The sequence below is a fragment of the Corvus brachyrhynchos genome, unplaced genomic scaffold (assembly GCF_000691975.1).
Source record: "Corvus brachyrhynchos isolate BGI_N302 unplaced genomic scaffold, ASM69197v1 scaffold167, whole genome shotgun sequence".
NCBI lineage: Eukaryota > Metazoa > Chordata > Aves > Passeriformes > Corvidae > Corvus > Corvus brachyrhynchos.
Genome location: NW_008239547.1, coordinates 7,033,946 through 7,106,034, shown reverse-complemented (window position 1 = coordinate 7,106,034; position 72,089 = coordinate 7,033,946). Strand labels below are relative to the sequence as shown.

Sequence of the window (72,089 nt, the reverse complement as noted above, 5' to 3'; positions counted from 1 at the left end):
AACCTCATTTTTTTTTCCTCCTGTGACACTGAGAAAAAGAAGAATGCACATAGAGGCAAGGGAGTTCTTCTACCATGTGTGACAGTGTAGAGCACAATTTTAACTGTAGCAAAAATTATAACACCTTCATTCCTTGATGACTGTTGTTTTGCTTTGCATGGTCTTGTATAATTGTTTGCACACCTTAGAGAGACTTCGAGGAACAAAAGAAAAAAAAAGGGGGAAAACAAAATTTAAAAAAAAAAAAACAACAACCAAAAAGCCTGTAATAAATAATTCTTGTGTCATGTTTCATGTGAGATTTAGCCATGATCTGATGTTACTAAGTTCCAGACAGACAGTCAAGACACATTTAGACATGAATGTGTTCAAGCACATATTAGTGGAATTGTTTACAAATTTGAATTAATCCTTTTTGTTTGTTGTGTGACGTTTACTCCAGAAATTTTTGCATGGGATTCAAAACTTTACACTTACTTGATTTATAAGTAGCTCACAAACGCTCCAGCACTTTTCAAAGCTATAGTGAAGAAACACTTAAGAGTGATAATCTATTAATTGTAAGTACACATTGGTAAGGCTTAATAATAGTGAGGCTATGCTTGTTCACAGCTCACAATGGTGAGAGTTCAAGGATTGCCAGGTGAAGGATTCTTAATCATTTCCCCCATGTTGCCCCCATATAAATAAGAATACTGAAAAGCTACAGAATTAGAGGCCGTGCTGGAAACTGTCAGTTCTAGCTTCTCAAAGCTTTCATTACCCGTGTCATGTGTGATGACATAACAAATAATTCTTTGATCTTGTGAGAAGAGAAAAAAACTAAATTGAATGTGAATTGTAGTATGGGAGACCTCACACGGCTTTTTAAAAAGGCAAGGGGTTCCTGAGATCACCCATTTTATCCATTGTCAAGAAAGGCCCACCTCTATCTTGGAAGCCACCTTTTCTGACATAAATGGTGAGATATCACCTCAGACAAACCGGGTAGGTTTTCAAAGGGATGTGCAGGAGGTTCACGAACAATTGCCTCTATTTGTCAATGGGTAGTTAATAAACACACTGCTTTGAAAATTTACCTCTGCATGTCCACTCTTCTTTTAGCTGTACAATGGCAGCAGACAGATTTCTAAAGAAGCTCCACCCTTTCCAGCTGGGAGGGCAGGAGGACATCTGTCTCCAGAGCCAGCGTCAATCATATTCTAACAATCAGTGCTTCTCCTCGGCTGAATTTATTATTTGCACTAAATGATCTGTTTCTCTCAGCTAGTCTTCTAAACTCGCTCTTCTGAGGTTGCTGATTGAGATATAAAAGTCTGTCTCTCACATGTTCTTTTCCCTAAAAGTTTTTTTTGTCACTGAGACACTGAGCTGCATTGTTTATATGTGAGATCCTAGATTCTTTCCTGATGTATCTTCAGTGCTTTTACCCCATAATATCTCTGCCTGATTTGTGCCTTGCTCTAATGCTATTTCACTCTAATTGTGTTTTCTCTTTTCTTTTGTAGTAAGACTATTTCTCAAGAAATGGGTCTGACATTTACTGCACACTCTCCCAAGAAGAGAACTTCTCATTCTGTAGTCTGTGAAATGCCACATATGCAAACAGTAAAATAAGAAATTATTAAACATAAAATAACATGCTAAGTAAATATGTTAAAGTGAAATATGCCTCAAATACAAATAAGATTCATGGCTTTCAGAATAAGCTAAAAAAATCCAGTTGTCATGTGTTTGTCTATATTAATGAGTTTCTATACATATATAATTTACCCATCCAAAATGTTTATTAAGGATATTTTACTCTGTGATGTTTATACTATGGTGCAGCCAAAAACTTATCTTACTTTTGTATTTCAGATATAATTTGCCATATTATGTCTCTCTCCATTCTAACATGAAATCACCAGAAACACTTAAAAATAGAAAGCATGAATTCTTCAGGGGCCCTTCAAACAGAAATAGGACTTTTTCCTGTGCAAAGAGGCTAACTGGGAATTGGAGATGTAAATTAGCAAAGAGGCTGATGTCAGCTTCCGTATTAACTTCTTTGCAAAGGTAAGACTCTAATTTCCATTTGAGATGCTCCCAAACTTATCCCCATATGTTGTTTTTTAAAAGACCCACAGCTGGTTTTGCTTGGCTCTGTCTCACAAGAGCTCCTGGAGAGCGAGATATTGAGTGTAAGAAGGTAAAATTACATGCAACATATGCCTTCATACATAGCTGCAGCTCATCATGTGGCACTTATGTTAGTGTTTACTATGTTTGAAGAATGATTTGTGATTGTATTCAAACCATCCTAGAGCCTTGTTTCATTACACTTATTATTACATTTTAGTAATGTGCAGTCTTAATCTTTAAACTGCTTTCATAACATTCCCTCTCAATTCTGTGTACAGGTATGTCTCAGTCTCAGCCATCTATGTAGGAAAAGGCTGATAATGAACATCTGAATAATCTGCATAGCTGGACAGTTGGCCAGCATGAAAATCTTTTCAGGATGTCAGTGATCCAGAGGCAAACGGTGATTTAGGCTCCTGGTGGAAGTAAATATTTACACTCATATTTGATTTGGAATTTTCCACATGCACAGTTATCTGACTATGCTTCCTCTCTTCTGTACATCTGTGTAGGAATTGCCACAAAATGCTGGATGGAAAATACAGCAGCTGAACCCAAATATATTGTATTCCCTTGACCTTAATGAAATAGCCATAGAAAAAATAGCAAAATCAAACACTTGCACAGTTATGATAAGCAGCAATTTCTTACTGATATTTTGTTCCAAAAATACTTTTCTTAATTTTTTCCAATTTTCCCCAATTATGAAATCTCTTACCATGTTAAATATTTCCTCTCCACTTTTAATGTTTACACAAGATTTTGTTGAGCTCTTATGCCTTTCGCTGCTGGTCATTTAGCCCAGCAGTAGATATTTCAGCTCAGTCTATGCATTATTCCTACTCTGTGTGAGCATTTTCTTTTTATTCTGATTTTCCTATACAACAAGGATTGGTTTTGACACAGATAAAAATCAGAAAAAAGATCTCAAATAAATTTATATCTTAGTATTCTTGTTTTAAAGGAATCTATTTAAATGCTGCTATTTTAATTTCAAAAGTGCCATGTTACTTTATCAGTTGGTGGGTGAGCAGATTCAAGCTCAGGATATGCTCAGGAAATCACATACATCCTCAGCAGTCCTAGATAAGGGCATGTTTATGTTAGCACTGCACTGCTTTTAGTCTTTGAAAAATATGGTCACGGATATTTCAAGATGCTTTGAAAACAGTCTCTTCTAGAAAAGACTTAGGGTAAAATGAGGCCATGCTGAAGATCAAGGGAGTTGTAATTATTATTTGGATGATGTGGAGAACAGCTTTTTACCCCTGACCTTTTTTCTCTGAACAAGGCTAGATGATTATGTCAAATTAACTCAGTGGATGTGTGCAGGAGGTGAAGTATTCTCAGTAAGAGCCTCAATACTTAGCAGATATTTATTATGGTTATTATGGTTTTAAAGTATAAATCAAAACAGGACTGAAATAGGAAACTGTTTAGTTATAATAGGCCAAATTCAGAGATACCCCATAAAACTATCCTAAGAGATGGATTTAGGAGTGGTGTGTGTAAAGCAGTAACCTAACAGAAAAAATAAGGCAAGAGATTTCCCTTGCTATTGCTGCTTTATCTTTAGCTGTGCACTTCAAGAATCCTTGCAAACATTTCTTTAGCAACAACATAAAACCTTAAGGTTGTCCTTGTAATACAATCACTATAGGTACCATCAGTTTGAGCAAATACATTCTACAGCTTAGCATATGGATATTTTTTTGTACAAGCAGCTGCAAAACTGTGGACTGTGTGAAAGAGGCCAGTACAATGCTGTTCTGTCATGGCTTTTCCCCTGCACTATACATCTCCCACTTTCTGAAACAGTACCTCTCCGCCTCTACCCACACATACTGAATTCCTGAAAAAGAATCACATTTGCTTTTTTTTTTAATGAAAATGTGCTCAGAATTACTTTTATAGCTTTTTCAAATGGGGTCTCACTGAGTTTTAACAGTTTCCTGTTTATTTTCTCATCTCTCTCACAAGGGATTATTCATTTAAATGATCATCAACATTAATGCTCAGCAGCATAAGCCTTAAACCAAGAGGATTTTTAATAGCATTTTCATCTGGGCCCATTGCAGAAACCATATACTGATTGCATAACTCCATAGTAAGACTTTTTTTTTAAAGGCAGACACAAGATTAAGCTTTCAGAAACTCACTCATATGTGAGAGTGCCAATACCATTCTGATGCAAGTGAACCTGTCATCAGTCATCCATGCAATTGTGCATGAGTCTTGATCCCCTTTTCACAACAGTCCTTCACACTGAGATCACAATCTAGGACAGGAGTGTCAGCATTATCCACCTATGTAAGTCCATCCTTAAACAGACCAACCATTTTCCCTATTTCTGAACTACTTGAAACAAACAGGGAGGAGGGATTTTATTCAACTGTCAGTTGTACTGGGAGTACAGACTGCACCTCTGGGAATATGGATACAGCTCAGAAGGCCTGGTGTTCTCATGTTAATATTAATACACTGGATCCTGTTTCAGCTGACTTATTTTAATAATGGAATTTGAGTTTAGGGAATTGACCTAATTTGTAGAGTTTTATATTCAAACAGGAACAAACTTCATGTAATTGTATTTCTTGCGCAACTGCCCACATCTCCAGAGAGGAGCTGAGTTCTCCTGATTTTACTACTTAAGGGTAGAAGCAAGGTAAGAAGAGGGATTTTGGGGGTACCATAGAACTCCTTAGGAACTAAGTAGTTCAGGTTTGCATTCCACCTCTCAGTCACAAGGTTACAGAAATGGGACACAGATTTGGTCTCTGAGTAAGGAAACTGTATACGAGCGCAGACTCCTGCACAGAGAGTATTACTGCTCATAGCTCTTAGTTTAAGGATTTATGGGTGGATATATTATGTCTCAGCATCTGTTCTGCATCACAACTTCTGATATGGAGAAAGAATCTCCCACAGTGATTTGAGCAAAGAAAACACTGCATTCATAGACAGCACAGCAGACAAAATTTTGGCCCTGAAAACGAAGTATTTGGTCCATTGGTTGGTTGTTTGGATTTTCTGAATATAGTCAGGCTTCCTGCTTTAAAACTCTGCATACATATTAGACATCAATAGCTAAATGTGGGTCACTGCATGGTTTTATCATCTGTACATACTTGGTCAAAATAAAACAATTTGCATTTTAAATTACAAAAATTAAAAGTACAATGTCATGTTGTCTTTATCTCTACACAAGTTTGGCATTATTCTTTGTCAGAAGCCTGGTAAGCAGCCTTTCCCATGTATGCTGTGTATGATGTCTAACAGACAGAAACTTATTGCAGACTGAAGAATTTTCTTTTGAAGAAGTTTTATGAAGGGGTATCACTCAAAAATGGGCTTTGCTCCTTACTGTACATGACATTCTCATTCTTTCAAAACAAATGCAATCACTTTCATTGATTGAGCAAGTCTTCAAAGGTTTTGAATCAAATGTCCAATGTTTGGTTTCTCAGTCACATCATATCAACAATCACAAGCTTGTACCAGCGACATATTTTATTTTATACCTGTCTTTTAAAATTAAAAGATATTTTTCTGGTGTTATTATTGCTTAGATATTGTCATTCTCTCTGGCTTCTTTCTTTATAATTGTCAGATTTGAGCTCCTAATTAATAAGATTAATTCAGGCAATCTGATAGGTCAAAAGTTCTGTGGAAATGGTAATAGAAAGGAGGCTTCTTTACTTAATTTCATTCTGCTGAGGAAAAAAAAAATTAAATACTAAAACAGAGAAATTCTAAGAATCTGTTTTATGGGACCAGAGAGAAACAACTTGAATAAGAGATGACATCTAGAAAGAGACCATAAGAAAATTATAATGAAACAAGAACCAAAATTTAAAATTTTTAAATACAGACTAAAACTCTAAGGAGTAGCATCAATGACACCTTACCGAAGGACATGCTGGCACACAAAGTCTAACCAACACCTCCTTCACAAAAGTGCAATCTGACCCACTACAAACTGCAATACTTAAGTCAAAATTCAGTCAGAACATTACAAATTCTTCAAATGTTGCTGTGATGGGTCAATTTGGCTCTTGCTTGAAGGCATCATCTGGAACTGGCATACTGTATTGGTTTTTGTAATTTGGGGTATCAAGCAGCATTCAAAGGAATACAGAAAAATTCACTCTCAAGTGATTGGACCATATATTGTATGTTTTAAGGCAATGAGAGCAGAGGTGCTGTACAGAAGAATAAATTTAATTTCTCAGAGAACAAAAATACAACATGAGAAAATAGCTGACTGTCAGACAGTAGCTTTGAAATTGCTCATTTGAAGGGTGCTAAAGGTATTAATGAATGCACAGAAGGGTTTGAGTTTAATGGAAGCAAACACCATTTCTGGGGTAATTATTGAGATATCTATTTCTGCTGAAGCACTACCCCTCATTTTCTTCATCCTCTGCCAAATTTTTACAAAATTGGCAATGAGAATAATAGAAAAATAACTCAAGAATGGCTGAGCCCTGTCAGCCCCTCCTGCAGTCAGAATGAGCAGGGTATTAAGAAGCTGCACCCTGAGAAAAGACCAAACACCATTTCTGGGGTAATTATTGAGATATCTATTTCTGCTGAAGCACTACCCCTCATTTTCTTCATCCTCTGCCAAATTTTTACAAAATTGGCAATGAGAATAATAGAAAAATAACTCAAGAATGGCTGAGCCCTGTCAGCCCCTCCTGCAGTCAGAATGAGCAGAGTATTAAGAAGCCGCACCCTGAGAAAAGATACGTAATTACTCCACTGTAGAGTTTAATACAGGCTACTTCTGAGTGGGGATAGGTTATGTGCCCAGGTTAAATGGTTCAAAAAGATTTAGCAATAAATGGACATTAATGCAACATGTAGTAATGTGTGTCCAATTCCTATTTATCTGATAATTAAATTCCTTTCCTTTCTGATAGCTTTTACCTTGAGAAAATGTCCTCTATGTAGCAGTACAAATGCTGAAAACTCAGATCTTATACAGTTTCCTGAAAATAGTTTTCTGTTTTGCAAAGAGACCTAGGTGCCAAGCACACACTGCCTGTGTCTCTACAAGCTGATTTCTTCACACATGGGGTATTTGAATGTTAGCATAAAGTGTCTGTTATGTGATCTCTTCTTTAATAAGAAAATCATAAAAAATAAGGCACCTTTGGTCTTTTTAGTCGAAGTCTAAGCAGTTTGAAATTCTGAATGTGCTTGATGTGAAGTTTTCTGCTACTGAACTCATTTAAAGTGCTTGTGAGGAAGATGAAGTATATGTGGGTAATAACCTTCACATGAAGAAAATAGGATAGAAATGGAGAGGGATGTGCTGCACTGAGCAGCTGAGCTGCCAGCACTTCTGATCTCACCAACATTGTTTTATTAGCAGCAAATAGAGATCCACATGTCTGCCTGCTTTTTGGGGTATATCATTAAGTGACTGAGGGTTTTCAGTACCACAATTTGAATGGGAACACTAACAACTGAAAGAGTTTCAAATTACATACTTCAGTCCACAGTGCAGTGTCTTTTCCAGCCCCTTGGAAAACTGTAAATTGGAACTAACCATTGGAAATGTCCAATGTAAACATTTAAGTTGATTATTCTTATCTTACTTATACATTAATTGAAAAGCCCAAGAGGCTGCCAAGAAAACAATCCTGAGGAATTCTTACAGAAGAACAAGACATTCCAGTTACTGCAGTGAAAATACAAACAGGGTTTCTCCTAACAATTAATGTAAGAATAGAAACAATGTGAGCATTCCACTAGATACAAAACAGTGCAAGGGGAAGTCCTTGTCTGTTGAAAAGCAATTTTTTTCCGAAAAATTATTGATTACATTAAACACTTGTTAACAAAACTAGTCAAAAGTCTAATTTTCCTTTACTAGTCACAGATATGCTTTTCATTCCCCCAATATGTATCTGTCTTAGGTAAGTAGTACATTTTTCATAGGGTTTGTATTTCTGTATTGTAACACTTAGACAAAAACAAACAAAAAAAGGGGGTTGGTTTTGGTTTTGGGGTTTTTTTTATTTTGATTGTATACAATATGAGGCAATTCTGTGGATCCCTCATTCATGCAGGAGGAGTGCCTATTAAAGTGGATAGTTTCATCTGTGAAAACACCTTGAAGGATAAATTTCCCACATCACTGTGGGCACCATTACATATGATGCAGGGTCAGCAGAAGACTGGTTGTGTCACTCTCAGCATGCATGTGAGAGGAGTGCATAGGAGTCCCACAGGAGGACATTCTCTGCCACGCATGCTGGTCTGCACAGAAGTCCACTCTGGAAACATGGCTATGGAGCAAGTCCCTTGACATCCAGTGGCATCATCACTCCAAGTAATACTACAGGAAATCTGTAGCTTACCTAATGCCACTGCATCACATAAAGCGTGGAATTTGATTCATCCAGTGTTCTACCTCTGCCCATCTATAAACACTGTAGAGTTCCCAAATCCAGCAAAGCTAGCTCAGCTGCTCCCACACATCAAGAATTCCACTTAGTTTAACAACTGAACATTCTGAATCACTTAATTATTGTTGCTGAAATACATATTTGAAGTGTGAAAAAATTGTGTAAAAGTAAGTAGAGGTAAATCAAATGGGGCTAGAAAAAATGTCATTGACTTACTGACAAGAAATGAACCAAAAATTAATTTGAAAAAATCCTAATTAATTGTTTCTATGCAGATTTCAAAAATCAAAAATTATGATATATGTTTAGGACATAGAATATATGTAGATGAAAATGCTTCTAAATTATTTTAAAAAGTCTTCCAGAGAGAAAGAAGCACATTATGTTTATGTGGATTTGACATATATATATATATGTGTATATATATATACCCACATGTATGTGTACCATGCATGTACATATGTTTATAGTGTATATAGACATTTTGGGTGTGTACACACATACATGTTTTGCACGCATATGAGGATGAAATGTGTGTATTAGTTTGCAGTGTCAAAAAATAGCAAAAATGTCCCTGCAGTTGAGTACACAAAGACACACTTGTCACTGAAGTCTAGTCACTTCTCACTTGTACTCCCAGAACTGAATGTAATGTCTGCAGCACAAGACAGATCATTTCCCTTCTTCCTTCCCTCTGAATATGCCATCTGACCTAAGGGCTCCTCAAAACAACCCAACACATGTTGCTGTAGTTTCCTGGCTATAAAGATTGAGCACTTTTCTCTCTTTTTTCATCACAAAGTCCAGCAATCCAAAAAAATTTTGGATTTTGCATCCAAAATCCCTCCGTGATAGTTTCCATTCTGAGATCTCCACTGATGTTACAGATCCATTGACTATTTTTCTTTTTCACACTATGAAAAAATAATCTGTCTGCAGAAACACAGTGCTTTTGAATACACTCCACACTCTAATTTTGTCCTTAATATAATTTTCTTCTTCCTTCTTCTCCAGCTGTAGCCATGTCCTAATTTTAGGTCATTGAGCTTCGTCCATCAAATCTACTTCTACAAAGAAATATTCCTCTCCCACATAATTATCTTTCCATCATCTCTTTTAACTGTAGAGTGGTCCAGAGCTATGTTTTCATTTGGGCCCTGTGTATTTTGATTTCTGCATGTAGTTACTGAGGTTTTTTTCCCTCACAAAAGAGTATTTATTTTATGATGATCACCTGATGATGGGATAAATGTTTTTTCCCACTAAGCCAGCACCAGAAATTAGGCATTTAGCTTCTTGTGCTCCAGATGTACAAAGATCTGTGGAAATTAAAGGAAGTTCATTCAATGAAATGAAAGTTAGGGAAGGAGTATTTGAGCCAGATGTGTGAGAAAAATGTCTCTCAAACTTCCTGACAGAAAATGGGAGCCAGAGAAGGGGAATATGACCAAGAAAGAGGAAGAATATTCATCCATTTCTAATTTGTGTGTCCTAGTTTGTGACTTTGGCATAAGGCATTTGACATTACCTCTGCGGTATCTCTCTTGCTGCATGACATTGAGATTCACTTCCTCTGTGCCTCCCCTTCAGTCTGAAAGGCTGGAAATTATGAGATCCAAAATAGTACCTTTGCCATCTGAGGCACCTAAAAAGATTAGGTGGGATTTTTTTTTTATAACTGTCCTGAATCTAGGTGTTTAAATTGTCATTTAGGCACCTGAGTACTAGGTTAATGCCGGGGTAAACCTATCTAGCAAACTTCACACACCCAAAATTACATCATTTCCGACATGCCGTGTAGGCAAGACTTTCCACCCACCTTACCACTCCCTGTCAAACTGCACCTGCTCTCTTGTGTGCATCCAAATGCATGTTCTGGGGATGCATGAATAGTGGGTGATAAAATTCACAGTCAGAGTTAATGATGGTCAAATGTGCCCCAACAAGTCCTCAGAGAATTGTTAAGAGCATGAGTGAATTTATAGGGAAAGGTAAAAATGTCTCAGTGCGTCTGCAGTAATATGACCAAACTATTTTTTGGAAACTAACATATTGCAGGGAATTTACAGACTACAGTATTAGTTAGTAAGATAAAATATCCAGATTCAAACAACTAAGAAATCTCTAATGTTTCTCATGTAACCTTTAAAGTGTAAACCCCTTCAAAAAGCAAATTTGGAAATAGAATAATAAGTATGGGTAAAAGTAACATCAGATTATCAGATATTAGTTTATATTCCAACATCACTTTCCAGATGTGAAACTCTTTAAAAGTTGTGAAAATTTTAGGCTAATTCAGTAACAGTAAATTAGATTGTCCTAGATATTTCCTTTGTTCTTATTATTGTATGTGTGTGGGCCTAAAGATAATTTGCATAGTACAGTCTGTATTACATCAAGATGGGGCAAGCACAATCTATTTACTTTGGTTCAACAATTACTCATTCTGTAGCCAAAGAATAAGGTGGGGCTGGTTCCTTCAGGTTCTCTCTGCTTAGCCTTTTTTTTTTTTTTTGAACCATTGTTGCATCTCGCATTTGAGGTATGGAGAGTGGCATTAAAAAGCCTAAGGTAATTTCTTTGAGGGCTCTCTGTTTCGCTCTTGCAGCTTCTCAACAGGACTTCTTGGCTAAAGAATGCACCACACTAACAGAAGTCCTCTAATTCCACATTTACCAACTTGTGGTGAGAGCCCTGCCAGGTCAGGTCTGCGTTTAAGGGTGTCAGCGGTTGGGTAAATAAAACAGAAGAAGGGCTATTCTCTCATTCAAAATGACATGGTATTACTCACATCTGTGCAGGTAAAGACTTTTCTCTCACCTTCACCTACACTGTGTGCTGCAAGCAGCATGTGGCCTGCACTATGCCCTGAACCACGCTCCAGGGTGTCTGAGAAAGTCTCAGCACGAATTATGTGCCAGGCAGAACACTAACGATTAGTCAACAAAGTGGGAGACTGCTTGAAACTGTACTCCAGCCCTCAGTTTAATACTTTAGATATACCTCTGACAATAGGAAGGGGGTGTTTGCAGGGGTGGGGGTGTTTGGTGTGCTCTTTTTTTCCATCACAGAGTGAAATTAAGTAAACATGAGTAAGACTAGGGGTTCCAAGAAAACTTTGCAATTGTTTATATCAACATCTTTGAAAGCAGAAGCTGACTTGACACATCACCATTTTCCCCTGCTTTTTCTGAGGTCCTTCATTCTTTATTTGCACAAATGGGGTGAATATGCATTTCTGAAAAACTTTTTGGGTGTTTTAAGGTGGATCTCAAAATCAAAAAGCATTCCTCATTAATAGTGTTAGAATTTTACTGCATACCAAATACATATTCCCTCAAGAACCTTTTACATTTGTTTTAAATGGCCTGCTGTTTTATTAAGTTAGTTGGGTTTGCCTGTGTTAAGTTTATGGCTTTCTAATGAAACCCTTATTCAGGTTTCTTTTCAGTGGAGAAGTGTCCTATGGCCTACATCATGTTTCATGTGGTCACAGCTATTTTAAAAGTTAATTCTCAGTGGATCTCAGAACAGCTTAGTCTACATAAATGGTGTCACTCCTTTATGACCTTAATGAATGACTGTTTAACCTTCTTTAGTGGTCATAAAAAGGAGAAAGACAGAGTCCAACTGTGTTGATTGAGAGGATGTCCTGAGAATTTCTGCCTTTGGATCTACAAACTTATCTATCCTCTTGCTGTGCAGCAGAGCCATGCAGCATAAAAATCCACTATTTTAAATGTCTCTAATATTTTAGAACTGAAAGCATAAAATGCTCCCAATGTGTATTACGCTGTCAGCTCTGCTTAGGCTTACATAATCAGAATTATTTCAGATGTACACAGGAAACAAATTTTTAATAATTTTTAATAAATTTTTTCCACTGCTTGATGTGGCAAATACCAATCTGATGCTACTGCATTCAGTAGCTTTATATTCTAAGAGTGGTTTTGATTTAAGCAGCACTTTCAGGTTTATTTAGACAGCCCTCACTCCTTTTTAAAAACAATTGATATCCAGAAATCCTGGCACTGATTCTGTTAAACAAACTATGAATGCCCAAACACCATCTCTCATGTCTTTTTTGCACTGGACTGGGTTAAGACATTTTAAAGTAACTGAAAAAGGGGCACTTAATAGCAAAGGTGAGCAGCTCTTGTCATGCCATGCTTGTTTCAAGACTCTATGGTCACAGACACAAGACTATCAAATCTATAGGAGTTTAGTAATAATTTAGATAGCAGCAGTAATTATCCTAGTTTCAAAAATAACATCAACTATACATTGAATAGAAAGAAATATCTAGACATACAACTGCATTTTTGGTTTCTTTGACATAGATTTCAAAGAGAAGGGTAGACACTTTGAATATCTCAGAGTTGAGATGATGAATTTAAGGTTATTTCAAGAGGACTAAAATTGGACCCACTGATCAGGACTGTGCTTTAGGCACACACATGATGAGGATGGCCATATTAGATTTCCTCTGGGCTGCTATAACCAAAAGACAGCAGGCACTAAGGTGTGTTTCAAACCAAGATTAAGGCTGTCAAGCAAATATAGTCTGAGACCACCTGAGAGGACAAGGCCCCTCCAGGATATGCAGAGATGTTTTCTCTATGCTTCACCAGTGGAATTTCGGTATAACCAGGGCCCAGGTGGTATTGCAGAGACTTCTGTCCAGGTTGTGTTGCATATCCACTCTCTGAGAGCCAAGTCCATTTATGATATCTGACATTGTAAATCTAAAAGTTAAGGCACCTAAGACTATTATTATTACATGTCAAAACTCATTAAAAATGAAGACAACTGTATTCTGGTTCAGTTAAAACAAGCCAGTGTTCAAACACTGTGTCTGTTAAATCATGAAATATCTGTTGAACTTGAGATACTCTCTTTTGGAAGCAGTTTTACTGTCTTTTGTGTAAGGAAATTTCCATTGGCACCTGAGTCAGAAGAAATTTGGACAGAAAGATATAAAATATCTAAAAGAAAATTGTTACAAATTAAAAATGTATTTCATTCTTCTGTACAGGACAAAGAATAAGCAGATGGCATAATAAGATGAGAAGAAGGGGAAGTTTACAGCTCGAAATATCTAATTTTCTGTGTTAAATGGAGCAAATTACTTCAGGAGGTAATAAACAGAAAATTAAAAAGATGAGAGAGAACAGTTACTTGGCTTTTCCTTATCAGCATGCACAGTAGTGGAGATAAATGCTTACGTTACCCATTGTTCTGGTCTGGTTTCCTTTTTGACTGTCCTGGAAAACTCTTAGTAAAACATTGACAATAGATGGAAGTTCAAAGAACAAGCAACTTGATTTTTTGTTTGAGAAATAAAAATCAGAAACCATTTAAAAATGTTATTAATTTAACTTCCTCCTTGAATCTTTAGGTCATGTTGTGCATGTCTTTGCGAAGCAAACGCTGAAGAAGGCAGCAGTCAAACACTCCCTGTAAAAGTCCTAAAAATCCTTACTTTCAGAGAAAAATGTGTTCATTTACTGTATAATTCAGGGGTTTGCAGACACAAGTACGTGACTCATCACCACCTCCAGGAACGTGTTTTATAAATCCAATGAGGTCTCTGTTCAAAATTCAATTGAAAAACTATTACACTAAAGTGTGAGAGTCATATTGGTAATGCAGACAACTGTGCTGCTTCTGATCCCAGTTGTGCTAGAACTGTTCATTAATTTTGTCTGTACAGACAGGCAGAGTATAGGAAATCCTTGATTAATCCAGGGATTAGTTTAGGAGTCTTCCAGCTATATCAAAGCTATATTGTATGCGTTGATCACATTTCTGAACTTCTGTGTCCATTCCATACGTAGGTTTTTTTACAAAGCTGCTTAGATAATCAAAATGAAAAAGAGTTAAAAATTGACACCAAGCTGTAAGTCCTTTATCTTTAAATCATTATATGAAAAAGTTCTTTAGTATCTTGGGGGGAAAAAAAACATATTCAAAACTGACACAAATCCCAGAAAAAAAAAAAAGTGCAGTCATTTTCTAGTTTGCTTACAAGTAGGGAATTAAATGCTGTTATTTTTTACATTATTTGCAGGAAGAACTCAGGAACACTTGCTATCATTTTATAGGAAAGGAATTGTCTTCAGGTGCTAAAGGCAAACAAAAAAATTGATTAAATTGTATTCTCAAGTCTACCTGAGAACTGTGTGAATAAAATAACTAAAGCAACCTAAATTTCATGGCCTGATTAATAAATACTCTCCAATTCTTTTCTAGCTACAATTTCCTCCTGCCCTCTGACTGGCAATGCTGATGCTCTCTTTAAGAGCAATACTTCTCCTTTTACCTTTGTACTGTCATACCTAACAAGGGCAAAAGGTGAGCAGCCTGAGGAATTAAAAGTGGAGATGAAGCACACTTTTCCAACAGAAAAATTGCTTAATTAACTTATTTGGAGAAGTTATGAGATCTCAAACTTTGGTTGGATTCCTATCAGAATGCACATTTTAGTTTAATAGAGAGGTAGAGGGAATTTGAAATCATGCAGTGTGTGAGAATAACTGGCTCATTCTTAAGTGTACCTAAAAATCTATATGTGAGAGAGGTTCTGAGAGATTACCATTACATAGACTGCAACTATTCCTGTCATTTCAATATATGCATGAAGGTTTCCCAGGAAGTGGAGTCGTATACCTGTGCAGAACATCCATCTCAACATTAAGTACACTTCCTACCACTGTGCCCCAGCAGTAGGAATGCAGGTGATGATGCAGTGACTCATTGGCAAAACAAAGGGCAAGTCAGTGCAACAGTGTCTGCTACTGATGGCAAAAAGAAATAAAGAATATTGTATGTTCTGAAATGATAAGTTATTCATACTGAAAATACTGGGTTTGTCTCAAATAGTGTTCTGTTAATCTGGGGAGAGGATTCTCAAAGAACACTCATAGCTTAAAAAGATCACTTTGCCCTATGTATTTTTCTTATGTATAAGACCATATGGAGGTATTCTGAATATCTCCTCTGTGATTTATGCTTTCATACTGTTTCTCACTAGGACTGAAAGACTAAAGATGCTTTCATCCAGGGGCTGCATTAGAGCTCAGCAAATGCTGATGCTGGCCCATGGTGGTATCAGCTTTTATCATCCCTACGTCCACCAAAATTAGGAATGAAATCTTGGATCCACTCTCTGTAGTTAATCCTTTTTTGGCATCCTATCCATAGGAAAGAAGAATTGGATTACATAGAACTAATTTAAAGTCATATCTCCCCTACATATTTATAATCTTTAGTTCAAATTATATGCTTTCTTACCAAGAGATATATTTACATGACTCAAGATCCTAGAATGGGTTGTGCTCTTATAACATTGCCAGTATTTCTTTACCCAAGGACTTAGCTATGGCTATGCACTATTTCCGCCCAGTGCTGATGAATATAGATTCTCTGTCCTTGGAATGATGGAAGATGCAGCTACTAGTGTGAATCATATGGTTGGTCATGGTGAATTGCATTTAAAATATCTTGGCCTAGTTTTGTTGTTTGTTTGGTTGGTTTTTTCTTGGAGCTGTATTTATTAATGAGAATTATTAGAAGATTATCCAAACCAAAATGCCTTTGAATAACATAACCAAAATTTGGATATTTCAGATCTACTCAGAGACAAGAACCACAAACCTATTGGTTTCTTTTGCTGTGGCCTGCCTTAAGCCCAGACACAAAATCTGGGTGATGATAGACATGCACATCTTCAGTGCTGCCTTACTTTGATTACTTCTAAATGCAGCGATGAGTCCTGGGCAGTCCTGATAGCCAAAACATTGAGAAGGTCAGGGAGCAGAGGGGCAGGTTGTTTACTGCATAGTCTCCTCAGTTACACTCTGCAGGTGTGTGAGTACAGTTCTACTTACTAGGGAATACTAAGAAAGGACACGTGAAGCCGGCATGTACAGCATCTGAGTGTATGTAGGATCTGTGTGCAGGGAAAGAACTAATTAGTTTTACTGAGCTCCAGACTAGAGACTAAAATTTTTAGCTGTCAGGAAAGCAAGAAACAAAAATTTCACCCAAACCTCCCTAGTCATTACATTTTTATTCTCTAGTAAGTGACATCAGTCTGTGCTAGAAGTTACTGGGAAATTTCGGAATTTAGCTACAAACCACAGTGCCATGCAATATGTGCTTCATTATATCTTTCTGTTCTCATAATATAAAGAGTTAATGTCACAGACTGAAAAAGTAATTCTTTTTTTTTTCTCCAGTCCTCAAAATCTTCCCTCCACAAAATATCCTCTGTTGGATCAGGTGTGGAAAAAATTATTCTCACAGCAGAGTAAGTTAGATTCTTCCCAATTATTAAATCTGTAAAGTAGATGATTGCCTTGGTTGATCCATCTGATTCAGTTGAGATGGAGCTAAAATGTAAATTTAAAAAACAGCTTTCTGCTTTAATCTTTGCCTTGGGCTTAACCTTGAGTTCCTCTAGTTCCTACTTGTCTTGTTCATTCCAGTACAAGATCTGGAAAAATTTCTTGTGCATTAATTGGGACAACTTTCAAAAGTGATGAAAAATGAGAGAAATTTAACAAAAGGCAAAAAATAATTTTGGAGATCTCTCATTGTGCTTACCTATTCCTGTTTCTAAATGATTCAGGGAGTGATTAGGATGTTTATGCTCTCTCTGCTCTGGTACTGTCAGTGCTGCTATTATAGGTGCTTGATTAATAGACTAAATTTCACACCCCAAATGCAGCCTGGTAAGAGTGGTATCCTAGTAAAAGACTGTATCATCAGACTCGTCATGGCTGTTGAAAAGGATGTGTAAGGCTTATTAAATGCCTGGTATCTGTTTTAGTGAATAACAAAAATGTTCATGCCAAAATAACTCACTAATAAAAGAATGTGTAAGTCATGTTGTGAAATGGGGATTAGTAAATGAGTAAGATAAATTATGTGTTAAGGGATTAAAATGTGAACTTATTTGTTGTGTAATGATGCCTGTCAGTGTTCTATATTTACAATTACTAGTTCTATTGTTAATAAGATGGGAGGTTATGGCTTTACGATCCCCTGGTGAGTAGAATAATTGCAGTGTGTAGATGACAGAAAGGGTGGGAAAAAGGGGAATAAAATAAATTTAGTTCAATTCTTTATGAAAACATGGTCAATAAACCTGTCTAATGAAAAGAAGGTACTAGAAGCCCAGGAGTGTCAGCCTGGCAGAAGATAGAGTTTACAGTGGGTTTTACAGGCAGGGTTATTATTCCATACCATGCAGTATTTTTACAAACAGCACTCCCTGTTTCTAGCTACTAAAGAAGAGTTTTATCTTCCCTGGGCTCAGAAAGAGTCTCACTGAATTTCTTATTACCTTTTCACTTCAGAACTTTTACATCTAGTCCTAAAGACATTCCGGGTTCACTGAAGGAGGTGATGGGGAAGGGATTCCAGCACAGAAAAGCCTTCCACTAGCACAGAAGTCAAGCACTGTCACTTCTTTCAGAAAAAATATTTCCTAAATGAAGAAATTCATAGGAAAGGTGTAACAGAAGTGCAGGAAACATTTCTGTGCTCAGAGTTTGAACAGCTTCTATGGAAGAAATGTGGCACAAAGCATCCAGCTATTTCCACAGCAAGAATACTGAAGACCCAAGAGATGGTTAGGAGACAGAGATCTTTGGAGGAGAGGAGAAATGGATCTGTTCAGTCTTCAGAAAGGAAGGGTAAGGGGACAAAGGGGAGATCTTATTGCTGTCTGCAAATACCTAAAGCAAGGATGTAGGTAACATAGAGCACACTCATCTTTGCAGTGCACAGTGATGTGACAAGAGGCAACAAAAACAAAATTTAGAAAACAAAAAATTCCAATTAGATCTGAGGAAATAATCTCCCTAAGTCATTTGTTTAAAAAAAAAAAAAATCTGTGGATGCCCTTACTTTATAAAGTGTACACAAGTATTTTAACATGATTTTCTCTTTAAATGCTGAAATGCCATACTTATTAAAAAAAAACAAACCAAGATATCAAAATATTTTTAAAGGGACAGAATGGGTCTGGAAATACACAGAACTTCAACTAAGACCCTGAGATCCATCCTACATAAGTCAAGATATGCACTGAGTTATGAAGAGAACGTACAAGTAGTGGAATATTTATGACTAAAACCATTGTAGCATCTGAGAAAACTGATGTGATTTAGAAGTATGGTGACAAGAAAAAAGGGAAAGACAACAGCAAAAGGAGTAAATGAAGGCATCAGTTGCTGCTTATTCACATTTTTGAGTTTTCTTTGGACTTAACCCATTTCTGCAGGAAACAGCCCACACTTCTTGATATTTCACTGAACAAGTAAGTAAGCATTTTAGCAGTTCTAAATTGTATAATAATCTTAAACTGTGGGTATATGTATTTCATCATCTGTGAAACTTTCCTCATGCATTTTATTGCCAAAGGAACTCAAAGGGAATTTGTATGGAAAATTCTGGTGACATTTTTTCAAAAGAAGTGTAGCCCGGTCGTTTTCTTGAAAGATAGATTCTGACCCACCAAAATAGGATTGGAAGCATATGGCAGCACTTTCTTGCTGCCAAATGGGATGGATTATTTAAACTCCATGAGAGGAGAAGCCATGAGACCTCTTTTCAACAGTTTTGTTGCCTGCATCCAGGCAGTGCCTGGCTCGCGTGCTTGATTGGTTTGGGCTGTGAATCCTCCTCTTTTTATCCATTGCATTGAGAAGGATTTCAAGTAATAGAAGATCTTAACACTGGTCCAGACCCAAACAGCTGTTGATTTGTGCCAACTTTCCTACAGTAGTGTCTTTTACTGGGTAATTTACTTAAAGTTTTCTCTATTGTTCAGCTACAATAAAATGAAGAGTGTTTATTCTTTTCTGTCTATAATACCCTGGCATCAGTTTACAAATCCTGTGCTGTGAGTCAGGCTTCTAAGACACTGCAGGTAAGGATGAGCTCCTGAAGTGTGATTTTAAAGGATGAATTTTTAAAAATTAATAGATTTCATGTTCTTTTCTATTTACTGGTTCTGTTTTTCAAGACTCTGGATTTCATGCCTGCAAACTTTTCTTTCAGCTGCAAGGCTGGAAATTTCTCTTTCATCATCTTTCATTTTGGTTTTTTGTTTGTTTTTTTGGGTTTTTGGGGTTTTTTTTTTAATAAGGGCAGAGGTATTTTCCTTAGCTTTAGTGGCAAGAAAAATATATCTTGGCAAAACCCAAAAGTTCATATATGTATTCATATATATAATATATCTTAAAAAAAGAGGAGTGTGTCTATACACCTCTCATATGATGCTGTGCCTATTTTATATCTGTGGGGTTTTTGTCACGTATATTTTAAAATTAGGAAGCTCAAGGATGCTTAATGCTGTTACTCTTTCAGAGAAAGTATTGCATGGCATTCTTCATAGCTTGCATTGGAATCTGGCAGCTTTTAGAGAACATAATGTATTTGTTACACAAGGGTGTGCTTTGTATAATTTGTCCTTTGTCTCAGAGAGAAAACTAGGTTAAACTTAATATGGTTTGTATGTAGATAGGTGTTAACAGAGAGCCACATTTTGTAATCAGCTCTTAGGCAACAGACCATGCATTTCATTTAGTTTGGAAGCAAAAATCCTGACACTCTGGTAAAATTACACTTTGAGTACATTTATTTTCACTATTTAAGGGAGGAGGGTCAGATTCTTCTCTCACTTCCTGACTTTGGAACACAAGACACTGGTAATTCAAGTGGCTGAAGAAGTGGGAAAACGACATTAATTTGTCAGTCATTCTGGACTCCTGTTGCATATAATACCAATTACTCCTGCTCTTACATGACATTGCTTAAAAATAACAGCTACATCTCACACTACCTGTCTTACACAGTGCAATACACAGTAATATATAAATGAGAAAAATGAAGCTCAAAATTGAAGGAACCAAAGTTATCATTATATTGTTAATATATAAAGAGTGCTATATAATTGATGTTCTGCAATATTTTTCTGTGGTAGATCAAATAATATTGTCATGTATCTTCCCTAATAACAGGATACTTCAAGTCACATCTCACTTACTACCAAGAGTTCCAGATGCACTTTGAGTTAATAAAATGCCTGCATAAAATTATAATTGAAAAATTAATATAATCTGATTCAATCACCCACTATAGGATCTGAAAATCCATAAATTAAAAGTAATGACATAAACATTTTACAGGGAGGAGGCAGACAACCAGGAGGTGCTGAAATTATTGTTTGACCTGCTACATTTGGAGTCTCTAACAACAGCCTGAGTAAAATGAAGAGAATATTAAGTCTTGCAAAGGAATAGTCTTTCCATTAACAGACTGCACACCTTTTGTCAACGGTCCCACCATAAGAAGAAAGTGAAAAGTAGCCTAGTTTTGATTTGAAAACAAAACCAAAATGTAACAGACAAAAAAACAACCAAACACAAACAAACACAAAAAGCCCAACCAAACAAAAACAAATGACCACTCTCTGCTGGACAGTCAAATGAGTGGCTATTTGATGCCTTAGCAGGCAGGGTGAACCAAGCTCTGCAAATAACTCAAAGACAACCATAGAGGGCTAAAAATTAGTGACAAGAATATTATGGATGCTGCTGAACACAGCAGCAGCCAGAAGGACATTGACAAATCCAAACACATTTGGGCAAGGCCTTAACAATCTAAATTCACTGGGATTACTCAGAATAACTCAGATGATGACTAATGACATCTTCAACATTTACAACTATTTGTAGGGTAGTAGAAAAACCATTTACAGGTAAGGAGTAAATTCATGAAGCTTAAGTTCAGAAAAAGCTAGTTAGAGCATAAGGAATCCTATGTTAAGGGAATGCTTACATCAGTTAATGAGGTGTTTGATACTATTAAGTGTAATAATGAGGGAAGAGACAAAGTCTAGAGCACATGGAAGAGTGATTCTGGGCCTGATACCACTTCCTACAAAGAGGCAATAGAAATGTGCTAAACCTGATATTTAGACAGATACATTTTGTACAATAGAAATGCACACTTTTAGTGGAGGATTAAATTTATTTTTTGTATAACAGACTACACTGTTGAAATGCAATGCCTAAATTATACCTGGTCAAAACCAGCTGCAGCTTGGTTTTGGTCTTGTATTCCCTGAGTTTTGTGAATAAGAAAAATACCTCCCAGATATTATTGTATCACCTGCTTAGCTGCTGCAGCCTGTTTAACTCTTGTGAAGAGAAATTACTCATAGAAATCACCACAAGGAGTCACTGACTGAACCTGTATGGTAGATGTTATATGTTGGATAGGATAATGTGAAGGTGTTGCAGTTGCTCAGTTTGGTTTGGCTGCTGCAGCTTTCCCGGAGAGCTCAGCAGGGCTGCTTAGGGCAAAGTGACCATTTCGCCCTCCCGTAGTCCTTCCGGATGGCCCCTCATACCTGCTCCCGCTAGCTGTCAGCCCCACAACACGGTGATAGTAGAGGAGGCCAGAAGGGTCTCTCCATCATGAAACTTTACTGTTACATGTTGGTCCACTGGGTCCCAGAGGCAGAGTGACCGAGAGAGGCCCTGGGGGCAGGGAGCAGGGGGGCTTTCTCAGGGGCCCAGGGGGGGGACATGGGCGAAGTTGGGGTACAGGAACCAATAGGGAGGACCCGAGGGAGTGGCCAGGACTAGGGGCAGGGGAAAGTGGGGGGCCCATGTGGAAGGGGCAGACCTTTAATAGGAAAAGCAGTGGGAAAAATACAGCACCATATTCAGGATAAGCTTGGACCACTGTCCTTTTCTACTTTCTGGAAAAGACATCAGAATGACATGATAACATCTCTGACAGCCTTTGTAGAAGAAATATTGAATGATATGGAATGAGAAATATTCTTCATTCATGACCTGGTGGTTTGGGAATGAAGCTTGCCTTGTTGCACTTAATTGTTAGAAAAAAATATATTGACATAATTTTCTTTTTTAAATAATGTTCACAGAAAAAGTCAACCTTTTAACCTAAGAACCTAAAGGACAATATATTTATAAACACTCACTCATGAATGACTGAGGCATAGTAGTTTAAAATGATTCTCTGAATGGTTTGCATTAACCAAGCACAACTTCCAGAGGGCTGAAAGCCCACTGCTTGGGGCTTACTGGGGCTCAGTGATCATCTTATCTGTTCTCTCCTTAAATTGACTATTGAATTATGCCTAGCCTGAAGCTGCTAGAGGTGTTTCTGCAGAGGGCTTAGCAGTTCAGATCCCAGTGGGTCAGGAGAGCAGAAACGGCAGAGTTTAGCCTTCTCTCAAGAGTTCCTGGGTTCTCAGATGCTCACTGAGCTGCTACTTAGTTAAAGAAAATACAGCGTAACTAGCATGGGGTAAAAACAAATAAGAGCTACTAAGCAGCAGATATTCTTCTAACTCCTTTCATGGCAGGTCACTTTGACTGACCCTGGGGGTTGGACGGCTGCCTGCACCATTACTGTCCCTTCCTGCCTGGCCTCAGAGGGAGTCTGCTGAGAAAAGTCTGGCACACATGAAACTAAAGTCCTTCCTTCAAATTCCTCTCCATCTGGTGCTCACCTATGCCCTTCCAATCCATGTCTTATTCCTGTAATTTGCACATGCAGCAAATTCCCTTGTGCTTCATGGTTTTGTATATTATTTAACTTCCCTTCAGAGAAAGGTGTATTCCTTTCTTTGTCTCTTTGTAATCATCCTCAAAAGTTTTTGATCTCATGTTGTTCTATTCCAGAGCTTTTCCCTTCCAGAACTAAACAACAATATTTCAATGGTCTCCTTCTCAGGATTCCCACCAAAGTGGGAGGATTGGCATCCCTAGCCACAATCGGTGGGGGATACAGTGGAATGAGGTAAGTGCAGCTATGACACACACCTCCTTCACATCATGCTTGCTGAAGGGTATTTTTTGTTGGTGGGAAGAGAGGATTTTCTTTCCTGTGCTAACAGGACACTCAGGAGTGTGAAGACAGCAGCTATGCTGTCACCCTGCTGCATCCAGGTGTAGGACACAACTCCCCAGCAGGACTTAGAAGCTTGGCTGCAGCTCTCAGATAATGCAGCTGTGTGGAACCAGGTATGACACTGTGGAAAACTCAGAGTTGGACAAGAGCAAGCCCATATTTACGAACCAATGGTCTGGTTGCAAAAGAGTGTGTAGATTTATTATTTATTTTTTTCTAAAGCAACTCAAAAGTCCAAATAGTACATCCCTGACAATTACAAAATTGGCAGTGCATAACCACCATTGCTATTTCAGTCAGAAATTCACTTGGGAAATGGTTAGATTCCATCCTTCCTGAGTAAACTGAATTTTGATATAGTAATTTTGAATTACTATCAGCTCGCAAATCTTGAAGAAATAAGGAAAGGGAAGGGTGGCACTACACTTCCCCTGCTAGTCTCCTATAGTTAAAAGGAGAAGGAAACACAGTGGTTTGTACACCACCCTTATTCCCTATGAATAAGAATCAAATGATAAAGTTTGAAGAAAGCAGTTTTAGGAGACTTGCTTGTAGTACCTATGTAAAATTACACTCAAATCTTAGTATCTTATGATTATGGTATTGGAAAGAATTTTTTATGAGACCTTTGATCCAGCCTATTTTATGGCGAGCAAGGTTCAGTTGCTATCAGGTGGGCCCACATTTTTCCATTAGCATTTAATTATTCATTCAAACTCAGTCACAGTGAATGTTCACTGGGCATTTCCCTGGGGTCAGTGAATTGCATATGCAAATATTTGGCATAATGAAGTGAAGATTCAAAATAATAGCCACAAACCAAGAAGCCATTTTGAACAATCTGGGCTATAAAAATACAAGGATGGTCATCTGTGTTGACAGTTGTATGAACCAATTTTTTAAAATTGCTACAGAAAACAACAAAGCTTAATATTATATTTCACTTCACACTAACCATTTTTCCTAGCTCTTTGTCTCCTTTTGTTAATTGTTAACAGCATGCAAGATTTTACTGCAAGAATATCAACATCATAAGCATTTTTTAAAACGTGTCTCATCAGCAGACAAATAAAATTTGGCCAAGAGAAAAATAATGGAGCCAGGCCACAGAAGAATAAAATTTTCTCTAAGGTCCATTAACTCTTTAATCTGAGCAGGAGAGAAACATCCTGCCTGACCAAATTATGTTAACAATCAACCACTATCAATATTTTATGCCTGAATCAAAAATATGGGCATCATCCTGACACTCTGGTGACATCAGAGGAGAAAAGACTTATATTAGGGTTTGGTGTTTGTCTTATATTAGTGGTGCATTAAAAAGCACTTTTTAGCTCAAAAACTTAAGGCATGTTACAGAAGTGATGACTCCTACTTCCTCTGTGCAGGTAAGAAAACAAAAAATGTGCAGTGGAAAGTGACCAGCTGAAGTCATTTAGCAAAATAATGTTTAAATTGGGATCACAGATTTCCCATGAGTAGTACTAAGAGCATGACAGAACGCAGATGACATCCAAGGTTTTCTGGTGCCTGCAGAAATATTCGTGTTGAATAGATTGGAGGAAAGAGTTTATAAATTTGTACAAGCAAAAACTTGTTCTGGATTTATACTGCAGTAAAGTTTTTCTTCTTGCTTGAATTTATCAGTAGTTCTTATTGTCTGCTATTCCTCATCCATCAGCAAATAACTGATAAAGCTCCACAGGCCACAACTTGTATATTTTATCATGAGATCATAGGTGTGACCTAAGACAGAGCTATTCCTTAAGGCACACCTCAAATTTCCATTTCCTCTGACAAGGAAATAATTGGAGAACAGAGTAGTCACTGATATTTCAATCATCAGATCACTAAAATAAACTTCAAGTGTTGGATTCTGATGAGCCAATCTGAACTGTCTGCAGTTTATCTAAAATTAGATAAGTTTAGATAAGTCCTCTGTGCTCTTCATAAGTTACTGGAAGAAGATTGACAGCTGCTGAGAACAATCCATGATTCCTATTTTACACCTTTTTTAATCTTGAAAGAGATGTCCTCTGGAGGTACCTCTCGAGAATAGAGGACATACAAGCAACTAATTTAGAAAATATGTAAATACATACAACAAAAATTCCTGAGGAAAGTCCTACATTAGTTAAAATATTCCATCAGTTGGACTGTTTAGCTGTTACTCAAACAGATTTCTACATTGTCAGATAAATCCTACTTGTAGCAGTGCGTAAGAACATCTTAAAATAATATTTTGATTAATCATTTTCTCCTGTTTTACTTTTGTACCTCATTTGTTGTAAGCTTTCCCTTTCTTGCTTCCTCTTGACTAATAATGAGATTGCAATCTTTCCCATGACTAAGACCCTACTGTCATCGCATCTCTTCAACAACCCTGTCCCAAAACTGAGAGCTCCCAAAAACGACAAAACAAAAAGACAATGAAAATCACATTAATATATCGTATTATTAATTCTAAGAGATATAATAAATATTCATTTTTATCTCACCTTATTCTATTACTGCTCTTAATACAATAAGAAAGCATTCGTGACAGCTTTTGGGCCAGTGTGACAGATTTCTACTGCATATCCTCAGTTCAGAGTGTGGAAAGCAAGTGTTCAAATGTCTACCTGAATCAATGTTTCGAAGTTATGGGCATTTCCTAGAACACCAAACACTGATAATATCATAGCATAATCTTAAAGGAGAATTTTGAAAATTCCTCAGTAACCTATATTAAACATTGATGATGTTGCCCCACTGGTATTGGAAATAGTACTGAATAAATTTATATCAACCATAAAAAAAGTCTACTTGAATATTTGCAATCACATATACGGTAGAGAAGATTTTGCTTATGAGCAGAATTATATGTGTTTTTCTCTCTGTACACTGAAATGGAGAGAAAAACATACCCATGAAACAGTAACTAACAGTTTGTGCAAAATTTCACAGTCTGTCTGGGAATAAGAAAAAAACTGAGAAATCCCACCTTTCTCATTGTAATTCTGTGTCTATTTAACTCTGCATTTTTAAGGAATTTTTTTAGGTCAATCCAGTGCTGAAGCAAATTAAACAGACTGTGAATTAATTTGGTGTGGGCAGAGGTAGATTGGTGGTTAAGTATGAAGTGCATGTGACAACCAGCAGAGAATATTGATTTTTATTTTTTACTGTAAAGAAATTTGAGGGGGTGACTCTTTTAAAGAGTTTGTCTTGTTCCTAACAGTACTGTAACTGTGGCATAATTGGGGACTATATATGTCTTAATTCTGCCAGTCAATCCTATGCACTGTTCCACTGCCTGTTATTACGCACAGTAACACTTTGAACTTTCACGTGCCTATATTTATTCAACAGATGGCAGAGCTTGTGAGAGGATCAAACACCTTCCTGACAAGAGAGCAGCTCATTTTGTGCAAGGAAACTGCCAGATATCTTTACTGGATGGTAAACAAACTGATAGCCTGCTTCTTTTCCCAGGAGGAATTAGCTGCATGCAGCAGCCACAGAGAGGGTAGGGGAGGCATGAGCTGCTGAATCCTGCAAGCCTTAATTCAGTGTCTGGTAAGGAGACATTGAATCTATCTTGCAGTAGGTTGCCAAGACAAAAAGTTCACCCTCAAACTCTGCATCATCTGGAAAAAAAAACACTTATGGAAATATTCTCTTAAATGTAATAGAGAACAATAACCTTTCTTCAATTTTCTCTATTAGCCTATAAATTCAGATTGTTACTTTAAATAAGTCCTACAACTTCAGCATGGCTTTATGGCTTTATCAGAACATGATGCTAAATAACAGGAGTTACAGTGGTCCTGTGTATTGAGTATATCTGCTTTGAGATAGCTAAGAAGCACTATCAGAAGCTATTCTTGGAACTGGACAGTTTTAACTGTACAATATTTTTTATAGAATCTTCTTTCCATCAGAGCATATTGTTTTCCTTTCTGACAGTTTTTCTAGGACTTTTCATAACAGACAATACCTCAGCATGAACTTATCACCAAAATTTTCAAAAGACATCAGACCTAGCTGTGTAGTTCCTTGTTTCAGCTTTAAAGTGGGGTAGGACAGAATTCACTGATTTACACCTCTGAAAAATGTTTCAAGTGGAGTGAAATAATGCTGAAAATACAAGAATATGAATTACTGGGACCAGCATGAGTTGGTGAAACACAGAAGGAGGGGAAAGTCCAGTGGAAAGTCCTTTATAACAGCAGCAGACAGTGCTTTCTGAAGTGCCCTTGGAAACAAAAATATGTGCACTGTTGCCCAGGTGACAAAATCCGAGTACATGGTGCTTACTGTGAATGAAACAACTGACATTGCCTGCTCCTTGTGGAGTGGCCAGCGTTAGTGACACTGAGAGCTATCACTTTGAACAGGCATGAGAAGCAAAGCCTACTTTTGTGGATATTTGTTAATCATCTGCTGGACTAGGCAGCTGTAAAGGTATAGCTTCTCCAAGGGAGGTGTTTGTAAGTAAGACTTATTTCACTTTCTACAAATACATATGTAAGTTCCATTATTTCTTTCTCATATATTTTGCAATGCCAAAGAAAATACATAAGGATTTTCTCAGGTTAGACCTTATTTTACTTTGGTGGTGAGGTTCAAGCGGCTTTTGTTTTCTTAACCTGATTTTTAATTTCTCTGGTTCTTTCAGACTCTTACAGAGTTATGCATTTAAAACATTATAGACATACAGTACATAAAACTGACACCTTAAATGTGAATTCTCTTCTCCTTCTCCATCCATTCATGTGTCCTAACTTGTTCTGCAAAGCATTTTTCCTAATTAAGTGTTCCCTTTCACATTAATCCCTTAACATCTGCCTAGTAATCAAGAACAAATGTTTCTCATTGGTATTCTCATGGAGTTGTTGGGCACTTACCCCTCTTGCTGCAATGTTCAGCTCTTGCTACTTGGCTTGCATTTTCACTTGAGCTAGAAGCTGTCTTGGCTGCTAGTTACTGTTTCTCTGACTTTGTTCTCCCTGGGTCACACTAACAGCTCATTGCCTAGCATGAAAGAGAAAACTGACAACAGAAACAAAAAAGAGAATGCACAAAGGTCCATATCTTCTGCTCCTGGCTGGGTTTTAAGAGGTGCAACCCTGACAACTTTCTCATAATTATGTCTGCTCTTTTTATAAAGACAATTTCTTTATGAAAAAGTAGTAGCACATCCAAACTGGTAATGGTGATTGAAATAGCTTCAATCCCCACTTATCTGAACAGAAAGTACTTGTAAAAAGGTTAATGATACCATGTACACCTGTCTCTTACCTCTCCTATCTAATACAAACTAAATTATTTCAGTGTTTTTTCTCTAATATAGGTCTGTAGTCTACTGCAAGCAACACCATTGATTTTCTCTGCTTTTCATATGCTTTAAAATGACAAGTGTGATTTAAACAGCAAATGCAGGAGAAAGAAAAAAAATCACCAAACCAAAGAATGGAAGAGACCCAAGAAGACAAGGACTTGTTCAGACAGTTTGATTTGGGCTTTTTTTTTCTTGGTCATAGGTGATTGCTGCTTCAATGGGGCACAGGTTATGTGCCTGGTTGTACATGCCTCTGAAAAATATTCTTCAGGTATTTATACAGAAAGTTGTCAGTGGAGGTGACTGGAAAATTTGTGTCTTTTGTTCTTAAAAAAACGAACAGGGAGAAATTCAGATTCAGCTTTGCTATAATAGTTTGAGATTCCACTTGGGAAGCTAAAATAAATACTTAAGAACAGGTTAACTCTCATTCATAGAGAACTGATGTGAAAAGAAAACCTGAAATCCTAGGACATGCCAAACTTTTATTGCGGTAAAGATGCTAGGCAAAATTTCAGGGAAGCTTTAGAGCAAGAAATAGATTGATTATTTCCACTACTACTACTCAGTTCCTTGGAAAACTTTTCTTTCTCTTGTCATCTGTATTTACCCTAATGCCCTAATGTATAGGTGATTCAAAGCTGCTCATGATTTAAGAATGTAGAAAAATATGACTTTCTTCTATGTATTAGGATAGAATTTTCTTTTTTCTTTGATAAAACAGGATCCATCTTTTATGGGAAGTGTAATTGAGGGAATACAGACATATTTGTTTATATGATCTATTTAACTGCACTGGTCCTTTTCCCATGTTTACCAGAGACTTACTAATGCAATCAACTTCATTCACTATTAAGAAGGAGGTGAGGAGCTGCTCACTGAAGATGCTCACGTCTGTATGTCAATGAAACTTGTGGTCCCTGAGAATACACAAAAGCAAAATAACCATTCAGAACAATGTGGTAAAGCACACTCCATTAGCTCTATCTTGCAGCTTGCACCACATTTGCCTCATAGTTTTTTTGGAGCTGTTATCCAGTACAAAACTAAATTGTTTCCTCATAGCTGGGTGATCTAAAGCCTAAAAAATATCTTAATGGTGGATAAAACAGATGTAATATTTTTCATTTCAAGATCAAAATTACAATTTTTTGAGAGGAGACCTTATCCCATTTTCAAAACATTTCCTTTTAAGCCATCTCATTTAATTTTTGATATGCAATTGTCTGAACTATAAAGATACCTAAAATTAGAAATTCCTCATTATCACCTTAAATGGTTGTGGGAACTCAATCACTGACATTGTTAAAAACTGGTTTACCAAACATCTGTCAGGAACAGTTGAGGTGCAGTCAGCTTTGTCTGCAGGAAGTAGGGTGGCCTGACTGACAACCTTCTAGCCCTATTTGCTATGACTATATTACTAAGACAAGATGAAAATACTTTTAAAGTCAATTTAGTTTAAAAGACTTTGAGAAGTTAATTACAATGGCAAACAGCATCATCCAATTTCACAGCTTAAAGGAAAACAGCCTTTAAGTCGGCAACAAAGCAGAAATACCTCAATCACATACTCCTTGGTTCCTCAAAAATTATTTTTAAAAATTCCTTTAGCGTGTGTCAAGCCACCATTAGAACAAAGTATTTCAAACCTTAAAGTGCTTTGGATGGAGTTCATTCACCAGTACTGTCCCCATTTCCTGGGGAGGACTATCACAGCCAAATACAAAATAATAGAATCATAGAATGGTTTGGGTTGGAAAGACCTTAAAGATCATCTGGTTCCGACTGGGCATGGGTAGAGCTTTGGGCCAAGATAGAAGCTAGGTCTGTACCCATCCACCACATGCAAGGAAATGGCGCTGGTTGCAGAAGTGAAGGGGTAGTGCCTGCTCACACTTTTAGGAGAGGCTGTTTGAGCAGGGAAGCAGTGTAAGCCTTACCACAAACATCCTCAAAGCAGGGCAGATGAAGATGTCCTTAATTGTTATTGGGCTGGAATTACCAACAGTTGTGCGTAGAATATAAAGTGAGCTTAAGAATAAGTTTAAATAAGAAGTCAAACATATTTGAATTAGTAACATTCTTTTAATCATCTCTTCTTCTGTAAACACTACATACTTATACAAATACATATACATTTCCAGATGTTTGAAATTCAATGTCTGAAATTCCAAGCAATAGTACTTTTTTAAAGAAATTGACACTGTGCCATCTGGAATTAGTATGAGATCTACCATAGGTCACACTGCTTGCCTCAGTGTGTAGTAGAACCTAGTACTTTTTAGTGGCTGCTTTTTGCTCTCACTGCTTGCTGTAGTGTTTGCTGTACTGCTTATCATCCTACTCTACTGTGCCTGGGAACATTTTGATAACAGCAATGGTGATGTGCCTGGGCTGACAGATGGCCAGGGCATCACTGCTCTTTCTGTCCTGCTGCACTGGGCAGGCTGGAAGTACAGTATGAATGAGTCAAAGGGACTGTAGCCTGTGGTTGAGTCCATGTGGGAGCAGGACACCCCAAAACATTGGTGGCCATGGATAAGTCCATATCAGAGTAGGTATATCTCTCTATATATATATACTACAGTGCACCATTGTGAGTAAAATGAACTAAGTCAATAATTGAAAGGATATGCCCTTTCAATGCTGCTGTGAAATACTACTCAACTCTCTCCATATTCAGAAAAGGAATGCAAAGCCCCTTAAGAGGACCTGAGGTTATCTCCAAAAAATGTAGCTGTATAGTTACAGTGCTCATCACAGGTAAAGGAGGGACTCTACCTCTCCATCTGAATTTGTGCTGATATGTGGAAAGGAATTCAGAACTGGAAGGGAATTTTATTATGCAGCCTTGTGATTAGAGGACCAATACAGGACAAGTAATCCTGGATTTCATTCTCAGGACTCTTACTGGTTAATTTTTGTTCAATACACAAATAATCATAGGCAAGGACAATTTATGTTAAATGCAAAAATAATCATAGGCAAGGAATCAAAAATTCTTTCCTCCAAACAAAACCATGGCTGTTCTGTCTTGTTCTTTCTTTTGGTCATTAGTTTCCTACAGGTTTTTTTCTTCCTTCTTTTGCTACATGTTTAATAATGATCTTAGTAATCACAGGGAAGGAAGGAAGGAAGGAAGGAATTCGGAAGGAAGGAATTCGGAAGGAAGGAAGGAAGGAAGGAAGGAAGGAAGGAAGGAAGGAAGGAAGGAAGGAAGGAAGGAAGGAAGGAAGGAATTCAGAAGGAAGGAAGGAAGGAAGGAAGGAAGGAAGGAAGGAAGGAAGGAAGGAAATACATTACAACTTCTGAACTACTATCCTTTAACAATCAGAAATAAGCATGAGTGTTTGGGGTGATATAGAATCATAGGATGATGACCTGCAATGGAAGGGACCTTAAAGATCATCTAGTTCCAATCCCAATATCCTGTAAGTTTTTGTTACCCCAGGAATCTAGTTCTTCTAGGAAATGTGCAAAAATACTTTCAGAGCTTCACTTGGACCAAAGTATCAAGCGGGCTCTGTTCCCATTTCAGGGCACATGTACCAGCCACTTTTTAGGACACTAAGGTAGAATAAATCAAGACATACACATTGGGAGCAGTAAGATGAAAAGGTAGATGCTAAGAAAACTGAGGTGCCTTCAGAGCCAAGCAGCAGCTGAATGGCAATGTACATCATTACATTTGCCAATATGGCCAAGACCTTTCATTGAAGTAAACAGTCACTCTTGCAAAAACTGCTATAAAACAGGTGCCAGGTGTTATGGTCATGTCCTGGACTGGAACTCAGAGACCTGCCTTCAGCCACACAGCTCTTGGACTGCTTGTCTGTGATGTAATGCAATGTTGTAACGTGATTGCAGTGATGTAATGTGATTACAGTGTTGTAATGCAGGCAATTGGACACCAGAGGATGGAAAGAGACTCTCAGATGAAACATGGAGGCAATGCAGTCCTTCGTTCTGCCCCGAGAATCTGTAAACCACTTTGCAGGATGTTTATATAACCTGTATTTGTAAACCACCGCATAGAAAAGTTTCAGTATTTTTCTCTTCCACAATTGAAATCCTGCTTTATCTAAAAACACTCTTTAATAAAGAGCTGAGTCTTGATAAGTTACTCCAGTAGTTCTTTATTTTTCTCATGAAAAAGTATCTGATCTCCTGTAATCAGACACAGAAAGCTTTTAAACTCTCTCAGCTTCCACTTGTGATTCAATTGCACACAATGATCTGCTTTTCTCACACCCTTCTTAAGTCTACAGAGAAAATAAACTCTTCAATAGGGCAGCAAAATGGACTCCTGATCTTAGAATAGGTCTCTGGGCATGCTTGTGATGCAAACATTAGCAGTGCTCCCTTTTAACCCAGGCTGGGCTAAACAAACACGGCGCAGCTCCCAGCCATTTGAGATGCTATTGTCAGTCAACAGCATCATGCTGATTACAAGCAGAATATCAACTGGTACAAACCCGTGTAACTACTCTCAGACATCACACTCAACAGTTCTTGCTTTCTCTATGAAAATTTGCCTTCTGACTGCCATTGGCTTTAATCAGGAGCATGTTTGCTTAATGTGTCTGAGGTCTGTAATGGCATATTGAGCTACATGATAGGCATCTTGTAAGACTATCTGATCTCTTAAGGTCTGGGATGAACTGTAACATCCCTGAAGCACTCAGCCTCTTAATTAGTGAGTCATTTCTGTTATAGCTACCTACTGAAAGACATATATCCCTTTCTCAAGCTCCTTCCTGTCTTAGCTTATCTGTTTTTATAATAAAGACACATCTTAGTTATGGGAGACTGACTTCTCATTAAGAAACTTGTGAGAAGAGTGCCAGTTCATGTTCAGTGAGAGCATACACCCAAAAACTCTTTGTACAGTATCTCTAAAACTCCATGTTGTTCCTGTTGTTACAGTAAATAATTCTTCAGTGGAAGACACCATACTTTAATATACATACATTAACCTGTAGTTACTTACATTTACCATTCTTGTTTTATACATGTAAAAAGCCCATTGACCTCATTGGTAAATTTGACTGTGCAAGTGTGGACACCCAAATTGTGATATGAGTAGGATAAATTTGGGTGGGATAGAGTAAATTTTCTTCACAGCAGTTAGTATGGGTCTATGTGCTGAAAACACTGTTGATAACACAGGGATGTTTTGGTTACTGCTGAGCTACACGGTGAGCTACACTACTAGAGTTACACAAAGTTGAGACCTTTTCTGTCTCTCACTGCACCCCACCAGTGAGGAGGCTGGGGGTGCACAAGCAGCTGGCAGGGGACACAGCTGGGACAGCTGACCCAACTGACCAAAGGGGTATCCCACACCATATGACATCTTTCTCAGTAATAATAGCTGGGGAAAGAAGAATGAAGAGGAGGATGATTTGGAGGGTTGAGATTGTCTTTTTAAGTCACCATTGCACATGATGGGAAGACTAATTTCCTGGAGATGGCTAAACACCTGCCTGCCAATGGGAAGTAGTGAATGCATTCTTTGTTTTTGTTGCATACACAGCTTTTGCTTTACCAATTAAACTGTCTTTATGTCAACCCATGAGTTTTCTCACTTTTACTCTTCTGATTCTCTCCCCACCCACATTGGGAAGTGAGTGAGCAGCTGTGTGATGCTTAGCTGCCAACTGATGTTAAACTTCAACAGTCCTCCGGCACCCAGTGTGGGGCTAGAAACGTTCAAGATAATGAGAGATTTGATTGGAATATGCTAAATTGAATTTATAGCTGTCATTGCTGTTTAGCCATAAATTGAGAGGCTTCTGTGCTTGCCATGGGGCTTGCTTGCCTCAGTGTGTAGTAGAACCTAGTACTTTTTAGTGGCTGCTTTTTGCTCTCACTGCTTGCTGTAGTGTTTGCTGTACTGCTTATCATCCTACTCTACTGTGCCTGGGAACATTTTGATAACAGCAATGGTGATGTGCCTGGGCTGACAGATGGCCAGGGCATCACTGCTCTTTCTGTCCTGCTGCACTGGGCAGGCTGGAAGTACAGTATGAATGAGTCAAAGGGACTGTAGCCTGTGGTTGAGTCCATGTGGGAGCAGGACACCCCAAAACATTGGTGGCCATGGATAAGTCCATATCAGAGTAGGTATATCTCAAAATGTCTGTGATGGTGGCTATGTCTCTGCCACAGCTGGTGTACCTCTGACGGGAAGGAGTTAATTCCAGTGTTAAACCCTATGATCTTCTCCAAAAGAATGAAGGAGAGAGATTATAGCAGAAGTATCTTTAAATGGTTGTAACCTGGGATTTGAGTTGCATCCTTAGGGATCACTATGGCAGGAATTGCCTGAACAAATGGAGGAGAAGCCTTATAAGAAGCAGTGCAAATACAGCAGTTACTCAACTCAAATTATTGGCTTTGGTGCCCAGTAACTCCAAGCAACACACCATCTCCCCTGTCCTGAGTGATCACCATTAGAAATGGAGCCCAAAGTCATGGACTAAATTAACTCAATGGACATTTTACAGACACTTCACAGGGGTGGTCCTTCAACTAAGGGAATTACATCTGTGTTCTACACCAGAAGATGGAAAGAAAGATGATGGCTAATGATGGTGTACTGGGTAGTGTGAGATCTGAGCATGATGTAAATGGTGTGGACTAAGTGGTAGAGAATGGGCTGGTTTTGACCGGAATTGAGTTGATTTTCTTCACAGTACCTGGTATGGGTCTATGTTGGATTTTTGACCAAAACCATGTTGATAACATAAGGATGATTTAGTTCGTGATGAAGTGCTTACACAGCATCAGGGCCTTCTCTGCTTCTCACCTCACCCCAACCAGCCTGAAGGCAGCTGGGAGGGGACACAGCTGGGACAGCTGTCCCCAACTGACTAAAGGGATACCCCAAACTGTATGGCATCATGCTCCCCAGTAACATCTGGGGAAAGAAAGGAGAAGGGAGGGATGTTTTGAGTGATGGCATTTGTCTTCCCAAGTCCCTGTTACACATGATTGAGCCCTGATTTCCTGGAGATGGCTGAACACCTGCCTGCCCATGGGGAAATGGTGAATGAATTCCTTGTTTTATTTTTCTCGTGGGTGCAGCTTTTGCTTTACCTGTTAACCTGTCGTTATCTCAGCCCATAGCTTTTCTAGTTTATATTCCGTCCCAATGGCATGGGGAGTGAGCGAGCAGCTGTGTGGGACTTTCCGAATGGGGTTAAACCATGACAGCAAGAAATGCCATTTGGAGCTCATTGAGCAGACAAAGCTTTTACTGCTTCTAAAGCATGTTTGCTCTTGCATTCATACACAATGCGGGGATAATATAAGCACATGTTGTATTAAAAGTTCTGTTCTTACTTCATTTTAGACAATGACTGGGCAACTCTCCAAATTGTTCCTTATGAAAATTTATTAAATGTAATGGTTTTGAAAGAAAGGTATTGCATGGGGTCAGATAAATATAAAACAGTTCCACTGGGTACCAGAGCAGTAGGAATAAAAAGTGTGTGAATTAATTTTTCCTTGGCAGTTAACTCTATTCAGTACAAAATTTGTTCAGGGTTTTTTGCAGAGCTTAAATATTTGACATTCAGATAAAATATATGTTTGTTTTTTCTAAAGCTGTCAGGGGCACGCATGTGTCAGTTTTCATTAAGAATAATTTCCCTCAGGATCTTTAGCTTAAGTTAACCTTCAGACCTCCACCGACCCCTTCCAAACCATCAGGGTTTCTTTTTGTGTGTTGTTCCATGGATAAATGTACCTGCCAAAACGTAAGAGCTTCAGAGGATGATGTTGACTGAATGCCTGAACAGTTCTCAAACCTAAGAAATGTGCCCTGCAAGCTACAGCAAGAAATTCCCTTCTTTCCTTTCCTCTGAAATGATCTATTTTCCAAGTACTAATAAAACAAACACTTAGGTAAGTGTATATAGAAGGAACATTTAAAAATTAGTGTCTTTAATGTTAAAGCTTATTTCTGTAAGAATCACATTGTGCTGTATATGCTTAAGCCCAATTTCCACCCTGAAAATTTATACTTGCAAATAAATGACAAAGCACAGTTCTGGCATTTATTGAAATATATGAAAAGGAATCCATTAACTTCACATCATAACAGTAATATGTGGCTAAGGTGGCTCCTCTGAACAAAATCCTGCTGTTTCACTGGGCAGGGAGACTTCACAAAGACCATAAGCCCTGCTAGTGCACCAGCTGGGATAAATGTTTGAACCCCGTTTTACTCTTTCCTGATGGTATAGGCCACCAATTTTCCTAAGAGTTAATTCTGTTCCGTGTTCAAATGTAGCAAATAATTTTAGAGTTAGGTCATTGCTGGCAAGTAGAGGGGGACTGCTGAAAGTAAGGAAGATTCCAGGGAAAAGCAGAGACTGAAATATTATTCAAGGATCCTTCTGCCTAAAAATCATGAGGTTATTGTAACATAGCGTTCTGGTTCACACGATCCACTGATGTTAGTCAGTAAGGAATGCTGAAATGTTTTGATTTGAAGGCTGTGTTGGAAGTGAATAATTCATTTCATTTTTGCACCCATGAGTTGAGAAATAAATGTGCAATACCCATTTCATTTATAGAATGCTTTAATGAAAGACCTTATTTGCTTTCCCTTAGATGAAGACCCACAATTAGTTTTTTGCAAAGAGCTATCAAAAAGTTTTTTTGCTGCAGGACCAAGGCAAGGGATCAGCTCACTGAATTGCAATAAACCACACCAGTAACTGATACTTTAATATCTATTGTTTAGCAGTCTGAAACCTTAACATACATAGACTTTTGTAAACATATCACAGTAAGGTTTACCTAAAGTTATTATTAAAAATATAATAAAACATTTTTCAGTTTTGCATTTACTAGTTGCAGAATTCCCTGAAAGTTGTATACTGAGCTGTATACATTGGTCTATATGTTGGGTTATAGAAAAATAACTTCAGAGGAGGTATGTATTCAGTGCTAGATGTTGTCCCTCTATCTAACTCGCTCCATTTGCCTTTTGGATAGTCCGGATAAGAGTACAGCCCACTTGGGTGAAATCTGGCCCTTATTATTCACAGTTTTCACAACAGAGATAAACTAAAGCTATTCTTAGGAAGATATGTTTTCTCCTCAGCAGGATTTCTCTCATGTTCTTCATAGTGGTGGTATTGCAGTTTCAGACTCTACCCACATTTCAAAGCTTCTCTATATTCTGCGTGTGATATGGCAATAGCCAAACTAGAGTTAAACAGACTCTTGCAGGAAGATGAACAGGTCTGGTCATGACAGCAAAGTGCACTGTGATTATTAAGTATATTACTGGGTTTAAAGGAAGATGCCTTCTTAGAAACTTTTAAAGTAAAACCTATGTTCATGAAAGTGCTATACAAAAGGTTCTAAACTGACTCCCCATTCAGCCATGGTCTGCTGGTTACCCAATTTAAATATCAGTGACCCCGTCTGGAAAAATTCCTGAGGGAGAGAGGAAAATATAGAGCATGTCTATGTGGTCAGAAGATGGATGTTATTCCCTTGCTCTGTCCATGGCTTGGGGCCATTGAGATGTTATTCCGGATACTGTTCCACCAGGCTCAGGGCCAGATCTTCCTAGTATACCTTGTCCAAAAGAGATTTAGGACAGATCTCAGAACTCTAAAATTCACCCTGTTTCCCTGATTATTTTTATGTCTGTCATATGGACCTCATTAGAAATCAAGGAACAAGATCAGTGATTTCCAATAAACCTTTATATAGGTATTGAAAAAAATGGACCTCACTAAAGTATTCTGGACTCCAGTTCCTAGTCATCAGTTTTCTGTGAAGTATTGTCTATTAAATAGCCAGGCAGTTTCCTCTGAAGCAATATTATTAGAGTCATTGCAAAATGAGTTGGAGCTCTCTGACTGAAACTTGGCTCTGAACTAAGAGTTAACCTCAAAAATAATCTTTCATTTTTGGAAGAATTCAAAATGTTACCAATGAACCAGCACTGTTCAGTGCTAGTTTGTGTCTCCAACTGTTACTAATTATTGCATAGCATCTATTTTTAACTTGAAATCCCCCATCTCCAGCTCTCCTCACACCTTTGCTGGTCATTATTTTTCATATAATAGGATTCCCTCAGTTAGCCTAATGGTGTAAAATGTGTCATCTGATATAGGTTAGCTGCCAAGGCTCCCTATAGAGCCAATGAAAAAAGTCAAGTGCAAATAAATTAATAACTTCAGGTATTCTACCTTATTATATCACTGTCTCATGGATAAGACTATATATCTCCATCAACTACAAGGGAAATACAGACTATCAGTTACACATCTGACTTTTAGGTGCCTAAAATCCATTTAGCTAAATCCCATTCTTTGTCCAGATAAGGTATTGTACAGTGATGAACATAATCTAAAACTCTGCAGATACATTTTTACAGAACCAGTCTATGAAAATAAACCAAACTTCACTCTAATGCAGTTTGTCTGAAATGATCAAGTATGTTTAGCAGGATGTTTTTTACTGTTTATCATTTCTTAAAACTGTCCAGTGCTGCAAATGTTTACTCTATTTCTGGTAATATTAGGGGGAACTGTGAGTGCTTATAATCAGAAGCAAAGCTTATTTTGACTTGAATTTAATATGAACAAAGAAATACCAGGATATTTTTGTATTATTCACTGGAGCAGTCATACCCTATTAAAGGTGACCAAACTAATTGTCCCATTTTGAGACAAATTTGGAGGAATGTCTGAAATAAATGTCCTCTTATAGAAGGCAGGTTACAGGCACCTCTCCCCTAACAGGTTCAGAAAGAATTTTCCTCGGAGGAAAGTGAAAAAAAACCCCTATTTATTTAACAAGTAAAGTGCACACAGGCACGGGAAAAAAAAAAAGAAGAATAATGCTAAAGAATAAAACCTCTCGCTGTGGAGAGAACCTGGGTAGATTTCAGAGTCCTTTGTGGGTATGGCCTTCTCCTCTCTGGAGCTGCGGCTCAGCATGGATCCCTCTGGACCAGTGGGTAGGGTCTCTCAATGATGTTCTGGTGTTGCTGAAATGTCCAGAAGAGAAGAAGAAGCCAAAGTTCCAGGGAAAAACTCTCGCTCCTCAGCTAGCAGACTAGCATAAAAGCAAAGGAATGTAACTCTCTTCCCTGCTGCAGAGAGCTGAGAGCTGAGGAGAAAGCAGGAAGGTGCTTTCTTCCGCTCTGTAGCGGTCAGAAACGCAGCGGAGTGCGTATCTGTGTCCTTGAACAGAAAATCGCTTTGAAAAGTTCTCCTGGCTCCTCTCCTGCCTCTCCTGAGAAACAGCTTAAAGGCACAGGATTCATGCCTGGCATAGGGCAGATGGTAGGGTATACAGTATCATACAGTCACCCCAGGACAGTCATGATGGAAAAAACACCACGGCTCTCCAAAATTCTGGGAGTTTGGCTTAGAAGGGTTGGACTGTGATACTTGAAAGGATCTCACATTGGGATGAGTGGTAAATAAATGTACAACCACTCCCTAAACAGAAAGTTCATCTTGACTCAGTTCTTTTGTAGTACTGCCCTTAGTCCAATACGCAGCGGTCAGAGCCAGACCTAACCACAGTGGGCCTCACCAGAGGCGTATTAAACCAAATGACATGAGGTGCATGATGCGACATCAGGTGCCCCAGGATGTGTGTATTTGGTTGGTTCCTACATTCCCTTTATCTTCAGTCACCTGGCTCCTCAGTTGGCAGTCACACCACTGTCCCAAAGAATGGGGGAGTTTTCCTTAGCCATGCTAAAGAATCTCTTTTGAAGTTTTACAAAGAGATGTCACTGTTTTGGGACCCTAATTCGATGAGAGTTGAGTAGATAATTCCTTGGAGAGGGTTGCTGAACTAAATTGGAAATGTTCTATATTTAACTAGGATTGTTTGGTAGATTTACAAATAAAATGTTCTCAGAACCTTTTGGTATATGAACAAATGAAAGCTGCCAAAAATATGTCCTTATATGAAAATCTGGCATGTTGGAAATGACTTAGCTGATTTGTACTCTTATACACTTGAGAACTGAGTAGAAGTATACCAAACAAGTTGCTTATGGATTGGGTTCTAATTGAAGTGCCTTAGCAGCCTATTGCTGTCCAAAGAGGTGCAGAAAAAGAACCACAGAATTTAAGATCCAGTCTTATTTCACACTATTCTGGTTTAATGGAGAGCTGCAGATTGGAGGGTGAACCATGGGATTACATTTGCAAGTGTGTTTACAGATACAGTATTGATTTCCTTGCTCACTAAGAGCATTTCTGTACTGCCACTGCTTGCAATAAACAACCCTGCAAGAGCCTACATGGTTGTGAAGCCATGATGCATTATTTAACAGGACCTAATCAATATAAAACAAGCATTCCCTTTGTTAGAGGAGTGCTATTGACAGAATGCTTCTCCCTTTTAATTTTTTATTATTTTGCATCGATTGCTGAAGCCCTGCATAGTCTTCAACAACATATACCGAGCTAGACCTGACCACAAATCTCACTTTATATGAAAAACCAGATTGCCCCATTTTAGCACAGAATTAATTTGAAAGAATATCCAGCATTCTAAGAAATCAATATGAGCATAGCCATTAACTTCAATAAAAGAAAAAGCAGGTCTTTGATCAGATATAAAAATCAGTCCATTTAGCCATCTCTGAAATAAAAGATCAATACCAAAAAAAACCACAACCCTTCCTATTCCCAAATAAGTCCTTGACTTAAGAGTTCACCTGGCAAGAATGCATGGAATTTGGATTACTTGGCTAAGAGTGGAAGAAAAAGAATTTTTCCGCCTGTAATTTCAAAAATAATATTCTCTACCCGGTGTCTCATGTTTGCCTGCAGTTCTATTAATGCCATGTCTGTAACATCATTCAAATGACCGTAAAAAAGTGCAAGTTGGGTTTTATAAAGCCAGACAGCCTTGCACATATCTCATTTATACTCTCTTAAAAATCTTCACCCAGTTCAGTGGGAGCAGGGATGAAGTAGGCCGAGAAAAACCTACTTAAAAATTCCACATCCACTTCTTGGATTTTCCTTTGTAGGAGCATGCTTAATTAGTGAAGTTTTAGTATCTTCATAATAAAACTCATGAACATAACTGTCAACCACCCTATTCCAGGCTCATGGTTTCAACCGGCATCCATTAACTGCTAATATGACATTTAGGGAATCAGATAATTTGGCATACAGACATCTAAAAAACCCTCTAAATTAATTTGCTGTTTGAGTACATTTCTTTTCAATTTTATAAAAGGAAAAAATACAGCTTTTTTCTTCCAGTCTAAAAGTTAAAGATTTACACTAAAAACTGAACTCTAACATAATCTGATTATTTTGACCCTTCCTATATCTACTGCAGTGAAGGTTTCAGATATTGCTTCAAGTTGAATGACAACCAATTTATCATTCAAAATTGAAAATCTTTATGAAGAAATAGGTGATGAATGCTATGTCTGACATTTTGGAAAGTGATGAAAATGGCAAGTAAAATAAATATGAAGCATATAAAGGCAAGTCCCAAATATGAAGTAGGCATCTTTTTATCTCTAGCTCAGAGAAGATACTTCACTCTTCTCTGAAATCTCTTTTGAAGAAAGAGAGAATAAACTGGGAGAAGATATGTTTTGCTAGTTAAGAGATGAGATGGAGAAGATATGAGGAAAGGATTTCATATTGTTGTTTTACTATTAAATAACCACTAGTCATTCATTGCTGAATGTAAAATATTTAATGGTCTTAGGATGTCCCTTTCAAGTTGCTTTTAAAGAAGTTGTTACAAACTGCAAACATCACAGGTATCTGAAAGAGTTTACAAATATTTTGTAATTGTTTAGAAGTATCCTCTGCTACACCATTCTATTAGCAGACAAAAAAAAAAAAGAGAGAAGAGAAAAGAAGATATTTTGCAGAACCTCTAAGCTTATACCTCATAGCATCAATCACAGTGAAGAGCACAGCTTGCCAGAGGCATTTCCTTTGTAATCCAGAAGACCATCTGTACAGTGTTATGGAATACAGCAAGCAGAAGCTTTCATACTGCTGCCCAGGCCTGTGTGCATATACACACCTACTGCAAAAGCCAAGGGGATACCAAGGGGACAAAGCGTCACAGGAGTTCACTTTATAAATTATACACTAGGTATTAGTCAAACAAAGTTTAAAATTTGTCCCAATCACCACCTCGAATGCTCAGAAGTCTTCCTGTGTGGATATGAAGGCTTGTCATACCCAAGTCTCCAAATCTGGGTGAGGAGGACAATTATTCTTTGACAAACTGACAGCTTGTGTCAGGAGAGCCCAAGAGAGGTCTCATGAAGATATATGTGAGGTAGCAGGGAGCACTGAACTAGGAGTGTGCTCCCTGTCTAGTAGACCTTATAGAGACATTCCAGTTTTAGCCAAATTATTGGGATTGCAAGTGCTTCGCTTAATGAGAGACCCTTTGAGGTCTGCAAAGAGATCCAAACAGCAGAAAAGCCAGAACAGCCAAGTGGATTTAGCTACTTTGTATTCTGTGGTGGGAAATTCAGTTGTTTCATCTTGGTCAGAGGATAGACATAAGGTTATGCAGGTTTTCAGAGGTGCAAAATCACCCCTCCCAACAAGGAGAAAGAAGAAATCACCTGAAACTCTGAAGCAGGAAGGTAAACCCATAAAGTATGCTCCTACCAGAGACAGGCACCAAAGGACAGAAGATAGGTGGCAAAACAAGCCTCAAGGCTGCCAAAACACTGAAATTCTGACAAAGCAGCACCACACGAACTTAAAAATATGCTGATGGCCTTAGAAAGGGAGTCAACCTGCCTGAATAGGTTAACCTCAGCTAAAGATTTCATTCCAAGCTTGTACCATTTTGCAATTGCAAGGTTCTCTCTCATGTCATGAACTATAACAAATTCTCTCTATTGATTTTTTTTATACTACTTTCTAATTCTAAGAAGATTCACATTATTTTGTCAGGATTCTATCAACTTTTTTCCTTTTCCCTCCTTACTGTAGGAGCCATCCAGTAAGAAGCACTGTCGATACTACTATATATCCGAAAAGATAAACACTTGGCAACTTGGCAACACTTAAGCATTCTTCATCCTTATTCTTTTATGCATCATAAGGATCTGCTCAGAACACCCACATACATGCACAAACATTGTGTCACTCACACATAATACACTCCTTTTTCCAACCACAATTTTTCCTTTCCCAACAGTTCCAACTATAATTCACTGGCAGAGCAAAATGTTGGAATAAGCATCTCATTTATCACTGGACAAAGACAGGCCTTTACTTCTCCTCAGTCCTAAAGGCCAAAGTGGAACTGTTTGCATCTCATTTGTCATAAACTTTCAGTAGATTAGTTAGTTTATATCTGGGTGGACTGAGACAGCCTGGAGCTTACTGCAGTGAGGTTTTTTGTTGTTTTAGTCAGGATGGGGGCAGAACTCACAGTTCTAAAGCTTTACTTTCACTGCTCAGCAAGCCTGACTTTATCCTGCCTGCAAGAACAGAAGAGCTGTGGTTCAGAAGGGCTCCCTAGGGTGCTCTGGCCAAGTAATTACAGTAACTTGCATAATACCTCTCATCAAGAAACTGCATTTTTGCAACAAGAAGAGAAGTCTTGTTCCATTCACAGCAGAGACTTCAAAAAAAGAAAAATATCAGTCTCCAGTACTAAACTGCCTGTAATCCATTTTACCTTACCAGCAGAAGTAAGGGCAGCAAAACAGGAAAAAAAAAAAAAAGTGAAAAGTGCTATGTGCAGCTTACTAGAGAACTAGAAAAGGCACTATTCTTTTTGTCTCTGTTTGGTAGAAGGAAGCCCTCAGGAAGAGTTTACATAAGGGTTGGCTAGTGACCCCTGAACAGCAGAACTCTCTTAGAAGCTATCTCACAGTTCTTCACTCCCAAATTCACAGGCTACCACCCAAGGAGGGATTGTGCCTGAGGCTTGCTCTTCTTTTCCACAACTGCTTGGTACATGAGGATGCCTACGTATGTCTCAAAAATTGTTGATTTTGTGCAATTTGCTCCCTTCCATCACCTCCTGTCAGTCCTGCTCCCTCAGATGGGGGCACATCCATGACACTCTCTAAATGATATTCTCCAGGTCATTTACAGACCATGAAGTCCAACAAGGACCTTTGGTGGTCTCCACAGGACTGAGGTTCGCAGGATGCCAGCAGAGAGTCAAGAAGGAAACCGTGATTTAAGGTCTCATAATTTGGGAGAATCCTTGGTAAAACAATGCTTGTATCATGTGCAAATTGGGACTACAGTAATAAGGATTAAAACAAAAAAAATATCATGTCCCCACAGGATATTTCTTGGAAGATAGAGACAGGGGTTCTTCACTGGCAGGAGAGCCTTGTTCCCCCACTCCTTAGGCAAATTCCCAAGCCAGTGAATTGCTGGCTGAAAGACTGACTGCATCACCTGCTGGCTTTATTAATGGTGTAAAAGTCCATCATGCTATTTCTCTGGCTTTGATTTTAATGCAAATAAGTTGATATGTAAAACTAAAATACTTTGTTTAAAAAAAAATCCCATTCTGTCCCCCAAAAACCTACTTCTAACCAATTTCACTTCTTTTTCATGTGGCAAAAGCAAGGACCTGTTTATTTAGACTTAGCTCAAGCCAAGTTAATGTCCACTTTTAAAAGATCATTGGCATTTAAAAGGGTAAAATACACTGGTTTGTAAATGAATCCCTATTCCATTCCCTGCTCTTTATACAACAAGACTTAATAAATTAAAAATTTCAAACTGCGGCTACTTTTACTGAGATCTTGAAATTTCCACAAAATCTATTTGAACTGTGATGAGAAAGCTTAGTCTTATATATCAGTTCTCTATTCATAAGATACAATGTATTTTTATATTTCCAATTTTTAAATGTTCCACTTTCCTCCACAGAAACTAATTGGGTCTGTTCCCCACCCATTTTAAACTTTTTTACTCAAGCTCAAGGATGCCAAGGTTCTGCTTAGTACATAAAGCATCTGATATTTTGAAAGAATAAAAAAATTTCTTTTCTTTTCTTGGTGAAGTGTATATTTAAGGATGAATAGACCATTTTAAAATTTCGACAGCAGCACTTAGCCAAGAATGCAGAGATTGATAGTTTCTCAAAAAATTAAGATTATTTTAGGACATATTTGGTTAACAAAATATCTCAGGTTTCCCACCCAGCCTCAACAGTTGGCTTTTGCTGTACTAACCACTGCTGTTAAATTACATAGTGCACACTACACTTATGATGGACATGGTTATAATGGACAATTGGTTATAGCGGACAAAAACAGATCTCCCAAACCAAACATATTAAGTTCAAGACATTCCTCTCTGGTTATAACAGACAAACATTGGCCACAATGCCAATTTCTGGACCTTTTTCTCAATCCTGTAAGTGTACTGAATAGAAATGGGAGCTAGGGAGGAAAGTTACAGGAATACTGTGTTTTTAAAATAGATTGTGCCCTAAGCCAAAGACTGAACAAGATGGTAAGAGAGGTTATGACAGACTTGCACTTTCTGCCAGCCTGACTGACCACTGCATACTAGATAAACCCAGAATTTTCTATAATCTGATCTCTCCTGCTCTTGGAGCCAGCTTCAGTAAATGCAGTACAATGGAGATGTAGAAGGACTCCAAGTCAGCACTCCTTTGCAGGGCTCTTCCTCAGATGGCACAGCCTGTCCTGGCCACACAAAAGGCCACACACTAAAGGGTGCTCCAATTAACATAATAATTTTCAAGGTAGCCCTTTGAATCCTGTTTACATCCATATTTGGCAAGAGTACAAGGGGGCTTGGTGGGCGAGTTAAAATGTACCCATTTCAAACAGAAAGAATCTTGTGAGCTGTCAAGAAATGTGAAATATTTATGATCCACAGCTCATGAAAGAATTGCATGTTAGGCTCAGTCAAAATCTCATGAGAGTTTCATGATGCTCACCCAACACCAAGAGCTATTGCAGATAAAAAAAAAATTTAAATGTCTATTCAGGTCCACTTCTTACACAGTGCCTGTCCTGGCTAAATTTCAAAAACTAAACTATCAGTGGTGAGCATAGAAGTGAGAGTATTTTTTAGGTCTGCTTTTGAAACAAATAAAATCACTTTGGTTTTCACTTCTATTAGAAGTAAACTGAATTTAAACCTTTTGGTCTGAAGAATAGGGACATAAGTGAGGCATACTTGTCCAAAATGTTGGCAAAGCCTACTCACCTGAGTTCCTCACCTGAGTGTCTTGGCAATAAAACACATGACCCTTTTTGAAAGGCTTTAGCATGCAATTTAGTAGCCATACACTTGTTTTTAGGGGCCCTTTGGCAGACCTTTCCTGGCCATGATCTGTGTCACTAGCAGAGTTAGTTTTTCAGGATCCTTGCCTGTCTGAAGCTCAAGAACTCCCACTCTGCTTTACATCTTAAAACACAGTAATACATAAGGACATAATTCACACTTCTCCATTCACCAGGACCCACTCACACCTATGAAACAGCTTTAGTAGAAATAGAGGGGTTCTCTTTTTGCATGACTAAGGCCCTGCAAGAGGGCACCCTGTCAACTGATGCTAATGGAGAAGAAAAGCTGACCCAAAATGTAATTCTGCGTTTCAACAAGAAGCTTCATTTCATTCTATATTTTCTTTGGGGTCAAAGTCTGCCAAAGCACAGCCTTGGCTTCCTGATTTCTAAAAGCGAAAATGAGTACTTACTACATTTGATAACAATGTTACCTGTGAATTTTAGTTATACCCTATGTGAGCCCTCTGCAAAATAGTGATGAACATCCCAAGTCAGCACAAAATACATTGGAAGTTCTTTACCTAATACCTAAAACAAATTTCCAGAACAAAGTTGAAAATAAATCATAGAATCATAGAATATCATGAGTTAGAGGGGACCCACATGGATCACAAAGTCCAAATATTCACATTGCACAGGACAACTCCAAAATTCACACCATCTGCCTAAAAGCAGTGTCCAAAATCTTCTTGAACTCTGACAGATTTGGTGTCATGACCACTTCCCTGGAGAGTCCATTCCAGTGCCCAACCAGCCTCTGAGAGCCTTTTTCTGATATCCAAACTAAACCTCCCTTGACTCAGCTTCATGCCATTCCCTCAGGTGCTGTCACTGGTTACTACAAAGAAATCAGTGTCTATCCCTCCTCTTCCCATTGTAAGGAAGCTCTAGACTGCAATGAGTTCTCCCTTCAGTCTCCTCTTCTCCAGGCTGAACAGAAAAAGTGATCTCAGGTATTCCCTTAATGCTTCCCCTCAAGGTCCTTCACCATCCTTGTAGCCGTCTTCGGATGCTTTTTAACAGCTTTATATTCTTCTTGTATTTTGGTACCCAAAACTGCCCCCAGCACTCGAGGTGAGGCCACCCCAGTGCAGAGCAGAGTGGACAATCCCCTCCCTTGCCTGGCTGGTGATGCTGTGCCTGATGCACCCCAGGACACAGCTGGCCCTCCCGGCTGCCAGGGCACTGCTGGCTCATGTTCATCTTGCCATCAATGAGGACTCTGAGATCACTTTCCACGGGGCTGCTCTCCAACCTGTCATTCCCCAGTCTGTACAGATGTCCAGGGTTGCCCTGTTTCAGATGGAGAATCTGGCACTTTCCCTTGTTAAACTTCATACGGTTGATGATTTGAATCCTCTGAAATATGATGGCAAAATATTTGTCATCCACAATACTCTGGTGTGACAGCACACATTCAAAAAGACTTGAAGTTCACATAGTGATCTTCCAGGCAGTGGATGCCTGCTTCCACTCCTGTGGATCTTCCCTCTTTGTCATAAAGTGAGGGCATCGCAACACACTGTGACTGTCTACAGATTGTTTCATTTCAACAGCAAGACAGATGCCACAAGTTTATCCTATTCTGGAGAAAAATTGCTAACAAAATATGATCAGTGAATGAACATTGGAGCAAGTCCGGTGACTTGAAACTGTATAGGGAATATAAACTGGCAAACACACTTGCCCTCTAGAGTGATAGTAAAAAGGGTTTTCAAAATGTATTCAAATGTACTATATTTTCCAAAATGGTAGGAAATATCTCTTTTTAATTAGGTCATTCAGAGCACTTGAGATTTGGTTGTTTTGGGGGTTTTTTCCCCTTATTTTCAATAATTTAAGGCCTATTTTCCACTTATTAAGTAGATCTTACCTTTATTCAAGCAGTGTTAATGTACAGAATTTGAAGGACAACATGAAATATCATCAAGAGATGTGGTTGTCATACAGATTTCTACTCATTTGAATAATCATTGTGGCACAAAACTTCAAGTAATCACTGGACTTTCTCTTCACTGGCTAACCCAAAAACACAAGAATAAAACATAAATAAGTGAAAAACATCATTTCCCCAGAGAGTGTCTTAAATAATTGGGGGTGCGTGTTGATCTCTTTTGCTTATCTATCTTCTTTTCATTTCCTTGGTTAAAGATATAATACTCAACAGAGGAAAAAAAGGAAAGCAAAGAAAAAAGTGCACTAAGATTTCACTTGGCATTTTAAATACAACAAAGGGTACCTATAGGGATGCTTTATTGTACCATCGAGTAAACTCCAGCTGTCAGCCCTGTGATCACTTCTTCAATAGGCAAAAAGGACTCAGCTCTAACCCAGCTACATGCTGGTTCCCACCAGTAGAACAACTACATCCTTAGGAACTGCATTCACAATTATTCCCTGATTTTCAAAGGACTTTGAAAGAAAAATGTGAATAAACTTCTTAAGTGAGTGGCGTTTTTCTTTTCTTTTTTTTTTTTTTTTTTTTTTTTTTTTTTTTTTTTTTGGAGTTAAATAAAAAAGCTGTTTATCTGTTTTTGTTAGAGCTAAAGTACAACCTTTTGCCAGAGATGAAAAATTCTACAGGATGACTTAAAAATCTTATGGGTTTATTGGTTCTCTTATTATGTTCACATCAAAGAGACCAAAATATGTTAAATTTGACCCTTTACCTGGAGAGGGAGGAACTACTGCATACATGGAGTCAGAGAATATGCACTGATGAAACTTTGATCACTTATTTTAATGTGATATTGTGGGGAGAAATCCCAGCCTGAAGAAAATGGGATTTCTCTCATTGGCTTCAGCTGGACCAAGGCACTACTATCTGATAGCAATTTCTAGATTTGTTGGGTAACTTTGTTCAAGATCCACATTTCACAGAACAAGCATAACTGAACACTAGAATTGATTTAAAACTTCGAACATTTTCATGAGAACTTTTCTTTTTCAGAGTGTTGTCTTTTAAATTTTGTGGAGGAAAATCATGAAATCAAATAAACTTACTTTTGAAAATCTGCATCAGTCCTACTTGAAATGGCTAATGTTATGTGGTTTTTTTCTTCTGGATTTTTCCTTTTTCTTTGTTGATTTCCATCTTCGTTTTCTTTTACCATCTAAGCAATAGAAAAATAAAAATAAAAAATAAGAAGCATGAGGAGGGGGAAGAGGAGAGGAATGACAATTATTTGGGAAGGAAGATGACTTTTTCCTATATTCTATCTCTTGCATTCAAAGACAAGACAGAAACAAATGGTGTAGCTTCAAAATTACAAATTTCCCCTTTTTTTTCAGTGTTTTGCTACACTGCTTTCAAAAGAAACCACTGTATTTTAAAAGCTAATTGAATTTTTTATGTTGTTTCTCTTATGAATTTATCTTCTTCATTTCTAAGTCCATTCTACTAACCAATTATAAATTTATAAAAAATTGCACTCTAAATTTCTCTTTCATGTAGATAGGAAAAACAGAGCAAACTGACAGTAGCAATCTGTGCAGGGCTAAGCAGCATATGGCCTTCAGCAAAAAAGGACCATAAATAATTTCAAAAAAATTTTTACTGTGGCATTATACATTTGACAAACTATAGGCAGCAATCCAAAATACAACTATTCAGCAATTTATTTTCAGTGAAATGCTTCTCCAGGTGGCTGAATGCTTAATTTTCAGTTCTGACTAATTTTTAGTCAGCTAACTAATCTGCTCTTTCAGCCTTCTCCAAGTTCATCAACCTTAAGACTTCATAAAATTGACTCAATTTGTTTTGCCATAATTTCCTGACCAATCAATAGTCTATGTGTTTATAGGAAAATACTTTTTTCAAATGTCTGAAATCTCCATTTATAGCGTCTTGAGGAAAGGGTCAGCTATTGAAATGACAAGCTCAAAGCATGAGGGGAGCTGTCTGAGCCTTTTTTTTTTGCTTCAACAGTAATTCTTGTCACCTTATAACTCCATTGAACAGTTTTAATGTAAAAATGTAACAATGGAAGTATGAAACATGAGGAGTGGTGTTCCACAGAGGTTTTTTGTCCAAAATTTTTTATGTAATACAGATGAATCAAACAAAAAAAATACCTACAAAATTGCATATTTGGTTCATGAAGGTACTTCCATGCTCAGGAACAGAAATTTGTGAAAAGGAAACCATACACATATGAAACATTTTCTAAGGAAAAAAAATTCAGTTTTATCTATTACAAATTAGTCAGCTGTATATTTGCTCTGTGCATACACTTGAGCAATGAGCAGAGAAAGTTTCAAGTCCTCACACTTCATTCTTCATGTCATACATTATCTGTATGACTTAAAAAGAGGTACTCTTTGATTAGTGTAACAGAGAGTTTATTACAGATCCTACCAGAATCCTGGCACAAAATATTTTGATCAGTTAACAAAGTTTCTAACAAAGTCATCAATAAGAGTGGCACAGGAAAATATTTGAAAAATTTAATATCTGTACCTGAGGACATCATTAATCAGGGGGGAAGGTTTACTTTTGAAAATCCTTTCATCTAGCATATCTGTTAAACACCCATAAACACCTGCCTACCTCCAGGGGATTCAATACCCCATGGCTCTTCACCTTTTCCTCCTAAGTTCCATCTAGCAGGAACTGCAGCTATATTTGGCTTCTAAAAGCACTCCCAGTTGCTAAGTGTATCTGTGTCACTTCATCCAGAGTGGCTAGAAGAGCCCTAGCAGTTCCAGGTAAGGCAGAAAGAGTTACCATAACATGATGTGCATGTAAGGTGATGACAAAAATCTCATCAGAACTGATCACAAAGCCCAGTACCTGAGTTATGCTGTGCTAGGGACTGGCTGAGCCACCTCAAGGCTTGCTGCAAACATCTACTTCCCTACTCTTTCTCACCACAGCATATACTTCTCCCTTCTTTCCCCTTATTGATAGACAACTCCTGTGAAAAATTTGAATTCTTTCTTAAATTTCTTACACCTAACACCTCTTTAAAATGTCAAACCCCAAAAAACGGTGACCCATTCACCCACCATGCTGTTTCAATATCAAGGGTGACTGCAGCAAATGTGTGAATGGTGCTTTTACTCATTAGGATATCTGTTACACCATAGAACCTTAAAATTCTCCATAGTACTCCAAAAGCCACAGAAATCTAAGGCTTTAAAGCAAATTGGAATTAATACTATCTCCTTAGACCTCTTCTCTTCTAGATTTGAATTCCTTTCATTTGGTTTGTTTTATAAACACTCAGAAAAGTCTCTGTATATAACTTCCTGAAGTTTGAAACAATGAATGAAGTGAAAGCCATAATAATGTATTGTGGTAATTCATCTCAATGTAAAAAAATAATTGTAAATTATTATTAGATGAACCCCATTATAATGGTACTGAAGAACACACAAGAATGGAAGGCAGCATGTGACATGGGCAGCTGTGCACACATGCATCCCATGTTCCAAAGGCTGGAAAACAGCCCAGAAAAATAATACCTCTAGGTTTCAAAATTTCAGTGAATTGAATATTTTGATTTATGGGGTTTTTCATCATTTCATATTTAGATAAATATTTAACAATACTCAAAATACATAACATTAATTTGAGTAACCAGGTAAAGTTAAGCATTCATTTGCCTAGGCACTTTCAAAATATATCTTTAGACAATCTAAGTCTTTAATGACCAAAACCAGTTAAAAAAAATATTATCATAAAACAGAGCTTTTAATATCCATAAGTACCATAGTAAAATGCATTATACAGTTCAGCCACTTAGAGATAACTGGACAGATATCCTAGTAGTGGAGGTTTTCATAAACAAAAGCATACTCTGCAATATTCTGCTATTTAGAGTTCTTTTGTCTTTCGTGCATTTGGAAAGACTTAACAACACAATCTTTGATAGAGATATATCATGTGTTAGATGACTTATTGGTGGTACTTTAACTACAGAGGTAAGAATTACTTATCCTTTAAATCATACATAGGCATTATAACATTTTAGCAGACAGATAGTAACAGCAAAACTAAAAAAAACAAAAACACCACCTCTTTTGTTTGACGAAGACTGTTTAGATACCAAGAGCATTTCCCACTCATTACTCCTTCTTGCTCACCTCTAGGGGGAAGGAAAAGCAGTCATTCTGTAATAAGGACACAAAATCCTTCACTTTAGTGTCACTGGCATGTTCCAAGTCCATGCAGAAAACCACAGCCCATTTGGCAGAAATCTACCATTTTACCATCTGGAGTATAAATCTGCCTGTTTCTGGACTTCCCACAATCACGTGCTGATTTCCCAACAGAACAGTTTCTGCACAGGTATGGTTCTCAGCACAATCAATGTGTTACAAAAAATGTATTGTGGCCCTGGATTTCAGACAGCTCTGCACTGTCAGGGTCACACATCACCACTCCACTGGCACTCCCAGAATTTCTTGGGGGGCTGGGAGAGGGCCAGCACTCAAATGGTGGGGGACAGAGCCAGCAACCCACTGTGATACAGATTCATCAGCCACAAGAAGGACACATCTGTGCATTCAACCACCTGAAGTCCCAGGAAAGGAAAAAGGGAGCCAACACAAGGGAGCTGGTGTACTCCTGTTGTGGAGAGCAGGGTGCAAGTGCTGACCTGGGACCTGACCACTGCATGGCTGCACTAGAGCTGTGTATGGCCCAGGCTGCCTGCAAACACATGCCTGTCCAGTGCTGGGCTTGTTCCACTGCTCCAGTTTCTGCAGTTCAGCTTACAACTGGTAAAAGCTGTTTGCTCTGTGCTCCCATGTCAGGAGCAGACAAGTCTTTAGGAATGGTACTTGGAGAATCTTTTTCCCCTTCTGTCTTTTGCTTAGTCCAACACTTAGACCAGGACATACACTTTCAATGGGATTTGTTCAGTGTCATCAGTGTTCATTTATGCTAAAGAACCTCTATAAACCTCTCCTCTATATTTATGAAGTTCAATCTTTTTTCTAAAACCATCTGGCAACAATACCTGGGACCTATTTACAGTAAATTAAACAAAAAAACCCCAAACCTTCAATATCCATCTCTCAGAGGTAAAGACTGTGCCTTCAGTTTCACAGTTATTTCTCTGCAGCCAGTTTGGAAAACAGAAAGCTCTCCTTGACTTTGTCTTTTCTCCTTTTATGAGTGAAATCAGTACTCACAAAACAGTAACACTCTAGGTAGACAGTCTTGGCAAATATACCTGTTTCCACATATGCAGCTTGTGCAGTAACTCCATGTGAGGTCTGAAACAGGGAAATAATGGAACCATCTCCAAAATAATGAAGCTTGGTTGAAATAAAAAAAGCAATCCAATGGAACACTAGGAAATTATTTTAGCTATAAAATCTATAAAAGGCTTATCCAGGTAAGTAGGCTCTAGCTCATCGCTTCATTATAATATTTTCTAAATAAAAGTAATTTTTTTTTTTTTGACAAGCATTCTTTCATTATAGGAAATGAACCCTCTTCTAAACATTGTTTTAGATAAAAAAATAGATTTATACAGTTTATTTTCTGATGTCTTGTCAATACTCACCCCAACAACCCTTCAATTCTTTCTATAGCAGTGTCCATTCACCAACACGTACAAAGAAATATAAAGAAAGCTTCTCAATTTCTTTAAATGATTACAACACCCTATAGATTTTAAGAGAAACACCTTCTTAACAAATAAAATATAATCTTTTCAATTAAAGGTCAGCAGAATTGATTTATATTGGTTAAATTCCAAAGTAGGTTCAAGTCAGTGGTATCACAGCTATCTTTCAATTTGCCTTTGGGTTTATGTAATGTTCATGTTATTGAGAGAAACGTTAAATCACTGAGAATGCCCTGCAACACTGGATGTTTCTTAAGACTGTTTTATGCAGCTGCAACAGCTGTATCAGCCCATGGAGCCAAGCGAGGGAAAAAAAAATACTTCAACCAGTATAAATTATTTATTATATTAAGTGGTACTCAGTACCAGTAGAACGCACGCAAGTATCATCTAAATTCTTTCTAAGCCTTTAATTTTATATTCATATAAAATTTATACATCCTTTAATAAGTAAAACTGTGATTAATTTTAATTTGAGCCTCAGCCATACCAGAATAGCATTTAGGAGGTTACTGCAAACTGTCCAAATTGTGTAAAATAATATTTTCACTATTCATTTGAGGTAAGAATGGATATAATACCTCCTACATATTAAGAAACTGAGAGAAGCAAGATCAATACTAGAATACCATTTTCTAATTCAAGATCCTGAAGCACTGACAACTAATAGAATGAAAACTTCATACATGGTATTTCTCATACAATAACACTCAGCTTTCAGCAATGCTTAATATTTTTTATAAAGTCACTATATATTTTTTTAGAGGAAGATATGAAGGCATTTCTGTGTGCTGAAATCAGAGTGAGAAAACAACATCCCTTCTTTTCCTGTTTTGCTGTGAGGTGTATTTAGCTCAGTCACATTAATTTGAAAAAAAAAAATCTTTTTTTTTTTTTGAAAATTTTTCTTATTGAATGCATTATGGCATAAGACTCTTTTAGAAATAATGTCACATTGTTAATAACTAAGATATTAAGGATGATTCAACAACTGCCTAGCAGATTTCTATGGTGGGTCTTAAAAAAAGTTGATGTTGTATAGTTTTAGCAATATCAGAGAGTTTCAATTTATTGCTATTCACTTAATGTCCAAAGCCATTTCTGACAGTTGAAAGACATTTTAAGATACTTCCAACTTCAAACAATATCATTTATGAGTGTAGTTTTTTTCCTCAGAATTACTAAGTATGCCAGGCTGAAAACAAGAATCTTTTCTAAAATTCTAATGCTATTTTCCTAGATAATAAGAAAAAGGTAAATGAAAACTTTTACTATCTATTAGCAATCAAATCGTAGTATATGAGAAACTGCATACACTTGGATACATTTGTTTGCAGTATAGGTAAATCACTGTGTACTTAGCTCTTGGCAAATACTCATTTTCATTTTCTTTGCACCTCAAGACGCCAAGGTTCTTCTCTTGAAATCACCATTTCAACTTATATTGTATCAAGTAATATAAAAATTATTTCTATTTGCAATATTTTTACATAATCATCTTGACACATTGAAAGTCCAGTACACAATAGCTCAGTCCTTAAATTTTGCTAATTAAGAAGCCTAAATCTTCCCATTATTTATCTGCAGTCACAAAAGAGCACTTCCTTTACTGTCAATTTTCTCAACTAGGAAATGAGCTAATGTTTTGCTGCTCTAAATGCTTGACGTTTTGGTCCTGTGAAAATAACTGTGGCTCTTTTTCATTTCAGTAGTGGCTCATTTTTCTTTCAAGTTCACAAAGAAATACAAGCACTCGGTTATTTTGGAAAGGATCCTTGGGTACCAGCAAACATCTTCTGGACTTACTGTAGTCACATCTCAGTCTTTAAACATTAGTCTCATTCCAAGACATAATGGATTCCCAGATGAAATTTAAAGTCTCATTTGAAAACTCCATCCAATGTGAAAAGCAAGATCTCATTCTTGCACCATCATAGCTCTGAATTCACTCCATCACCTGCTCAGCACCTCAGACCACCACAGTGGCACACTGCACTGAAAATTTCTGTAGTCAGATGTCCTGCTCTATTTAGAAACTTTACACCTGGAGAAATATTTTGAGACAGCTCTAAGGAAGCCTTTATCTGAAAACTGTCAGGTGTTTTCTTGCAAATGCATTTTAAAGCCTCACGCAGAAGATTTGCATTAATATATATCAGTGCTCAGATGTGGCCAACACTTTGGAAAGATGAATGAAGAGTTCAGAATACATTCTTTTTTGTCATGACATTACCCAGACTGTGTTGCAGAGTCCTGGGACAATATCCTGTTTGCTTGAAGGAAGCATAAAGTGTTGAGACTCACACCTGAAATCTGGAAATAGATTTAAATTAAAGTGATCTTGTTTAATGCTGCTCTGCAAAGCTTCAACTGATTGATTTAGGCATCTCTTATTTAGGCAGGAGTTGCATGAATTGAGAAATATGCTCTGTGATGGGCCATTATAGGGAACAAATCTAAATGAACCACAGCACATGAAGACCTCCATGAAGTCATGCCATTCTCTTTTCCTATTTTATTTTCTCATTCTTTTGACTAAATCTTATTCTGTGCCATGCAAATTATATTCAGAACTTTGTGGGTATTATCCTTATCTCAGAAAAGGCTGAGCAAATAAATCTGACAGCCCAAATGTATAGACTTCAGTCTTAGCCTTCAATCTTCTCTGCTTTTTCCCTGAATACTATACACACAAGCCCCAAAAAGGTACAACTTTCAGCTTTCTTCACAAGCACAGCTCATTTTGTCCAATATCACTAGCTCCCTTCCTCTCCTCTAAACTGCCCTTTTGTCCTGCTTCTGCTTTACAGCCCTGTTCAACTTGCAGTTCTGTGCTCTATTCTACTCATCAGGAGTTTTGATTCCAACAGGAATTTTACCCATTAAACCATAAAGAGATATGCAAGACACCTGAAGGAGAAGTTATCCTAACACGAAGTCATTCTGTAGCCATAGTCCATACTGAGATCCAGAGCCCTAAAATAGATTGAGATTGGCAGAATTTAGGAAAGTAAAGCTAACTTATGACTCTCAAAACCCATAAGCAGCTCTCCTGTAATGGTCAGAGTTCCTAGCTGTCTAAAACAATTTTGGCACCTAAGGAAATGTCTGAAAAGGTCCTTAGGGACAAGTTCGGCTATATCTCCACTTCTTAAAAACAGGTCAGCTGTCCCCAGGGAAGCACTGGAAACCAAGAAACTGGAAAGAAGGAGAGAAAGAGCTTTGCCAGACTGCAGGTTAGACACCTACTTCCAAGAGGCAAGACCAAACCAGTCTGTTGCTTTCAGAAGCAGCTTCCCACTCAATGTGTTGACTGCCTTTGCCCCACTGAGCACACACAGTGACCATGTGCATCCCTGCAGGACCCAGGGCTGTCACTGCACTGCCTTCCTTGCTGGCTCCAGCAGTGAATCTGATCTAGAACCACGTGACTATAAAGTTAAAATTGTATGTCTGTGCAAAACATTTTCTGATTGTTTTTAAGGTACCTTTACACTGTTGTCCAGAGCTAAAAAACCCCAAGAATTTAATCTGAGTATTTATCCAGAGAGTCCAGCTGTGACCGAAGCCATCCATAAGGCTTTGGAAATGGCATCACTGAAATTTCTTACAGACTTCAGCTGGCAATAACTCATCAGGCATTCCAATTAATTCTCTTTCTCCACTCCCCTATTGATCACGAAGGATACTTAATTTCTATATTTTGACTCTGCTGAACATTTGAAGGCTGTATTGTTTTATAGTCCCTAGGGCACCAAGCAAAGCAAGCATGGAATTTCAAACTTTTCACAACCTCATGCTGCGACAACATTTTCAGTTTATCCTTATATTTTATAGACTGTCTCCAGTCATCAGGATTGAGAACACGGGGTACACTTCAGCTGCATAGCATTTATTCACTGTCAAATTCTGTGCGGCTGTAAGTTGTCCAAGCCCCTAAAACTGCGGACTGTTATCTATAGCTCAAGGATATATGACTTACTTTTTGGTTTTTTGCCAAAAATATTTTTGACCTGGTAAAAGGGAGAACATAGGGATCTTGGTTGTGGAGAAAAGGTAAACAGTGAAGATACTTGTAAAAGAGACAGGATTTTAGTAGTAATAGTACTTATATTAGTATGGTTGCAAGTATTGACATTAAACAAAGCAACAAACTTAGGAAAATTAGTTATTTCTGTCTTCAGCTTTAGTACCTTGTTTCTTTGCTCTGTCCTCAAACAGTCTTCACCATGTGTCTGTCTGTTTTCTTGTACTCCAACTCTTGGGTGCAAGGATTGTATTTGGAAAGCACCCAGGTCATTTTAGACATAGCCACAACATAAATAATCGTTATCCAGGCTGCTGGAATGCCCACTCGGTGAGTTAGCTGCATGGCTGCACGTTCAGTCACCTCTTGTTCTCTTCCAAGAATTGTCCCATATTTCCTGCATTTTACTGCCAGCAGCAGGGAAGCATCTTTACAATCAGACATATAGTTTCAGAAAAGGAGAAATTTTTCCCCTTCCTTTTCTGGGAAAATTAGACAATGACATTTGCAATGAACTCACTGAAAGGGTGAGCTACACAGAGCCTACCAGCAGTGAGGCTGCGTGCATTACTCAGTAAGACCTGCTGTACACACAAGTGCAATAAGCACTGCTGGGGAGCCTGCCTCATGAGCTCTTGGTGCAGCTGTGGAGCCCTGCTGTGCTGGCCAAGTGATCCCACTCTCAGTGCAGTCACAGAATCCAAAAAGCTGAGTCGCTGAGTCCATAACAGTTATGTGTTCATAGGCAGGGGGAAAAAGGCAGAAAAACAAATATTTCTTCTTGTTTCAACATGTGGGATTTAAAAGTACAAGACCTGGCTTTAAATTACTGACCAGGTTCTCCAGCTCTCCAACACATCAGCTGCTTTGTGTTGGCATAAATGTAGCTGCAAAGAGGTCAGTGGGAGTTCCAGCTGACCTCCATGAAAGATCTGTTGAATAAAACACATCAAAGAATTGGATTCCCTGAGCTATTTCTTCATCAAGTTTCCCTTTTGTAAAGGAATGGAGAATGTTACTCACTCTATTGCATAAAGCTCTTTAAGAACTTTAACAGTAAGGCAAGAAATTAATTCAGTGACAAATTTTGGCATGACTGCAAAATACCTATACCTCTAATGAAAGCAGAATGTCTTCATTTATAGTAGTATATACTAAGTTAAAATATTTTTTAACTCAAAGTTATGTAAATTGTAAGAGTTAATCCATAATTGGACAAAATTTTTATTTTTTGAGGGATACAGGGACAATCTATTGTAAAGTGAAACAAATATTTCCCATATTATTAGATCTTTCACAAAAAGTGTGTAACTAAGTTTTGCACACTCCAAAGATGAATCCCCTCATTAACTTAAAATAAACTAATTCATTTTATCTAGAAAATTAAGGAATATAAATATTTAAAATCCAAAATAATTATTAATTGCACATTTTACGCATATCACACTATCCAGATGTATAGTAATCAACAAGAATCCATTCCAATATATAGCAGAAAAGCTGTACTTTTAGAGCAATTGCTGCTGAAGTAGCAACATGACAGATTCTCCATTGTTTTACATTACCTTTACGTTTAAAGATATTGTCCTATATAATGTAGAAGTAGATACTGTATGTGTTGGCACTGTACTGTAAATAATGAGTAATCCACCCACTCAACAATCATACTATGATTGTAAAACTACAGAGTAAAACCCAACTTTCCTTCTTTGTGACCTGTGTTTAGGTTTCATTGTCCACAAACCTGGTTAGACTTCTGCAAATTTCTGCACAGAAAACCTTTACTGGTATCCCAGGGAAGTCTTAATTTCTGCCTGTTTTTCTTGTTTGGCATGTCAACTAAACTGATGGCCCAGATTCACACCAAGAATTCACAGAATATGCCTACAGTAAATAAATAAGCACCATTGTCACAGCCCTTGTAGGTAGTGTGAAAGGAAAAAGATATTAAAGTAAAATAATTGCACAAGACACACATTTGTTGGTCTAGATTAATATATAAGGTTACTCAATAAAGAGCATTTTCAAGCACGTCTAAGTTAGGTAATGGAGTAATTGAGCTTTCTTACACAACCTTAATTAATCTCAGTAAAGTACATACATTATGAGACAATCTTAAGTGATTACAGTATTACAATCTTGAGTGAATCTTATGCACTACAAATCCTGTATTGCATTTTACAATGCACACAACAGTCTTGCTTTTTTCTTCAAATGAATCAAAATTATCTAGAGTTTTCCCAACAAGCCCTTCTTATGACTGCTTTTACAACAATAGGAAGTTATACATATCTAAAACCTAAATAAAACAACACTTACCGGTGTTTTCCATCTGGGATCCTCAAGAAGATTTACAAAGTTCTACCAGAATATGTGGACTCTAGTTTGCAAAGGAAATAAGTGGAAGCACAGCAAAGTCTTCATCTGTACTTTGAACTATCTGCATAGTTCTTTGAAACAAAAAGAGAAAAATAATAGATCTCAATTTTCTTCCTTTCTTGAAACTACTTAAAATCAGGGATTACATTGCTCACAATGAACTTTTAGAATTGCTTTCTAAGGTTTTGTCCAGATATGTATTAAAAACATATGTCTTGTTGCACTTTCCAAAGATGGAAAGGTTTCTACCTGTATTTACATATTTTGATTCAAAATCTCCTTTATTCTCAGTTGGGAACAGAAAAGCCTTTATTACTCTCAGCTGGGCCCAGTCCCACAAACATTTCAGCTCTGCCTTCATCAGATGCAGATCACACCAGCATTTATCCCCACTAATCACCACTCCCTCTGGCACTGACATTATCCTGGGGAGTTTCCCATTCACCTGACATCAATTACCCTAGACCCTGCTGATACTTAATTCATATCATCATACTTAATTAATCATTAACCCCTTCACTGCAGTCAGTGTTCTATAATTGGTGTTCACAGCATCTGCAAAATATTAAGGGTATTTGACTGTACATTCATCATGAGCTCTTCTACAAGAGTGTGAGGTACTGGCTACACACTTCAGCCATGTTTCAAAAGGATATCACACAAATATATTAACACCAGGAAAAATTAGTATTCCTTATCCAGAAGCTCCATAAATCTAGCAGCTGCACATTTACCATTCAGTTCTCCTCAGAGGCATTAAATAAAGTTCTGTTCTCCCAAGGATATCAGGAGACCTGCCTAATCACTTAGCCAGGAAAAATGCTCATGGAAAGAGTCCATTGTGGAACTTCATATTTCCAAATATTTAAATAAAATAGACTGACAGATTTAAAGGAAAAGTCCAATTTAAAATTTAACTGTTTTCAGCTCATGCTAGAAAGAGGGCTTTTTACCTGATCATGGTACTTACAGAGCCTAGTGGTAAAACACATACCTGAGGGAAACCATAGCAAGCTATGCATCTGAGAATGTCTGATGTTGTTTAGGTATACCATAAAGAGGGATATTTTAATTATACAGAGGCTAGAATTCTATCAAGCTTCAAATATCCACTTACTCAGACTAACATTCTACCTTGTTTTTTTTTTTTTATTATTCCACTGGAGACCTATAGTATAGGGGAAAAAAAAGAAGTCTAGTGTGCATGGAGTCTTTGGTGCAGGACTCTAAACATACGGTGAGAAAGGCAAGGAGGCTGAGGAATGAAAGAAATACTGGGAATGGCTCATTTCAGAGCACAACCACCTACTCAGATTGTGAGAACATTATCTATGGATTGGATTATTTGAGTTAAATCCTGTGAGGTTTTGTTATATCTTATAACCTCTTTTCATGTTTATCTTTTAGTGGTACATTTGAACAGAATATCTATAAAATTACATTTATCTGAAAGAGCCAAAGAATTGGTACAGAGGATGTATCAGTGGATCTTAAGTTAGCAACAAATCAGGAGGTCCATACTCTACACTTACTGTACTGAAAAACAAATAGCACATTGCTGATGAGATGTTTTCCAGGTCTTTATATTCTGCTTTTATTTTGTTTTGCTTTTAGCTTTACAGAAGAGAAATATTTAAAGAGCGGAGTATCTAACAAATCTCATTTCACAAGCATCAAGAAAGAGGTTAATGAGGTTTCAAAATAGGGTTAAGTGGTACCACCATCACAGAAGCTGTGAATGTTTGTAGAAGATGCACATGAAAGAAGACCCATTTTAATAGTATGGAAGATTCTCGCTTTCATTTCTTCTAGCAGAGTAATGTCAGAGAGATTTTTAAATTTTTATTAGAGGTGCAAGATAAAATAGAACAAAGCCACATTTACTGGTCTCATATCTTCACTAATCAGGTTGCAGAGATCAATTAATACAAAAATAAAAATTTAACTATTTTTTAATATGTATTTCTCTTAGAAATATCTCTAGCAAATACATCAAAGTTTTACATCAGTCCATGTCAGACTGAAATCAAACAGTTTTTCCTTGTGGCCTGGCAGAATACAATCATATCTGTAGATCAATGCCTATTACTTCACTTTGAAAACAAAATAAAACAAAAATAATCAAGCATTCTATTTGGTGCAGTTCCACTGAGCTGATTGTACCAGTCTTTAACTTCTCCCAAAGACCTGTGGATCCACATGGTAGGTCAAAATTTTAGTGGTGCAAAATCACCCCTCCCTATTGCCATCACCTGTGTTGTTTCCTTTTAGGAAGTAAGGAGTCTGCTGAGCATTTCAAAGGAAAAGTACATTACTACAGGAACCTTCAGCTGCAGAAGTGGAGGAAGATGGTTTATTTCTAGTAGCTGGAAAGAGTTCAAGCTCAGCCAGTTGAGAGAAGGTTTCTTTAGTTAAATGATTTTTGTTTAAATTTTTCTAAAGAATTTAGCCAGAGGCAGTCAGTGAGTGTAGAAAAGTTCAGTCCAAATAGTTGAAGTATGATGAACATATTAGCATTAGAAAATGGGATTTTATTATGAGACATATCAGGCGATTTTATAACAGATCTTTCTACATAATCCCTTCCACCCCCAGTACTGATCTCCTTATAGGCACCAGTGACTGCTATAAATTCCAGACCTTGTTGTAATGAATGATATCCTTCCCATTCTCAGGATAATTGAAAAAAATAAGCCAGCGTATTTATGGAATCCAATATCATGAAAACCAGAATCTTTTTCACAAAAGAGCTGTCCCAATGGTAAAAGCTGAGCAAAGCCAGGCTTCAGATTCTAGGAGTTTTTCTTGTGGCTTGTGTATACACCTCATGGAGGCTCCATAGTATGGACATGATGTACTAAACAAGAAAAAGTCTTGTACAGAGAGGCATTAATGGGAAACAAAAGGAAAAGAGAAATTCTCGTGACACAGGAGAGGATTGAAAAATAATCTCGCAAACTGTGAGCAAAAACACTTCTGGACCACTGTTTTTTCAGCAGTGCCTGTTCTGCATTTGGCTAGGACCACCACTTTTTCTCTAATCAGAAAAAAATCTCTGGTAATCATTAAGTACATAGAACTAAGAGCAAATTTATAAATATTTATATGTACTGATTTGTGGAGTTTACTTATTGGTTTTGTTTTCTTTGACATGGGAAAAGTCTTCACATAAATTTCCAAATGCATAATATTTGCATTTAATTTATTTGTTTGATATCACTACCTGTTCCTGATTCATAATAGTACTTTAGTCAGAGAAAGTGTTTTTCAATGGCACTAGTCTCTGTAATCTAGAATTATGCTAAATTAATACCTACGACACCATTTCACATAACTCATGATGAGTCTTCTTGTATTTGTCATCAAAAACAATGGTTACACAAGAAATAATTTGTTGGATTACACTGCATTAATAGTTTCTGATTGAGCACATTACAGTTTGACTGGAGAGATAGATCACTATTTCTAGTAAGAAAGGAAAGCCAACAGATAATTGGGTGACAATGGTAGCTCTAAAGCCTCCTCCCTTCTCAGTGCCTAGTGCACAGTGCAGTGCAGACAGACACAGCTGCCTGAGCTGTTCTGCCTCCTCAGATAGGTGTCCACACTGACGAATATCACTTCTCCCCAGTTTTCATGCTGGTCATTGGCTTAACAGGCTCAGGTTTTCTACCAGTAACCCACTGGCTATTCCTCTTCCCCACATTCCCCCCAGAAAAACTTTTCTACACCCAATTGTCCACCTGGCCATTGATCCTTCATGACCAAGCCACAGACATGCAGATGCAGTGTCTTCTGGGGATCCAGGGAATGGTCAAGAGATAGTGGAATAGCAGTTTCTATTCCTACACAAACAAATATGTCCTTGCAGGAAGAAACTGTTGCTGCCAACTTTGTACCATTTGCAGAACTACAGTAAAAAGGGATGTTGTTGCTTCAGGAAATACAAAGTCTAGTAACTCCCCTTTAGATAAACCACTTCTTTAATTGGTTAGAATAGTTCTAAGAGCTGCTGTGAATCCTATTGTCCCTTTCTCCATCTAAAATACTCTTATAATCTCAACCTAAATACATACCAACCATATCAGAGGACTAACTCAAACTGAAATCAAATTATAACTTCCTTGCCTCTATTCTCCTTTTAATGTGCTCAAATGAAAATCAGGAAAATTTTTTTTCTATACACATTATACATTTCTTTCTAAGCCACCTTAATCATGACTGTGTGAATGTAAACATTTTCCAGAAACATTAGGATATTTTAATTGTTGGTTTTGCTATTTTTATGGTTGACTGAGAAACAGTCTTTCTGGGTAGGCCTCTGCAACAGATTGAAATATCCACCTAGATAAAGAAAGCCTCTCCTGGAGGGATTGCCTGAATGAGAGATGGACTAGCACACTCTTCTGACTGTTATTGTTGTCTGACTGTCAACGATAAGTACAGACCAAAGAAAAAATTTTAAAGTAACTTTTGCTTACCAGCTGAGCAGAAAATAGCAGGCTGGTATAGAATAGAAATAGTAAATGGGAGGCATACGTGGGTTTGGAACTGTAAAGAACCCCTGAAAGAATTGGGTAAGCAGTTTCATTCTAAGTCCAAACAACCTGAACTCCAGCTATATAATTATGTTTGGATTTGGGGTTTTTTTCCTGCCCGTAGTATTTTGTTTGGCTTCTGGACTGTTTGGAAGTTAGAACTTCTTCTGCTATTTACTTATGACATTCAGTGCTGGCAAGGATGATGCATTTCTGAACTATGGAAATCTAAATCCCGAGGATACTTGAAAACCATCACTTTCAGTAATAAGGGTTAGATATTGTTGGTAATCGGAGAAATTTCTGTAATAAGAGTCTCACAATATATCAGTCTTGTGACTTTGCTTGAAAGGTAAGAGGCGGGTCAGCATGTATTGATATGAAGCAGTAAATATTCATCTTAATTATTATGGAGGTACAGTAGTGTCACTAATAAAAATTATTCAGGGCCTTACTAGTTGGATGTGGTCTAAAAGCAGGGTTTCTCATCTGCAGGAAATGCTATTTTCCTGATATTTGGCTGAAAATTCAGCAAAACTTTTCAAAATTCCTTGTAAGCTCAAGACCCCAGAGCAGCCCAGTGTTTCTGTCAGACAAATCACTGTCTTCACCACCAAAATTGCCTCCTGTAAAACACCAATACCACACTTACATAGTCCAGCATTTACTGCATATTCAGAACGCTAAGCATGACTGATGACTCCAAGAGAAAATAAGATGTAGAGTTACACATACATCCAAAATAATCTCTGCTCCTCAAACAGTAGGTGGAAGAATTGCATAAGTGCTTCTGTAAAGTAGGCTGTACATTGCTCCAACTGCCTGAGTTTAGCTGATCCCAATTCCACTAATCTCTTGTAAAGCATTTACTAATTGGTTGGTCTTTACGTATTGACAAGTTTTCTCTCTTATGCTAAACACCTCTAAAGTACCCTCTTTGCTGACCCAGAATCCTTGTTCTTGAAAGGCTTCATTTGTGCTCTGCACCTTTGACACAAAAACTTCAACCTTCTACAAGAGATATTGACCCTTCACAATTTTACCTGCGACTGATTAAAATTAGAATTGCCTTTGTATGTGTTGCTCAGCCTTTTCCATACTCATAACTTCATTATCAATCTAAATTTTAAAACGGTATAATAAGATAAATCCAATGATATAATCTGTACACAGTGTTTGTTGATCGCTGGTTGGTACAATTTACAAAAAGTAAAAAAAATTAATAAAAGCACATATTTGGGAGATTTCAAAACTTCAGCCAAGGACTCCTAAAATTGGTCTACCATCTCCTTTGGAAATAGGCCTGGTAAGGATCTTGGTAAAAGTCCACTTCCAAACATTTTAACACTATTTTAACCATACAAAGCTGGATGTTTTAACTAAGTATATTCTGTCACAAAAACATCAGGTGGTTTTTGTAAGCAACTGAGATGGATTCTATGGGGACTCATTTTATTTTGCTCAAAGTCCTGGTCAGGAAGATTGAGGGAACTTTTCCAGGACATTACACAATGATTCTTCATTAGAAGACTATAAAGTTCGCTGAGTAAAAAAATTTCTTCTGGCTTCCATACTGTGTAACCCCATTTAATGCTGTAAAAAACCCTCCAAAATTGGCTTGGACAGAGGCCAGATCTTTTACTCTGGCCATCTCTCATTAGTCACTGATATAGTTAAACTTGTCTCAGAGTTTCCACCAAAAAACCCCATCTTTGAGGGGTTATGATTCAGCTGTAAATTTTGACTCTAGAACGAAATTTAGCAAATCAAAGGCTTATCCCTAGAGCAAATAATAATTGTATTAATATAATTATATGTATTGAGTTTTATGCTTTTAAGCTATTAAACCTTTTATATCCTAAACAGCTTTGTGCCTCCAATAAGTTTTAAAAGGAAGTTACATTTAAGTCATGCCTAACTGATATTACCAACCCCAGCTTAAACTGTGCTTCTCTGACTCTCCCAGCAATACCCACTGCACTGGGTACCAGCACCTCCACACCAATGGCCTTTTGTGTGAGCGTTCAACTCATATGTTGATGCAGATATTCAATTCCACCACCACTGACCTGCAGAGGAGGGCTCTACGTTCAACCCCCTCTTTAGTAGCTCTGTCTCAGTGGCAGCTCAGGGCTTTTCAAACCAAACAAGGGTGAGCACCTGCAGCCCTGCAAGGAGCCTGTCCCTGGCCAAGCTCAGAGCACCCACCCAGTGCCCAGCAGTGGCCCGCAACTCTCACTTTCTTTCATTTTTCACATCACATTAAAAGTCTTTTGCTTGACATGAAACCTTACTGGCGTCTGGTGTTCATTGTCCTATAAAATGCTTTGTAGGGTTTTTAATATATGACTTTAAATATAGCATTTTTAATGTCTTAGGTCTTTCATACGTAAATCTGAATATTTGTTGATTGTCACAATTCACATTCATTGCTAAAATAAAAGCAAAGGCCTCTGGACTTCTCTCTTTCTTTGTGACTTTAAATGCAGAAATAAATGGTTACACAAACAATGCCCACGCAGAAGAATTTGATACTATATTACATTTTCACACAAATATATACATGTTTAAAAACACATAACTTTTCAATTAATTGCACAATATGAAATTATGTCATTTGGAAAATGCCAACAACAACATAATTCAAGACTTTTTCACAAAAAAAAAAAGAAAAACAAAACTATGTTCCAGCCAGCATAGCAAGTCAAATCTGAGAATTTTGCAAGAAGAATTTGGATAAGCAGCATATGTCTTTTTTTCAGTTAATAATTCTGCCTCTCACAATAAATATTCTCTGTTTTACCTACTATTAGTAGGCAAACAAACAAACAAAAAAAATCCGAATTTTAGGAACCCTAAATTCCCTTTAAACTGAGTGCCTTTAAAAGAACCTCCTCACTCGTTATTATTTTGAGATCATAAGTAAAAAGGAAAAAACTCATTAGAGATGGAAAAACTTTAGCATCAAGCTGAGGAAAAGTAGCAGAAAAAACCCTAAAATGTCCTCTTCAGGACAAGAAACAACATCATACAGTCCTGGATCCCTGGAGCAGAGTGCAGGCTGTGGACACACAAGGGATGCAGCCTCATTGTGTTCTCTCTTACAGACAAATAGTCACAATTTTAAGTCATAATTAGGGGTTTCGGGGGATATAGAGTTTTGCTCTGATGTGTGGGAAAGAAATTTTCAGATTACGGCAAAAAAAAGAAAGAAGAGTTTCTTATTCATCTGAACTTTATTTTTGTGCATTTTAATAAATTAAATCTTCTTTTTGTAAGGTAAAATAAATACTTTTCTATTTCAACTGGTGATATTTTGAAACCAAGCATTTTTCCTTTTAAGTTGATTTGCAGGAATCCAGTCATTGCTCTAAGGTCCCCAGCCAGGCACGTCTGAGCTGTGTCCTGTGCATGGGCTGTGTGCAGACTTTCACACCCAGCAGAGTGCTCTAAATTGTACCTCATGCAACTCATCCCAGAGGATGTGCCCCTGTCCGCCAGGACCAGACCATACAGGTATTTTGCTTCATAAGCATTGCATTAAATGTAACCAAACCTGAACACTTTTGTGGATCTGACCTTGCACATATGTTTTGCTATGTGTTTAGTAAAACAATGGGGTTTTTTTGAGTTTCAGGAGCTTAAATCTTTTCATTCATAATAAATACAGACCTTAAGTACATGTATATGCTGCCTCTGGAAAAAACACTTCATTTTTAATCCAGCTAATTATCTCTGTCCACTTTTTGAGGACTGTACCTTTGTAAACAGAGCACAACTCTCTCTAGTTTTCAGTTTGAAGGCCTGACTGTTCATAAGGTATTGCTATTAGTATTAAGTAAATCCTTAGCTTAAAATGCAGGTCTGCATGGGACTTCTCGCATACCACACCTTTTAAAATCTTCAATAATGTCTAAAGCATGTTCAATCCTGCCAGTACCCAGATCCACGTTTTGCAAAGTTGCCTAATGTCTGGAAACAAGGTTTAAATATACCACGAAAATATTATAGACAGACCTCTAGCAATATTTTTATGTATCCATTTTTCCAAGGAAAAAGTGATTGAATTGTATAAGCTGCCCCTCTTCCATTTTATTGTAAGAATTCCCTAGTGCTGTTAGTTCATTCAAAGCCAGAAGTATCACTTTACACAGTTTTTCATTGTACTCAGGGGAAGTATATGGAAATTTTAGAGCAATAAGCTACAAATGGGGAGCTGGACTACAGCCAGTCTGCATCCTTCTCATGCCCTTACAACATTTTTTTCAGCATTCAGTGTTCTCCACAATGTCTATCCTGAGAGGCTATTATATTTGTTTTGGAGATGCAAAATGTAATAAGTAGACCTTTAACAGTGATGTCTAAGAGGCAAAGCTGACATTTTCTTTTCGCTTCAAGAAAAGCTCATTAGTGGAGCCTTTAAGCACAAAAAATCAGACTTTTCCATAATGTGCAGCTCTCGTGTTTAAGTCTATTCTTTTCCAAGAAGTCAATAATTCCTGTTCTGGTGTTATACAATTCCACAATCATTGTATATCTTGCACAAATTTTTAGAAGGTGCAGGTCGACCTAACTTGGGGCCTCATGTTTTTTCTTTGCACCTTTATAAGAGAAAAGAGGTGATAGCCAGAATAGTGTTACAACCGCTAGAGGAATCACATTTTATGAATACAGAATATATTATTAGACTGTTGCTGTAGAATGTTATTAGAGGATAACATTTTATGAATATACTCAAGCACTGGAGTATTTAAACCCATAGGAAAGTCACTGTTTCAGACTCCATCATGGCATGATGAAGCATTCATCAATAACACAGGTGATATTTTAAAAGAGGGCTAAGGTTTCTCATCCTTTATATTACTGAACATGTACATAAACATAGCCATTGCAGACATCACAGTCACTCCTCAGTTATTCCATACAAGATAGAATTTTACAATACAGAAACAAGAGATGGAATATTTCTTCCCAGTGTATGAAACTCACCCTGGATCAAAACTTTCAGAGATTGTCTTTATAATGAAGGCTTTCTTTTCATAGGTTTCATAGGTCTTAGGTGAGGACTGGCCAAATCACTTATATTTCAGACATCTATATTTGAGTCAGATACTATGTATGCTGTTTCTAATTGATGGAAAGAAGCCATTATTCTAAGGATAAAATTCTGCTGTCCAATTTTAAAATTAACTTTAGGATAAAATAACACCAGAAACTATTAACCCAGTCTCTTTTCTGATAATAAAAAGGGACTGAAATGATTGGTTCTGATGAGCCTTTCTACATTACAGATTTTTTCATTTAGACAAATGACTAACCTGGCCAGTGGAACAACGGCAGGAGGAATGGTATAGCCAGAAAAAGAAGCGGTGTATGCCCAAAACCCAGAGGTTATCACACCTACCTCCTAAAGTGTCTGTATATATCAGCCCAAAGATTTTTTGAGGATACATGTGAAATGAACTGAAATCAATAGCAAACTTGTCAACATTAATGTGGTCAGTCACACTTTGAATTAGAATCAGTTCCTAGAGATCTAGTTCCCAGGATGTTGCTAACGCTCTTGTGCTCTAACAGAACAGCAACAAGATCCCATCATGTCTTGAGAGGCAATGGATGAAAAAAATACCATGATAATTAATTATAAAAACAAGTATATTCAGGGCTAAAATAAAATTCACATACCTTTTTTTGCAATGTCTTCTAGAAAAATTCATTGAATCTTTCTTGTGGCTCTGGTGCCTGTCTGTTTGGTAAAGGGACAGAATTTTTAGTTCTCCTAGATTTGTAAAATTAGAGTGAAAGTCCTCATTGCAAAGATGCTCCAGTAAATTATTGTGTGTCTTGGAAGTGTCTAATACAAAGACAGCTCAGCTGGGATCTTTGGTAAAGAGGGATTATACACAATAGCATACAAAACCCATATTTGACCACCGTCAGTTCCTCACTCTTAACATACATTCATGTATATCACTCTAAGTTGTTAGAAATGTTTCATTTTACTTAGATTTATTTGTAGAAAACTATTTCTACTATATTTTCACTGCTTTTTCAGTGTCTGCAGATGATTATTTAATTTAAAGGCTAACAGCAAGCATATTTAGGAGCAAGAATTCATGTTTACGGCTCTGTGTTTCTTTTACAGCATTTGATTAGTAACACCTAAAATTATACCGGGAGCTATATTTCCTGCATCTTTATATAGCCTCAGAGCTATCATCACCACCAGAGGGGACACAGAGATTTTTGTATAACTACAAGATTAACAACTAGGGAAGGGAGAAACTGATTTTAAATTACGCATATAAAATAATGCACTGTATATTCCATGTTTATTTTTAATATGAGAGAAACATTCTGAAAATGGCACAAGATTTTCAACAGGTTACTTTCTAATACTGTTTTACCATTCATAAAGCGTTTTACCACACCAG

The 72,089-nt window shown here is 37.5% G+C and overlaps 1 long non-coding RNA gene across 2 annotated transcripts; it reads right to left on the bottom strand.

The window, feature by feature from the left end:
• Positions 1 to 48,288: 48,288 nt before the first annotated feature.
• LOC108448472 lies at positions 48,289 to 61,455 on the bottom strand. 2 transcript variants are annotated; one of them, XR_001864362.1, is made up of 4 exons: positions 61,367 to 61,455; positions 61,058 to 61,188; positions 50,135 to 50,244; positions 48,289 to 48,490 (listed from the first exon to the last, which is right to left on the bottom strand). It is a non-coding gene; the product is annotated as an uncharacterized LOC108448472 (long non-coding RNA). The 2 variants fall into 2 exon arrangements; XR_001864361.1 differs by having other exon boundaries at positions 61,058 to 61,449.
• Between the last annotated feature and the right edge of the window lie 10,634 nt (positions 61,456 to 72,089).